Source organism: Nelumbo nucifera, chromosome 1 (genome assembly GCF_055504915.1).
Source record: "Nelumbo nucifera cultivar China Antique chromosome 1, China Antique-T2T, whole genome shotgun sequence".
Taxonomy (NCBI): domain Eukaryota; kingdom Viridiplantae; phylum Streptophyta; class Magnoliopsida; order Proteales; family Nelumbonaceae; genus Nelumbo; species Nelumbo nucifera.
In genome coordinates this window covers 134,297,690-134,355,206 of record NC_142649.1, presented here as the reverse complement: position 1 = coordinate 134,355,206, position 57,517 = coordinate 134,297,690, and the positions used below count along the sequence as shown (strand labels likewise).

The 57,517-nt window shown below is 36.0% G+C and overlaps 2 protein-coding genes and 1 pseudogene across 10 annotated transcripts in view; 1 reads left to right on the top strand and 2 right to left on the bottom strand.

Moving 5' to 3' along the window:
- Positions 1-13,694: 13,694 nt before the first annotated feature.
- On the bottom strand, positions 13,695-27,856 carry LOC104586446 (putative acyl-CoA dehydrogenase IBR3; annotated as a pseudogene). The gene is made up of 8 exons (XR_016080195.1): positions 27,571-27,856; positions 26,978-27,087; positions 20,826-20,960; positions 20,248-20,332; positions 19,932-20,144; positions 19,342-19,494; positions 18,747-18,825; positions 13,695-14,002 (listed from the first exon to the last, which is right to left on the bottom strand). The product of XR_016080195.1 is annotated as a putative acyl-CoA dehydrogenase IBR3 (transcript).
- Positions 20,896-26,971, bottom strand: LOC109113920 (uncharacterized). Of its 7 annotated transcripts, none has more exons than XM_088894352.1 (5): positions 25,885-26,971; positions 24,059-24,297; positions 23,739-23,964; positions 22,656-23,646; positions 20,896-22,557 (listed from the first exon to the last, which is right to left on the bottom strand). In XM_088894352.1, exons 4-5 carry the CDS (start codon positions 22,743-22,745, stop codon positions 22,018-22,020), a joined length of 630 nt encoding a protein of 209 aa, XP_088750478.1. In that variant the 5' UTR covers positions 22,746-23,646; positions 23,739-23,964; positions 24,059-24,297; positions 25,885-26,971; the 3' UTR covers positions 20,896-22,017. The 7 variants fall into 7 exon arrangements, with proteins under 7 accessions (XP_088750478.1, XP_088750479.1, XP_088750480.1 ...); XM_088894353.1 differs by having other exon boundaries at positions 24,059-24,244; XM_088894354.1 differs by having other exon boundaries at positions 24,059-24,244; positions 25,908-26,971.
- A 16,957-nt stretch (positions 27,857-44,813) lies between the features above and the next one.
- CPL1 (C-terminal domain phosphatase-like 1) overlaps positions 44,814-57,517 on the top strand; it is a 20,985-nt gene continuing 8,281 nt past the window's right edge. The window contains exons 1-12 of one of the 2 annotated variants that reach the window (XM_088894350.1): positions 45,190-45,329; positions 45,438-45,668; positions 46,772-47,248; positions 47,669-47,879; positions 48,092-48,249; positions 48,356-48,426; positions 48,775-48,880; positions 49,370-49,453; positions 50,053-50,625; positions 50,731-50,794; positions 51,724-51,857; positions 51,980-52,033. In XM_088894350.1, the coding sequence (XP_088750476.1) occupies positions 45,492-45,668; positions 46,772-47,248; positions 47,669-47,879; positions 48,092-48,249; positions 48,356-48,426; positions 48,775-48,880; positions 49,370-49,453; positions 50,053-50,625; positions 50,731-50,794; positions 51,724-51,857; positions 51,980-52,033 (2,109 nt within the window). In that variant the 5' untranslated portion in view covers positions 45,190-45,329; positions 45,438-45,491. Of the gene's footprint in view, positions 45,669-46,771; positions 47,249-47,668; positions 47,880-48,091; positions 48,250-48,355; positions 48,427-48,774; positions 48,881-49,369; positions 49,454-50,052; positions 50,626-50,730; positions 50,795-51,723; positions 51,858-51,979; positions 52,034-57,517 lie in introns of both variants that reach the window. The other variant, XM_010243691.3, reaches the window with a different exon arrangement.

Genomic DNA, 57,517 nt, shown 5'->3' with positions numbered 1-57,517 from the left:
TTCCTTTTGCAACCAAACAATGAAACATAAAAAATTTTCACCCATTTTCCTTTTCCTATTCCACCAAAATCTTCACACAAATCAAACGCAGCCTAAGAGAACAAAAACCCAAAGGAGAAGTAAAGAAATAGCTTTAACTAGAACAAATGCAAAATAGATTCCTCGTGACAGAACAAACAAGATAAAACCGAAATGAAACCAAAATTGACCGATTTATCTTTAGTAATAACAAAACCTGTAGCAAAGCCTCCAAAGGAACAGTGTGAACTTAGTTCGGCCTTTCAATTGCCATATATGTTTAATTTAGCAAAGTAGAGTCTAGTCTAACATTAGAATCCTTCCAAGTCTTATCATAATAGAGTTTCACAAAAAAAACTTACCTCCTGATTTTTAAAGATACAAGTATTTGCAATAAACTCAACTTTTTGAGGACCAAAGTGTTGGTGAGGTTTAGAAAGATCCTAACCACCATTCAATAAAATCAAATCATCAATTGTAGGCTGATTTTGAGAAGTACAAATAGGTGGTTCTAGGGGGCGCAGAACTTATTATCCTTTAAATTCCAAGGGCAATTCCAAGCATTAAAAGAGGAAGAAGGAGTCACTTGGAGATCAATGTATATTAGTTAGGGCCTTAGTGGGACAACTTATGTGGGGTATACTTGTACTTTGACCTTATAATATAATATAGGGTAAATTGCTGAAACCTCCCCTAAAGTTTGGTAATTGTAATCACTTCCCCTAAACTTTTTAACAATTGTAAGTAGACTCCTCCTATCAGAATCCTCTAAAAAGAGGCATGAAAATGCCCAAAACACCCATGCAGTTACTTTGGTTTGATCAAAATGTTTATTTTCCAACTTTTTTCTACAAATGAATCGCTATTCCAAGCTCTTTAGATCTCTTTTCTAAAGTTGATTTACTTTCTAAATCTGCCCTTCATATCAATGGCGCAAGGGTAAAGTTGCAACTTTAAATTCTCTTTTTTTATTTCTATAAAGCTTGTATTGTTATTCCTATAGAAATCAGCCTCACTAGTAACTGCATGGCTATTTTAGACATTTTCATGTCTCCTAGATAATTCTAATAGAGGGGATTTATCTGCAACCATTTCAAAAAGTTTAGGGAAGATAATTGCAATTACCAAATTCCAAGGGAGGTTTTAGCAACAATAGGGGAGGTTTCAGCAATTTTTCCTCATTCTGTAAATCTAGCACTGAACAATCAAAATCTAAGCATACTCTCCAATAATCATGCCACTTAATTACAGACTTCTACATTTACATTAAATAAACTGACAAAAATTAAGAAAATGGGGGAATTAGAGAGTAATAGGGACTGAACAAGAAAGACCTAAATGATATGCTAAGCTCCTTCCACATTTATGAGTCCATCAAATGCTTTCATCCTTCACCAAGCAATGAATTTTTAGAACTTCAAAGAACAACTTGAAAGGAACATAACCATAGAAAAAAAAAACAAAAATACACTAATAAACCCTTTCGACATTTCAGCTTTCGTGACATATACCAATTAACTGCCAAAATAACAAAAACATGCAAACACACATGCATAGCATAAGCACATACGTATATGTGCACATGCACACACATACACTATCCACTTTTGACAACTTGAGAAACGTTACAACAACTCTCAAAATTTATAGTTTTCAAACAAGCAACTTTTTATCGCTTTTTATTGGTCAATATCTACAATTTATTTAATATAATGAAAAACTATGAACTAAAAGATATAACATGAGTTGTTTGGTAAGGTTTCATTTACCTTGTGGAATTAATATAAATACATTAAGTTGTGATGTATATGAAAGAAAGCTGAGAATGCAAGAAATAAAATCTAACAGTAAATTTTGCTTCTTTTCTTTTTCAAATTACAAGAATGTCACTCTTCCCTACCAACTCTCCTTCTTGTTTTTTTTCTTTCAAATTACAAGAATGCCACTCTCTCTCCTACCAATTCTTTCTCTTTTTCTTACAAATTACAAAATGCCACACACACACACTCTCTCTTTCGCTTTTTTTTCCTTACAAATTACAAGAATATCACTCTCTCCTACCAACTCTCTCTTTTTCCTTACAAATTACAAGAATGACACTTTCTCCTATCAACTCTCTTTCCTTATAAATTATAAGAATGCCACTCTCTCTCCAACTAAGGGAGACCTCAACTCGACATCTCGGCAGCTAGGGGACCTACAATCAAAGGTAGTCAAGCTCGGGCTCAAGTCTCTAATTCGAATCGAGCTTGAGCTAGACAACACCTCGACCACTGAGGGAGACATCGGCTCAACACCTCGACAACTGAGGGAGACCTCAGTTCGGCATCTCATCAACTAAGGGAGACCTCAGTTCGACACCTCGCTTGCTAGGGAAACCTCAACTCAATACTTCAACAGCTGAGGGAGACCTCAGCTATTGAGGGAGACCTTGGCTCAACATCTCAGCTACTAGGGAGACCTGCAATCAAAGGTTTCACAAGCCTAATTGAGTGTGTACATAGGGTGTCACCTCGGCTTGACACCTCGATCACTAAGGGAGATCTTGGCTCAACACCTTAACAATTGAGGGAGACCTCAACTCGGCACCTTGTCAAATAAGGGAGACTTCATCTTGACACCTCGCCTGTTAAGGAAGTCTCAGCTCGACACTTCAACAACTGAGGGAGGCCTCGATTGTTTGGAACCTCGGCAATTGAGGAAGACCTCGGCTCAGCACCTTGGTTGCTTAAGAGACCTAAAATCAAAGGTAGTTGAGCTCGAACTTCTAAGTTTTTGGCTCGAGCCGCTCGAGCTCAAGTCTCTAATTTGAATTGAACTCGAGCCTGATAGTTTATGAGCGATGATCCCCTACAGCGTAGGGTCCCCTCCGCTAGTTCACTATTAAGAGGATATAACTCTGATGAGTGATACGACATAATAACATTATAACAATAAACAAATTATTATTTTTTTGCATGATTAAAATTCACAATTTATCAGCGCAATCAATAATAAAAAACTATACTCTAAAGTCATAACATTAGTTAATTAGCTGGTAAAGCACCATTAATATTTTATAAGTGTCCACTCTTAAAAATATAAAAACTCTTATAAATGATAGAGCATAAGATCATCAACTGAAACTGTTGTTGGGGCCTCGCAACAATCACCCACATGATAAAACCACAAAGTATTTGAAAAAATTACCAAGGAAAGATCCAATAATAACAAAATAACGAAATCCAAGCAAAGACAAATAAAAACAAGCCCCCACCAAGAACACAAAGGATTTATGTGGTTCAGCTTTACTGTCTATGTCCATGGGAGACACGGAAACTATTCTTCAACATGAAAGAAAATGAGAAATAGTACATGTACCTTGTGGCTTACAACCCAAACCAACCCTTAACCCTTTGTACACCCATTCTCCTTTTTCTCTCTCAACCCGAAAAGCAAATACAAGAGGGAAAAAAAACTACTCTTACACCAAGGGCACCATCTTTCTCTCTACCTCTCTTTTTTCCTCTCAACAAGAAAAAATAGTAACTTATTTCTCACTTGTCTAAACTCTACATACAAAAGAAACATTTTATATGTAAAACCCTCTTAACCTAAAGAAGGACCACACGAACCGTTAGATTAAAAAATAATCCAACGGTGAAACATAAGACACAATTCCAACAATCTCTACCATGGGTTATTTTTCAACCACAAACCTCCATTGGCCTTGTAAAAATACACATAACCTAAATTAACCGGTCCTGATTCCACCTAATTCAAACAAACAACCAATGTACCTGTCTAATTGCATCTAAGTTAACAGTCCAAATTAACTCTAGAGAGGGACCTTGATCTTTCCTTTCTCCCAGTAGGAACATTCCTCTCACCAGCATATTGTGAGTGTTGGGAAACGACTCACTTTGGGCTAGATTTGGAGTTGCCACCCATTAATCATGTGAAATGGAGGTGATGGGACCTCCGGGATCTACATTAAAAACCATTTTGGTTTAATAGCGACTCCAAAGCCTAGGTACTTGTTACACTAGTGCGGGTAAGACTCGGATGGGAAAGGGAAGGGGTTAGAAACCCCCCTCGTGGGTCCAATAGACAGGGCCCACATGGTAATCCAGAAAAAGCACAATAACAAACAAAATAACAATAAAGAAGGCAAACCATATGAACAAATCATCACAAAGGTAAATTCTACGTATTTTATCTTATTATTTTTTTGTTTCATTATATTTGTTATCTTTTTTTTGCGTGTGTTCAACTTTATCATTTTTTATTTTTTATGCACATATTTTTATTTTCCTTTCCTTTTTATTATTATATTTTTTATATTTTACTTTTTTAATTTATTTCTGTCTATTTATCTATATGTTTTTTATTGATTCATTTTCTTTTTATTGCTTTATTATCCACTGGATTTATTATTTCTTTGTTCTATTCTATGCTAAAAATTCTGCTACTATACTTTTATTTATTTTCCTCTTCTTTTTTTTTTATTTACTTTTGTTCATCATAATCCTTCTTTTCTCCTATTCCCTCCCTTTTACCTCCTATATGCAATCCTACCCCATTCGCCAAACTAACCATCTGGACTTGTCAAACTAACCATCTAGACTTAGCAAATTTCTTAAACTATCCTTACTGTTAAGCTAGGTGACTAACTATACCCTTACTATTTATATATTGTCTTCAGCTACCCCTACTGTTTTGGATAATTACCATGGTCGTTAAATTGTAACAGAAGGAATGGAAATATCCATTTTACCCCTAAGTCGTTTTCCCTCTCCTTCTCTCTTCTTCACTGCATCAAGCCCAGGGAACTATTCATCTTCTACAACCCTTCGACAGTAGCAGAACGGGCTTTCAGTCCTTGCGACAAGACCCCCTGAGGTGCAAAAAGTGTTTGTTTCGGTCACCCAAGTTTTCTACTGTTTCCGAATCACCGCGTCGGAAAACCAAGAAGCGAAGAGTGTTGGCTGCTTGTTTGCAAATTTACTATCCCTCTTCTCTCTCTACATATATAAATAATATATTTGCTCCCGATCACTCTGTCAGTACCTCACCTCTGAATTTTTTATTTTTCGAGCTCACTGTAAAGATTATATGGTTCTATATTCTGCAGACATATAGCTATTTGAATCTGTTTCTTTTCTTTTTTCTTTACGTTAATTTCTTTATGGATTTGAAATGGGTTTCTCTTTAAAAGGTCTTTTGGTTGGATAAAAAGTAGTGCAGCAGAAGAACAAAAATGTCTTGGAAGAGCACAGGAGAGCTGCCTTCGAGCAGCATTGTGTCCAAGAAATGGACCCTTCTTTGTATCAGAAGCTTTTATGTTGGAATGCTCTTCACTAACAGGTATTTCTTTCTTTTTAATTTGTTATCTCAAATTTGCAATTTTTTTTGTTTATGAGTTTTTATTTCTGGCTATGGATTGGTCGGCTGAATTTATGAAAATTTTCTCCCACAGAGTTGGGTTGCACAAGTTCTTCAAAGTTTTTGTTTCTGGAAATTCTTCCTTTGTTTCTTCTTCCTTCTCTTTGAGGAATTTTCTCATTCAGATGTAAATGTTGAGATAGATTTGAGTTTGGATTTATTGTTTGGATCTAATTTTACCGAATTCTATTTTGAGAAGGTAACTAACTGTCGTTATACTTCTCATCTTCTGTATTACAGTAACAGGTGAATTCAAGTTTAAATATACACAAATTTCTTTAACATTGTCAGCAGTTTTTTAATCAAGAATTTTCCAAATGTCTCTTACTGGTTACTTTCTTTTATATCTCTAGCCAACTGGGTAGATGCATGCACTCGGAGAAGAGGGAGTGGGGTTTTATCATGTTGCAGGATTTTGAAGCCCAACAACAAACTCCTCAACGATTTGTCCTACTTCTCCATTCATTCCAAGAGTGAATGATTGGTGAGAGATATCTAAACTCAGTGGCTTGTGTTGTAGGGGAAGCTTCGTGTCAACAGAAGCATGGACCAGCGAGGATTTTTTGATTGTTGGGTTTCATGGATGATGGTGAGCAGATTGTCTTCACCGTTCTTCACCAACCATGAAGACCAGATTGTCTTCATCGTCGTTCTTCAAATCTCCCATATCTTCTTCAAATTGTCACCACCGTTCTTCACTATACTTCACCGGCAAGGTTGTCTTCAAATGAGCATATTGGTTCACCGTCGTTATTCACCGTTGTTCTGGAATGAGGACATGATGCTCGTCATCCCTGATCTATTGAAAGAAGACCACGAGGTCCAGGTCACATAAGACCACGGGGCAGGGACACCCTAAATTTGCTCTTCAGTCACCAGCAACCTTCCCCCACCTGTGGCGATGGCAAAATTGCTCCAGTCCACCTCGTTTCGAAAGGGCGTCATCCGGCTATCATCAAAGCCCTAGCTAACACCGGAATTGGCATTGTCATTGGCGTAGCGAACGACAACATACCCCGTTGGCCTCTGACCCTAACTTCGCGAAGCAGTGGATCTATTGTTGTAACTGAGGCAGAGTTCAGTTAACGGAAGCTCAGGTTCATTGCAGTTTGTCACATTGTTGATTCATAACCTTCTTGCAAAGAATAAAGGAAAGGGTAATATTGGGTTTTCATAAAATTTTGTAGGTCACGTGGGGTCACATTAATGGATACAAATGGTAGGGGTAGAACTAGTAAATTGTCAGAAAACTTAGGAAACAGTAAGAGTATAGTTAGTCAATTATCTAAACAGTAGGGGTAGTTTAAGAAATTTACCTTATTATTATTATTATTGTTGGTGGTGGTGGTTGTATTGTTATTATTATTATCATCATCATCATCATCATCATCATCGTTAAACAATCCCTAAATTGTTGTATGCTATTGTAAAATGAAATGCATGTTGGCAAAATAATAAATTAATAAGGAAGTTGGGGAGAACTTGTGTCTTTTAAGCCACATTTGGATCTCTTGTCCACAATAACCTATGAGAACATCTCACGTATGTGTTAGACAGTGTATGCCCTTAGCTCCAATCAGAATGATATACATAAATATTTATTTGTAAATGAATAAAGTAAATTGTTGTTTCATATTGGTATTGGGATGTTTCTGTGCATTACCCCTTAAACTGGATACTTAAAAAACTATTGTTAGCTTAGAATGTTCTTAACCATTTGATAGACTTAAGGATTTTGTGTTAATAAGGTTAACACTAATCTACTGCCAAGCAGTTGGAGGAATTTGTCTCAGCTACTAGGGTTAAGCCCCAAACATAGCCAGTGGGTGTTTATCATAAGCATTGAATCCAAACTAATTTCTAGTTATGTCTTAGACCTTAGAAATGGATGGGCAAACTGAAAAGTTATACATAACCTCATACTTAATTATAGTACCATACTAGGTGTTGGATTGGATTGTCTTTGATATGTCAACCAGTGAGATCCATCAAGGGTCAAATTAGGAGTGCAACTTTTACAGGTTAGGGTTGGGATTTTGTCAAAATTTCAATTGACCCAACACAAAGCATGAACCCGAAATAATGTAAATTATTGACTTGGGTCAATCCGACTTGCACCCCTAGGTTAAATACTTGGGTATGTTGGGGCAATCCAAGAATTCACCTAAGTAGGTGACCATAGTGATAGGATCGGCCCTTTTGTTGAACAAAGTGAATATCAGAGTTTATATTCTCTCTTATGGAAATCTAAGCTGTCGGTAGTGGATTTCACTTATGTTTGAAATATGATTTTGTAAAATGTATTTATATGTTATATACTACTATTTTATGAAAAAAAAAAGTTTGTAAAAGGTTTTAATCTTGAGATCCATCTAAGCAGAGAGTGTGGCATTATACCTTGCAGCCAGGGGAGAGGTCATTCCCTGTCGGGCAGTGTTTTGATTATTATGAGCCGAGATGTTAAGTGTAAGAGACCATTATAGGGTTGATTACCTGATGGACTTTGTCTTACATGAGTTCATTATCTTTGGGTCTTCATATGGTGGCTGAATCCAATGATCATTTAGGTGTAAATGTTGGGTCCAAATTGAACCAATGTTGATTGGGTCAAGGGTTCACTACCTTAAGCAGTGAATTCGGCCTAACCTCTTTTAGGGGTAGGGTCGAACCCATGTGGACTTGTGTAAGATCATTGTGAGGTCCTACACCATACAATATCATGCCCAAAGTAGCCATGCAACACTTAGGGACGTGGGCATTTAAGAAAAATGGGCCTAAGGCCCATTACTAATAAGATTAGTTAAGTTGTCACATTAGTTGTCATGTGATTTGGGTCAAAATTGGGCATGGTTATGGTTTTGAGTATAGAGCACCTATCCTCTTAAGAATGCTTATCTGTTAAAATAGTCTAAATCCATATTAGATTTGGATAATCTCCTAATTAGATTAGGAGAGTGCTCCATATAAGGGGGGTTAAGAAGAAGATGGCAAATGAAACTTTTTCTCTTCACTCTCTTACTCTCTCCTCTTCTCTCTTCTCTCTTCTCTCCTAGAAACCCTATCACAAGTAAGGCTTTTCAATAAATGATTTTTATTAGTTTTTCCTTTGAGTTTTTGCAAGAAAAACGTTGGGAAAATCAGGCTCACACATCTCATTCGATACAAGCAAGTTGGATAGCAATTTTGCTAAAAACAGTATTGTTGAACCGACTTCTTCCGCACACTATGCCGTCTTCAGTTGGAGGTGGGTTTTGGGACTGATATTGGGCATGAAATTCCACCTTGGAATCTAAACTTGTGGTATCCATTTAGGTATAACCTCCCTTTTTTATTCGGTTTCAATTCTTGTCCGGTTCAATGCAAGATCAATTTAGAAAAATGCATTTTTTCACAACACCAGGAAATCGGTTCCTAGAAGGGTTTGAAAATTTTTTGAAATTTCACCTAGCCATTTAGCATGATTTGGCCATCCATAAGATGGATTCTAACCATTCCAACAGTATTTGTATGTTATCATTCATGGGGAGATGTTCCCATTGCATAACTATGGGGTCATGTGGGTAGAAGGGTAGATCTAGGAGATTTGGATTTCTTTAAGCCTCCTATTATCAATTTTAAGTTTTTTTTCTTAATTTTCTTACCCTAAATTTAACTTCCTTCTTATATTTAAAATGTATTTCATTATTTTCATATGTGTTCTAAATTAATAAATCCAGTTTCTCATCTCTTATTTCTGGTGATCAAGATGCTTTCACTTATATTGTAATAATTGTGATGTGAAATTTATGGGTGTGCATCTCTAATTATGGAGCTCTAAACAAGTACATAGATCTAATTAAAGATGTGTGAGGGTGCAACAATCAATATTAGAATATTCTTGGGAGACTTAGATTTTATAAGTGATCTTCACCAAGGGCTAGATACTTAGTTATTATCTATTTGCATTAATCATAAATGATTTAACTATACATATTTAGGAGTCACAATGGATTAAATGCAAAATTAGATTTATGGACAAAATCCCCAAAAACAAGAGGTTTTAAAATAAACATGACTAAAAATATGATATATGACATATAAATTTAATAATAATAATAATTGTATAATAGGATACACTTAAGGTTGGAGATGAAGAGAAAACTCAATGTGACCTCTTAATTCATTACCTTGTTTTGATAGTTCATAACCAGAGGGGGACTAAGGAGGATGTTGCCCTTAAATTAGAGAATGATGGAAAAAACGAAGGGTGCATCTGGAGTCTTATATGATAAGTGAATGTCACTTATTTTGAAAGGAGAATTCTATAAAATAATTGTTAGAACAACAATGTCCTATGGAGTAGAGTGTTGGGCAATCAAAAAATAACATGTCCAAAAGTGGATGTGGCAAAAATGCTAAGACGGATGAGTGAAAAAAAAAAAAACAAAAAAAAATGATAGGTAAAAAAATGGAATCATTAGAAGGAACCTATGAGTCTCTCCAATAAGTGATAAAATGAGAAAAAGTAGACATGGGTTGGTCATGATCATAGAAGACCATCTATAACACATATAAGAAATGTTTTTTTTAAGTAGTAAGAAGTGTTTTTAAGTGTTTAATTTAACAATGGATATGGCATTGAATAAAACAGAATGGCAAAATAAATTCATATAACCAACCCCATATAATTGGGACAAGGCATAGATGATGATGATACCTAATGATATTGTACACTTTTCTCTTCATGTAATAGGAAAAAAAAAAACAGCTAAGATCCATTTGTCTATAGTGCAGATTTTAGGCCTCATTCGTTTTTCGGTACCAATGATGGGTAAGTTGGTCTGCATGAGAATTGCTCAATTTATTCACATTCGATTTTCAATATTCTTGGATCCTATGGAAAAGAATGATTCTTGAATGCAATAGTTACATAGGTAAGTATTACCCCCTCCACCCACTTGGGTAATTAACTTTCTTGCAAACAAGAAAATCTGCTAAAACATGGTGGGACAACATTGTCCCTTCAATAATGACACTTCTATACTATATTGTATAGCGATTAGGTCCCACGTCAACAGCCCTCCCCTTCTCCCATTCCCTCTTTGTTGATCTCTCCTTAAACCTCTCTCCATTCTCCCTTACCCATTTTCGGCTCTTTCATTCACTCTCTCTCTCTCTCTCTCCCCTCTCCCCCTCTCCTTTCCTTACCTAGGCCACCCAATAGTTCACATGGCAAGAGACTTTTCTTTTCAAGGAAGGTCTCTATTTGCCAACTTACGTAAACTATTAGGTTATGTTTGGTTGTAGTGCAATTTATTTGCACTAGTACAAATGCATGGAGTGCAAATGAAAAAAAATGCAAATTCTTGTTTAACTTTGTTTTGGGTTTTATTTTATTCTACTTCACATCTTAATTTACTTCATTTGTATTGTAATCGTAAGCTAAGATTTAAAACAAAAAATAGGTTAGAATTTACACTGCCATAGTTTTGCATTGGTATAAATTTGTTTGCATTGCAACCAAACACAGCTTTAGGAAACCAAATCACAAGGTTTCAAACTATAGTAAAAATAGATTTTTTGCCCACAATTACATTCCCTTTCTCCTCCATCTTCTCTCCTCTCTCTACATAAACCCTAAGCCCTCTCACCATTTGTGAATGTACCCTCTCTATCAAATGCCCTATTTCAAGAACCCGATGCCCCTATTTCAAGACATAGTTACAACACTGTTTGAAGATGATCCAGTTTCAAGAAGAATGACATTTATTATTAAACATCATAAAAAGAAATTTAGATTTTTGCGATATTTGTGATGTTTAAACAAATATCACTAAAAGAGGATTCTTTTTGTGGCGTTCCATAAAATGTCACAAAAATAAACAAATAAATGTCACCAAATCTGTGTTTAGGGAACTCTTACAAACTTTTTGTGATGTCTGCAAAATGTCCATTGTTTTGCATTATTTGTGACATTTAAAATAAATGTCACTAAAGGATGTCGTTTTCGTAACGTTTTAGAAAACACCACAAAAATAAACAAATAAATGTCACAAAAAATATGCATAGATGACTCTTGAAAACTTTTTGTAACGTTTGCAAAACGTCACCATAAATGACGTTTGTATAACATCACAAATATATATATATATATATATATATATATATATATATGTATATTTATATTTGTACTCTATCCAAACTGAGCCTTTGGGACATCCAAACCCATCGTAGGATCTTGGATGTGGATGGTCCAATCAAATAGACAAGTACCAAAAATCAGCACCTTCTAATCAAAAGCAATAGGTATTACTTCTGCATGTTTACACTAAAAATCTTATACTCCACTCCCTTTAATTTGTTTTTATGAAATGAGAAGACAAATATTTTCATTTGAAAGGACTGATATATAATTGAAATATTTCAACCCAAAAAGTATTGCAAATAATAATAATAATAATAATAATAATAATAATAATAATAATAATAATAATGATAATAATAATAATAACGATACCTAAAAAACTCATAATCAATCATCTGGTAATGGTATTCATCCAATTTCCTTTTGGTTTGAAGTTTTTCAAGTACGATGCCTTTCCGAAACTAAAGAAACTGCTGAAAGGTTAAATTCATTACCTTGTAGCGCCAGTCCGCCCCATGCCCAAATGCATGACTAGTTCCTATGTATTTTTTCTCTAGCAACTAAGGCCATGTTTGGTTCGTTGCCAATGGCCTCATTCTTTTAATTTTTGTCGATTTTGAAAAAAAAGGGCAAGAATGAATGAAATGTAGGTGTTTGAATATTCATTTCTTGCCGCAAGAGTCATTCTTCCTAGAATGAAATTTGGGTTTCGGCAAAAATTTGTGGCACGAAAATTTTTCGTGTCCCATCCTTTCCTTTTTTCTTCGTTCGAGCTCGAGTCCTCTTGACTTGAAGTCACTAAACCCTTGTCCCTCTCTCTCTCTCTCTATACAAGGTAAACCCTCGTCCCTCTCTCTATCTCTCTCTCTGTACAAGGTAATCCCTCGTCCCTCTCTCTCTTTGTACAAGGTAAACCCTTGTCCTTCTCCCTCTCTGCTAAGGTATTTTGATCTATTGAAGTCCTAAAGCTAAAATCGATCCAAAGAGCTCAAAACCAAGGTAAACTCTCTCTCTCTCTCTCTCTTCATCTTCTTTTTCTTTCTCGTCTTCTTGTTCTTGTTCTTCTTCTTCTTCTTCTTCATCTCCTTCTCAAGCTGCACACAGAAGATGGATACCTCCTCCTCCTCCTCCTCCTCCTTCTCCTTCTTTTGTGTAGAGGCATGTATGGACTTGAATTTGAATCAATGATCCCCTTGGAACTGATTCGAAGCAGAATTTTGAAATCTGGGGTTGCTCCTTTTGGAATTGTAGAGAACCCTATCACCCATAGTGATTACAAGTAGACTCAATGAAACAAATTATTTAGAGTGGGCATAGCAAATCCATTCAAATGTACATCAGAGGACATGAAATATTGGGATACATTGGCAGTGTTGTTCAAATGTTTCACATGCTAAGTGGATAGAAGAGAATTACATGGTTATGTCATGGATGCTACACTCCATGCAACCACATATCAACAAGAAATGTTCGACGCTTGTAGATATTTGAATACTTGACAACCTGTGCTACTGAACAAAGTAGAACTGCAGAATAGGGAACCCAAAATCCTAATATTTGAAGTTCTAATTTAGTCAACGATAATAGGAAAATTGATGTAATCAGGTTAACTTGGTGAGCTTCTGAAACAAACTAACATGAAACTCATCCCACTGGCAGGCAAAGTCACCTAAAAAAGCACCTTAGCCTCTAAAAAGGGACAATATATAAAAAAGGCCATTACCCAATGTTTGTCAGAAATATCTAGGCTCTTGGGAAGGTGGAGTAGATGTGGACCTAACCTTTGTTTTTTTTTCTTTTTTTCTGCACAAAGTGGCTACTTTGAGGCTCAAACCTGCGTTCTCATACTTTTCACCCATGATTTACCATCACACCAAGAAATTGAGCCTAAAACCAGGACAAGACGTAGTTTACCAGAAAAAAAGAAAAATTAGAAAAAAAAATTGAAAGATTTTGAAACTTAACATATAGGTTGCATCTTTCATTCATTTTGACAAGTTGGACAACTAAAACACAATATGGAAGTGAGCCTTGGTCAATGCATGCAATTTGAGGAAACTGCATCCCATGAGTTACCAGTTTTATTTGTGTTCTCAAAAAGACCAATTATGCAATTCCAAAATTTAAATTTCTTGAAAAATGAAAAATGTTCTCTTTCATTTGCCTAAGATCATCCTCCATTCCACTCCCCTGAAGGGTCATATTCACATGCCTTTCAAAACTGAACAATGAAACACTTAAAATACATACATTCCATGATACAGAATGATACAATGTAACATGCGAAAAAAATATATGATACAATGTAATAGAATCAAAACAAAACTCAGTCTATGATACAAGGAATGGAATGATCATTGCCATGAATGTATCATAGGTAAGTGTTGCTGCTCCAGTATAGTGTGGATCTTTTTCCTTGAACTTTTCAGTCTAACCCTGAAGTTGAAAGAACAAGTGAGAAGTGTAAAGTTAGGTAATCAAAAGAAAATTAAGGTATTTGTTATTCAGCAACCTGATAGAGAATAAAGAACTACAAAAGGAAAGAAGATCAAGACACACGCCTATCTAAGCAAACAGGATTCTACTGGACAAAAGAGATAATATATGATCAAATCTGCCATACAAGGAATCCCTCAAATACAATTTCTTGGTCATATGACATTCTGTTCTTTACTACTTGATTATTAATGATGTTTATTAATGATGAAACATAATCCTAGAATATCAGTTAAAGCATAGACATGGAACAACATTGAGATGTTTATACCCTAGAAATAGGTAGAACCAAAGTAAACTTTGATTACTACTTGATTGACAATCTTGGCTCCTTGGGTTTAGGCGGAATTTATAGAGGAGCAGCAGAGCATCCTTGGCCCGGGGTGGTAGTAGAAGAAGCTTTTTTTCTTTTCTTTTCAAAACCATCCTTGGTTTGGGATGGTGTATCTGAACAGAACAGGTATGTATGATCCTTTGTACACCAAGGAACTGTACAAAGGAGAAGGGACCCATAAAATGCCAAATCAGATTAACCAGTCAGTGCACACACCTCCCATTACAAGGTATGTAATACAAGCAAACAAATCATAAATTATCAAAATATTTAAAACCTATGGTAGGGCATACCCTTAAACAATCTATGTATAGATAAACCATGAACACAATGCAAGGTGCTTTTCAACCTATTTAGCATGATTTCCAATAGAATTTACTCTACCCTCAAAAGTTCACACATTTCCTATTTTTAGTACAACACGGCCATTACCTTGTAGTGCTAGTCCGCCCCATGCCCAAATGTACGACTTGTTCCTCCTATTTTTGCTCCAGCAACTAACTGTTTCCCAATTGAACGACCTACTTTGAGTTACATGCTTTCCATTTGCATCTTGCGGGGCAAGAACGTATAATTAATGGGTGTTAATATGAAATATGTTGTAAAGATGGATTTCCATAAAATTCTGGTCTAAACACAAAAGGCCGGCCGATGTACGACCTTACTTTAAGGCCATGTTCTTTTTTCGGAATCTCATTTACCTAGGAACCACTTACCTGGGTAAGTGCATTTACCCATGTTCTTTTTCCGTTTAATTTACCTAAGTAAATGAGATTCTTTACTTTCCCATGTTCTTTTGCAACATCCACTCTCCCAGGTAAGTTGGTCAATTTTTCACCTCTTGCCAACTTTACCCTTTGGACATGGATTTGAAAACCATGTCACAAAGTCTTAAATGTCCTTAAAATTTTTGGAAATAAACCATGCTGCCTCTTCTTTTAAACCCAATTTGAGCCTAATTCAAGTTTTTCCTCTGGAACGATAGAAGAAAACACCATCTGCCATTATTTTGGGCTCAAATTTTGGGCATTTAAGACTGTCAAAACTTGAAAACAGAAAAAAGAGAAAACAATTAATTGACAAATGAATAGATAATTGGAAAAGCTGTCAAATGGTCTAAAATCAAAGCATTTTGTAAGGCTTTGATTTAGAAAAGCTAAGGCAACAAGTGATTGGACTGTTAGCCTCAGATATCCTGCGTGTATGCTATATTAGCAAACTGTATAATGGATGCTTCAGCCTCAATAAACACATTGAAAAAAGTGATATTTGTTTCACAATACAGTTAGCCTCAAATATCCAAAACCTATAACTTATTTACTGGTGTCACCATTGTTTTGTTTTAACAAAAATTGTTGAAGATGTTGACTTGCTGATTAGAAGGGCTGAAAGATGCTGGAAGCTGGATCAAACATGTTTATGATTGATGCTGATATGCTGATACAAGTATCAACTATCAAGCGAACTCATACAACCCAGCTTTTCTAATCAAGTATTCTTGAGGTCCTGATGTCGTCAAGCTAGGCTTAACCACCTTCTCTGTCTCCGGCCATAAATCTATGCATTCTACCATTGACCTCTATAGTACTTGTTAGACAGGTATGCCCTTAGCTCCAATCAGATTGATATACATTATGACATTTATTGTAAATGAATAAAGTACATATTTGATTCATGTTATTGTGGTGTGTTTCTATGTAATACCCTTAAACTGGACACTTATGAGACTCGTGTTAGTTTAGAATGTTCACAGCCGTTGGATAAGTCTGGGGAGATTTATCCTACTAAGGCTGACACTGATGTGTCGCCAAGTGCTGGGGTGGAATGTCTCAGCTGCCAAGGTGAGACCCGAGGTACATGCAGTGTAGGTTTACTTGAAACCTTGAACCAGACCAGATTTCCAGTATTGCCCTGGACCTTGGTGATTAGTGGGCAAAACTGGAAAGTTACACCTGACCCCTAGACTCGATTATGATATTGCACTAGGTGCCAATCAAGGAGATCCTTAGAGGGGGTCAAAACCTGGGTATGTTGAGACAGTCCGAGAATTCATCCGAGTGGGTGATCATAGTGACAGGATCAGTCCCTTTGTCGAACAAAGGTAATGATCGGGAATGCACTCTCTTTGATGGAAACCAAGATTGTCGGTAGCCGATTTCAATCGTTGAGATTTGTTTTGCAAAATATATTTTATATGCGGATATAAAAGTATATATATATGTTACGGTTTCAAATTGTTTGCAAAAGGTTTTAATTCCCGGGATCCATGTGAGTAGAGAGTGCAGCACTGTTCCTTGCAGCCGAGGGAGAGGTCCTCTCTTGTCAGGCAGTGTATGATCATTATGGGCTGAGAGGTTAAATGTAAGACCATTGAGGGTAATACCTGATGGGCTAATCTTGCATCTGCCCACAGTCCCTGGGTGTTACAAGGTGGTTTGGCCCAGGGACCACTTAGTGTAAGTGTTGGGCCCATAGAGTCCATGTGATGGGCTCAAGGGGTTCACTAGGCTTTCCAGTGAATTCGGCTAGGCCTTGTAACAAAGGCTGGGTCGAACCCTTGTGGTTGATGTGTAGATCAATGCTTGGGTCCCACGCCATACAAGGAAGCCCAACTGGGCAACAATTTGGAAGGCTAAGTGAGCACATACTCTTATTGGGCCTAAAGCCCATTTCGAACTAGGCTGATTTGATCAGTTAAATAAAGGGGCAAATCTGAGATTAGATTAGCAGATAGGATAGGGTCTTACCCTATCCACTCAGAGAGTCCAAATCTGAATACAGATTCAGATCTGGAAACCACATGATAAGATTAGGAGAGGGTTGATCTAATTAGCAGATAAGATAAGGGTCTATCATTATCTCTTAAAGGGAATTCAGATCCAAATATGATTTGGATCAGCAACTCCTAATGGGATTAGGAGTTGATCCCTTTAAGGTTATAAAAGGAGAAGGGGGCGGCAGCCTTTAGAAGATCATCACATTCAAAACAGAGAGAGAACATAGCACCCAGTGAGACTGAGTTGTTTTCTCCTTGCTGCCTCCTTCCTGCCGCCGCCATAACTGCCAGTTCGATCTCCTCTTTATAGCAGGAACGATCAAGATTGGATCTTGATATCAGCCTTTGGAGAAAGGCTGATCTGAAGTTGTGCTCATAGCCTCCAGCGAATTCTTGTGAAGAGTTCGATTCGTTGGACGAACATTGTTGATTCTGCTCCATCCTACACTGCGCCATCTTCAGTGAGAGAAGTTTTTGGTTCCTTCCTTGGGCGTGAACACCTCCATTGGGAGATACTGCTTCTCCGTATCAGGTATATCCCTCTCCTATTTCTGGTTTCAGATCTGGTTCGGTTTATGGTTCAAGATTGATCCTTGAAAATGCAGATTTTCTAAAACAGAGAATGTGATTCCCAGATGAGGGGAGAGGAAATTTTTTAAATTTCGCCTAACCTACCTGCAGGGTTCAGCCATCCATATGATGGATCTCTAATCCCTTCAGTACTACAACCAACAACTTTACCAATCCTTGCTTCTTTCATCATTCTTCTCCAGTTATCTGCTTCTTTCCATCTACCATGCAATGCAAACATGTTAGACAGCATCATGTACTCTCCATCTCTCAGACAACCAGCCTTGTCGATGATATGCTTCGATATTGTTTTTGCTATTTCAGCATCCCCATGAACCAGACAAGAAGAGCAACAAAGGTCATGGCTTTCATGAAACTATATGCAAGGTCAAGGAGACCAGCTCGACCCAGAAGATCAACCATACATACATAATTTATATTAATGAACCAGACTTGTATCCACATGTCTTCACCACCAGCAATGAATTTGTTGCCATGTTTAGGCTCCAATGATGCTGATTCGATAGTGCATGGCATGTTATAATTTTTCACCAATGCAAAACTGTAGGAAAGCAAGCAAAGTTTTTTTGTAAAACTATGCAAGTTGATAAACCAAACCAAGCAAGGACTTTGTTTAGGTGCATGCCTCACCATGCACTTTAGTTAAATTTCTTGCTGCTATAACTTTGGCACTTAATCACCCAAGTGAGAAGGTGCTCTCCTATCACCTAGCCTCAATGTAAGCAGATTTTCTTCCTTTTTTATTTTTATTATTATTATTTATTTGGGTTTTGGGGGAAATAACTAAAAGTTGAGCATATGCAAGATTTAAAATAGCTCAGAACCATTGGAGGTTTATATGATTTAACAAACCAATCAAGTATTTGGGACTTAAAAGCAACAGGAAATAGTCAGAATCAAGAAGGCAGCTCGGTGACTATACTATAGGGTTTAATTGTCTAGACCAATCCAGTTTCCAGGTTAATATATAAATAATCTCTTACCTTGGCCATGTCCAAGACAATCAAGCTGATCTACTGCTTCAAGAACTACCAGTCTAGTCTTTTCCAATTCCATTCGACACTACAAAACATGATACAATTCTAATTCACATGGATTTATCAAGGCCAAAATAATTATCTGACTTTTTTATTTAATCAAGCTTACTAGATTATTAGATGCATAAATGGCCCAAGACCTATACACTTCTAATAAATGAGTTCTTCAGTTTTGAAGCCCCACCAAATGACTCAAGTTCTGAGTCAAGTTAGATCGACACAAGTTTCATAAATGAGATGGCCAATCAGTATAACAACCCAATAGGTGATAACACAAGCTTAACTATATACAAGTATAGAACCTTTCTATGGTATAACTGTTACAGATGTAGCCGTATTGCATTTAGAACCTGTTAATATTTTTTTTGGCAGCAAGCAATATAAGTGGGTAAAGAGATTCTAAAAATTCATATATAGAAACTTCAGCAATTTGTATTTTGGTAATGGATTTCATCAGTTTTTCTTCACAAAGCTAGGGAGGTATCTTTCTCTGTTTCAGAGTCAGGATGGGCAATCCAATACAAAGAATTGAATAACACACCTTTGCAATATCAGAGAGAAATGAACCTTGCTCAGCAATCAATTTTCCAAACACCTTCCTTTTAAGAGCTCTTTGTTCCATCATCCCCATCTCACGCTCTGCAGCACCTATCAGTCTCATGCAATGGTGTAGCCTTCCAGGACCTAGCCTGCCCTGCAAATTTTCAAGATAATTTGAAGTATATGATAATCTAAAGTATCCACGAAGATGTGATAGAATTTATTTTAGATTTAACAAAGACACAGGGTAATCTAAAGTTAATTCACGAGGTAGAACCAAATGAAGCCCTACCACAATAAATTTGTAAACATGATTATGTGAGGCATATGCAGAGGGATGGTACCATATTTCTATGACACCCCAGCAAAACCCCTCTATAATCGAATTATCTACCCATTTCTCCTATTAGCATCTTGACCATTCATAGTAAATCAATCTGCAGTCCAAATTTTGTTTTGAATAGGTCATGAAGGAGATCCATTTGACAAAGGATGCTAACCCTAACTTGCCACTGAATAGAGTGGAGTGGTTTGAACAGGATCCAAACATCCCTCAAGAGGTAAGCTTTAAAAAGGTCAAATAATTTTCACCTGTGCAATCTCAAATCCACGTCCTTCTCCCAGAAGTATATTCTTGGCAGGCACAAGTACATTCTCAAACAATATTTCTGCATGCCCATGTGGTGCATCATCAAATCCAAATACCATGAGTGGTCTCTTTACATGTATACCAGGAGTATTCGTATCAACTAGGATCATCATGGATTGCTGCTTATGTTTGGGAGCCGTGTAGTCTGTCTTTCCCTGCATGTTATTTAGATCACCTTAAAGACATCAACCAAAACACAGTGGCAGTAGTGTTCTATTCTCTTGAAGTTCCAAAAGTGGCTACACAAGTACAACTAACCATGACTATCAGAACTCTGCACCTAGGATCCATTGCTCCACTTGTCCACCACTTCTTTCCATTGATGCAATAAAAGTCCCCTTGTCTGCATAGAGAATGTTTAGGTGATCCATCAATAATAATGAGCAGAAATCCCACTCTAGACCAATTAATACCAACAGTTATAGAACATTGCTGCGAAATAATTAACATGTTAGTTGTCTTAAAATATACTTCATAATTCAGAACCCAAAATTCATGACCAGAGCATACAGTTCTAAACTTTTAGCAACCAAGGAAGTTAACACTGAGCTCCAAAAGGTGAACATATTGCATATCCACCTACCTATTATACAGGTATTTCCTTAGTAGTAAATCAATATTGAGTACCTACTCTGACAATCCACCTTACTACCGTATCACAAAAAACACTTGAAAATGATCAAGAATCTGACCTTCCCCTACTCATCATCCTCAATATTCTTTCTACCCTATAAGACTGCTAGTCCACAAATCCATGTCTTTGAAATCCAGAAACTCATGCTATATTATACAGTTCTTGTTGACCTTTCCAATTAAAACTTCTTTCATGAACCTACCTTTTTATTGAACACTCAATATTGGTTGCATCAGAAGACACAACTTGTTCTGCCATTGCAAATCCAGAACGAATTTTCCCATCAAGGAATAAGCCACTCTTCTAGTTGCTCTTTACTTCCATACCGCAACAATACCTAGAACAGAAGAGAGCACAACACAAAGATACACAAAATCCAAAATAGATTCATTAGGTATGGCATATTCTCTTCTAAACAAACCAAAAAAAGAAAAAACAGTTGAACACCTGTTGATAGATTTTACCATCGATTAATACATGATTAACCATCAAATGAAAATATATTTCATAGGCCAGAACAAAATAGATGAAAGCAATCTCCGAAACATGATTAACCTCCATATTTCCAGTGTCAGGTGCACCACACTTGTCAGCCTGAGATTTTACCATTTCACCAAGCAATTTCCCCCCAAAGTAAACGAATGTACTAAACAGATAATTACCAATGAGGTATCAAAGAAATTAAAACTAAGAGGATATATTGGCCTTAAATCACAAGTGGGCGATACTTAAAAAGACCCCTTTGTGCAAATGCATGAGGTTAGGAGGTGTTCTGCTCTGCCTCTACCCTGTCATCGTTCTAAAAATAATATCAGAATACGAATGTACCAATATGCAGATTATTACAAACATAAACATCTGTCATTTCAAAGTCCAAACTAATCAGTGAATTTTATTTACTTGCATGTTGGGAACTTTATCTATTCATTTTGATTGGAAACTAAAAGAATAATCAATTACTAATCAAGGCTCAAAGTATTGATATGGTTAAAAGTATCAGAAAATCAGTTCTCCGTGCTAGTAAAATTAAGACATAGATGGATGCCCTTAGGAAACAAATTTTGCATGAATTATATGTGAAAAGAAATGAGTTAGGTTTCTAAACCATACTGATAGTAGTATTTCCTTGCCTCACATTACACCAAATTCCTATAGAAATATTATGAAATATGAACAGTACTTTTATCAATGAAACAAGAACAGTATTCAATTCCATAAGCTGAGACCAACAATGGATAGTGGCCTTTTTATTCAATTCCATACTCTCTTTATTCTTCAATCTTCATTCAACACAACATAAGGTGTTCATTGGTCTTGAAGGAGTTCGGATTAGATGTATGCATGTCTGAAATCCGGTGGCAAGCTGAAAAAAATACTCCACCTCACTCATGTCACTAGTCATCTTCCTTTCCTACCTTCATCCTTGCATTCATGCTTAAACTAGTGACCTTCATTAACTCGTCAAACACCCTCATCCTCATCTCCCTACCCTCTTTGTCAATAAGAGCATCTGCCACTTGAGATATTCTGTCCCCTACCATGAAAAAGTGTTGTCCCACCCTAGACAACTCATCTATAAGAGCCCTAGCCACGGGATCATCATCTGTGTTGCTTCTTGATCTCTTACTTGCTCTATGAGGGTGAGGGGCTGATGAAGCACCTAATTGAGGTCGATGATTAGGGGATTGTGTAGTAGAATGAGAAGCTATCCCATCATCCTGAATGAACTCTATTCCATTATATTGGGTTTCTTCACCATTGACCGATTCACCCACTATAGGAGGGTTGTTATACTCCTCCCTTTTCACATTTTCTACAGCATCAGCAGGAGCCTCTACACTCTCCCCAGTTGCTCTATCTCTCCCAAATATAATGGAAAGGTCATCAAAAAATGGGAAAGCCTTGTTTCTTAACCCCTTAGCATGTGGATGGCTCTGCATTTATTACAACAAAAGTACATTAACAAATTAGAAGTTATGTGAAATAAATATAAACATTTGCTTCATTATAAATTATAATTGATAACAATTACCTTAACCCAACCATTGAAGACCTCGTCTTCATAAGTGATACACTTTTTTACATCACCCCATCCAAACCATAAGCAACTAGGGTCGAGCATTTCACAAATGGCTACATACTATCTCTTCATATGTTTCACTCTAAACTCAATGTGTGGGTTTGCTTTCAATCCACATCTAGGGAGGTTCGTTTCCATGAACCTCTCTAACTAACTCAAGTACCCTAACTTGAAGGTCCCATTGTCTAATCTCCACGTCCCTATATGAACTAGCATCATTAATCCTTCAATTAACTTGCCTTCTTCTTTTGAGCAAATTCTATTTTGTCTAGTTGGTTGCTTTTTTTCCTTGTCTTTGCTAGCCATGTCTAAAAACAAGTAATACATAAACATAAGGCAAATACAAGCAAATAAATCAACAAATGCTACTGAAACAAACCACTATTTACTAAACATCACAAGAGTAATACACAATAGTTTCATAGTAAACATAATGAACAAGTAATACTTTATTACAACACAAAAGTAACAAATAGAAATTTCTATTGGTGTCTAAAGTGCTGCCACATTTGATTTGCCAAGTTGTCTCTAAATGCATTCCACTCCCTACTACCATCTAGGCTTGTTATTCGTTCATAATCTACCTCAGTTGCACTTTGGCCTTGTTCACCAACAAAAAATTCTTCAAGTCCTGCTTCCATGGGGTCATTTGGCATGCTTCTCCATATGTAGTTGTATAGGAGGCAACATGCAATAATGATCCTAACTTGGGTTCTTATTGGATACCAAGTTGGGGTCCTAAGTATTGTCCATCTTATTTTAAGGAGGCCAAATGTCCTCTCAATTACATTCCTGGCTGCAGAATGTCTCATGTTGAAAATCTCAGCTAGGGTGTTGGATTGGTGCCCTTGCCTCCACTCATTTAGATGATATCTTTGTCCTCTATAAGGTGTTAAGTATCCATCACTATTAGGGTACCCAGCATCACACAAATAATAGCAACCTAGACAAGTAACAAAACATATATTAAATTAGTAAATGGTTGCATTAGTTCTCTCTAAACTATTTCCTTAGTGGTTAGGGTTTATTATATACCTTGTGGTACTTACAAGTCATTTCTCCTTGAGATGGCATCATGAAGGACTCTAGTGTCATGGGCAGATCCCTCCCAACCAGGTAAAACATAAATGAATTGCATTTCTAGGGAGCAAACGCCCAAGACATTTGTTGCAATTTCATTCTTCCTCATTCGATACTTAGGCTTATCCTTTTCAGGCACTCGAACTCTAATATAGGTTCCATCTAGAGCCCCTAGGCAATTCTACACACATACACCAAAAAAAGATGAATTTAAGGACAATAATCCTGAATATATGTTGTAATGGAAAAACAAATATATAAAAAAGTAGACAAACCTTGAACCATTTCCATTTCTCATCAGTTGAGTTTGCAGTCACAGGTCGAGGTTTTTTAAGTAGAACTTCATACAGGCGTACCATTGCATTCAACACCAAATGGGCTGCAACTTGGACGGGTCTAACCCAAACCTCGTCCAGCTCAATCCGATCTTTTGGATGGATTAGGCCTGAATATTTTGGGCTCTAGATTGGAAACTCAAGCTTGAAGTCAGCATTACCTTCTACTATATTTGACCCTAGTGTATACATGTACATTATATATTTACAACTATAACAATGTGCATTTAAACTAGCATATACAGTTATGTAATATATTTACACTATGTAACCGATGTTCAGCTTATGCCCACAAATGTCCACCCGGAGCTGAGCAGGGCCCGAGTTCTGGCAGGGATTATGTCAGGTTGGGGCAAAATCAAGACAGCTATCCGTCCTAGGAATTCAATCCAGACCCATACTAATAAAACTAGGAATGCTTCAACTAAAAACAAACTTAGAACAAGCTGCAAAAAAAAGTGCAAACAAGAGGGACTTTAAATTTTACAGAAAACAAATTGCTGTCTGGGAACCGAAACTGATTGCCACAGCTGGAACCAGCAAGGGAAATGGCATTCACACTGTTCCCAGGGTCTCCCCAGTGGAGTCGCCCGTCTGTGGGCACCGGAAAGTGATAATGAATGTATTTTTTATATTACATTTTATTTTACAATAAATTTTATATCACAATATTCATCCATCCACAATAGAATCTCAACTAGATTTCATTCTTCCTTATTTGTAGTGTAATGTGATACAGTGTATCTTGTCTCTTTACTACCTATAGGATGAGTTTGGATAGGTGCATCTGAGGTAATATTGTCAGATAGGCCCTTGATGCTTCTCTAGTTTTATAGCTTTCTTCACATTACAGTCTTACTGAGATTTCTTACATCCAAGAGGGTTTTCTCTGTAGGTAAATTACATATGCAATTTTATTTTTTTATTTTCTTCTTTTTGTTGTACTGATTAGCATTTCTTTCCTGGAAAATCACATAATTTTGCTCTCTATGTATTCCTCTAGAGCCTTTAGTTATTTTCAGTCCTGCATTGTTCTTCCTCTGTCAAGTAGTCAACCTAATCCTGGTTTGGTTTTCTTGGATGCAGAAAACGAAAACCAAACTACAGTTTACTACCAAAGTACCGGTTTGTTGGCATTAAATGTCTCTGAATTTGGAAAATTTGTGTGTTGATGCAGCCATGTACTTGCAGCCTATGCATTATCGGTACAAAACTTGCGAGAAAGTGGTTATGATTTATGCCTATGAATCAAATAGCATGCGACCTTCCATCAGTTAACTCAGTTCAATCCAGATAGTAGGTTGGCCTATCTAAGCCAATTTTATCAGTCAATTCTTTCATTAAAAAAAGATATTTATTTTTTCAGCCTAATCAAAATCCATTAGAAGATATTGAATACTGAATGAAGAAGCCATCAGAATTGGATGCAAAATTCATGAAATAGAAAACAAGACAATGTTATCTGGAAATTCAAAATTAATCAACTACTTACAGTGATTCACTGAGTAGATCTTCTACAACAAGAATTATTTATGTTTTGATTCTAGAAACTCTAGGTATCACAGTTGATTAAAAAACCAAAATACTACATCCAAGAAATCTAGAAACAAAAAAATCAAAATAAAAAGGAAATCAATGAAATAATGATAAAAGAGAAATAATAAGATGAGAAGCAATATTTTTTTAATAAGATTAAAAAAATAAGCAACAATCAATGCATTACAGAGGAACGGTGGATCAACGGCAAGTGAAATAGCAATTCTTACTATTTAAATGGAGGAAAAATGACCAGTGACGGCAACTAGACGGAGCGGCGACAACAACTGGGATGATCAATGGTGCTGGCAACAGATGGAGGACGGCGACGACAACTCTTCAGCATTTGTGATGACTTGATGTAGCAGAAGCGAAGGCAGAGAAGCAGAACTGGGAGATACGCAGAGGTGATTTTCGGAGGAGAAACGCAGAGATATGCAGAGAACTCAGAGACACACATCAGCGGTAGAAGAAAAGCAGAACTCAGCATTCTCTGTCTGAAATAAATAATGGCACAGAAGAAGAAAGGAGTGGAGGAGAAAGGCAGTTGGTGATTTTCGGAGAAGTAGAACGAAGTGAAGGAGGGAAACACAGAGGTGATTTTTCGGAGAGGTAGAGTCTCGAACTTTTATATCTTTTGGGGGCAATATTGAGATTTTCTATTTTTATCTGCCTACCCTCCACTTGGGAAATCAACTTACCCGAGTCTCGCAAGGGTAAGTGATACTCGGGTAAATCAAACTTACTATAGGTCCCACAAAATTTTGAAATCCGAACACAGGTAAACTTTTTCACGGAAAACGAACATGGCCTAAGAAGAAAAGAGCCTATTATTAAGCCAATTAGGTTAATAAAACAATTAAATCAAGTAATTATATTAGTTAAGATAATTAAGTTATTTAAATGGATCAACTAATTAAGTTAATTAACTAATTACATTTGTTAAGTAAATTAGGTTAATGAAATAAGTAAAACAAGTGATTAAGCTAAATAACTTAAGTTAATTAAATAAATGAATGGGCAGTTGAGCACCCCTTCAGTCCAAGAGGCGTGGGTACCTCAATTATGTAACTTAAATAAATTATATTGGATAATTACGTGGGCTAGACCACCAAGGAGGAAGATTGTCTTCGAAAGCATTAAATTCTATACTCTTTCTCCTTCAAAGCTAGCAAATGAGCTACACTCTTGGATCTTAGTTAGGGCAAAAAATTGAATCACGCCGAATTAATGTTTACAGCATGGGTGCCCGCCGTGCCCCACAGTGACAAAAATGGGTGAACCAATTTCAATTAATGGGTCCGGTTATTAGTTGAAACTGACCTGATTAACTTTCTTCTTGACCCGAATTACAGTTGCAGCAACATCGATGTTGGGCCAATAAGACTCCATCCATTGGCATCCTACGAACTCTCCGGATGCCGGCAAGTCTCCTAGAATCCCATTTTCAACATAAAACCAGCAGAATGAGCACAAAATATCAAAATAAATTTGGAAATTTCTTTATCATACTTGACTAGAAAAGGGATGGAAGTTTTCCTCCTCTACTTTCTACTTTCTAGATGCAAAGAAACTTTTAAGTGAGATGGAACCATTAAAAAAAACTAAGCCAGATGGAACAAAACAAGTCTTCATATGTTCCGTGAATTGCGAATGGGCTATTTAGATTCTAACTGTGTTTGGTTGGGCGGAATCGGAATTCCATTCTCATTCTGCTGAAATTGCATTACCCTATTTGAGGAAATGGCCATTCTTTGTTTCTCTTTTGAGAAAAAAATCTCATTCGTGGTGATTCAAATTCTCATTTCCATTCATGTCTGAATCAAACAAACTACGAATCCAATTTTGATTTTAAAAGATTTCGAATTTCGACTGCAAACCAATCTAACAAAAACTGAAACTAACTAAAGTCATACCCGGGTTGAGATGAAAGATAAGAGCTGAATGATGAACTCTGTGAACTGGGATCTCTTCAACCCCCAGTGAACAACGAATAGTGATGGGAGTAGCACTATGAGAAAAGTTTGACACAATGAAGACTCCTTTGATCAGCAAAATCTGGGACTGTTTTACACTCCTCTCGCTTTTCGTTTTGGCCAGAGGGAAAGGCAACAAAAAGAGTCCTATTTTGAGGTAGTATTTCATTATATCACGACTATAATTGTGATTGCCTCTATCTAAGTCCATTTACAAGCTGTTAATTAAAGGTGGGAAGGATAAGGAAACTCTACAAGTTTACTTTCCTCTACATAGGTTGTTTAACAAGTTTTTCTGCTTTCTCCATCAATTACATTCCTAAATGAGTTGGGCTCTTTCTTAAAAACGTGTAGAAGCTGGCAATGAGCTAAAAGGGATGCTGATGTGGCTACACGAGAGGGATGGGAAAAGAGGCTGAGAAGCTGTTGACGTTGCCGCTATATGTATAGTGGCGGCCCATTTGATGCACGGGATGGGGCACCCCTCCTTGTCCCTTGCCCCTGTAAAAGTCAAGACACTCCACTCCATCCCCGCCCCAACCCTAGTGGCAGGGCGGGTCTGGGGCAAGCCACCCATTCCCCATTGAATTATAAGATCCTAGGATTATAAGAATATGAAAAAAACTTAGAGATATTTTAAAAATCAATATTAAATCTATGGATATTTTACTAATTTATCATCATGTTTAGGGAGTTATATGCAAATCTCATCCTTAATTTGGAACAAAAATACTTTTCCTATCTGCCTCTGTTTAAGATTTGTGAAAACTTGCCCCATTTGAGGCAAGGCAAGGTAGGACCCAAATTTATAGGGAAAATTGCCATCCCTACAATGTTAATAATTTTCTATAACTAACTAACTAATAATAAATTAAAAAACAATAAATTACAATATTTTATTATAATTTCCAAAAAAAAATATTTAAATTGCTATTGATTAGTAGTAATGTATAGTAAATTCGTTATTTACAATAACGATAAATTAATGTGAATTATTTAATTTTTAAGCCTAAATCATTTACTATTAATCAAAGTAAATGCAATTATAGTAAATTAATGTAATTATGGTAAATTACATTATTTTTAATTAAAAATACATTTATTGTTAATTAATGTAAAACCAGGTATGATTAAAGTCAACCATGTGGTCTAGATCGGTGTGGATAGACTTAATAATTTTCCTAAATTAGTTAATAATTATTTATTGAAATAATGAATTGTTATTTAAATAATTATGAAACAACTTCTAACAGATTAACTTCTTAATTTAATTTTCCTAAATTTTTAATAACTATTTACTTGAATAATAATAATAATGGATTATTATTTAAATAGTTTTGGAGAACATATTTTTCATAGATTAATTTCTTAATTTTTAATTACTTATTTAAAAAACAATTATGGATTATTAGTTAAATAGTTTCCCTAAATTATTTGATAATTGTTAACTATACTTTTTTTATTTTATAGAAATTAGTAAATTATGGTAATTAGTAATATTGCCAATCAATAAATTATTATTGTAAAAATTTAAAGAAAAATTATTAAATTACAATGATTAATGTATTTTATGGTAAACAATGAAATTTTGAACATTTATTAATAACCAAAAATTATTAAATAATGGATTTTTTATTACTTTTTGTAGATTATTAAATTATTTAATATTTGTTAAATAATGGATTATTCCTAAAATAATTATTTCATAATTTTTGGTAGAATATTTTCCAGAAATTTTAATAATTTTCATAACTAATGGATTATTTAACAATAATGAAAGATTCCATGAATATATAGGAAACATCGAATTCCTCTTATTCCCCTTTCTTTGCTTGAAATCACGTCTATAGATATAAATATTGTTTGATTTGAAAAATCAAATCCTAATAAATTATGACCCTATTTTTATAGAAAGTGGAGAGAATAGAGGGGAATTAGAGATAGCATAAAGATGAGGATAAAACATATATTGAGCTAATTAAGGAGAGAAGTTAGGTTGTTATAGAAAGTGAGAGGGGGGGGCGGGGGGAGACAGAGAACCCAATGGGAATGGAGAGGATTGAAGAGAGAGGGTGCTGAGATGGCAAATTGGGAGTGGTAAAAAGGGAGAGAGGAGAGAGAGTCAAGGAGAATGCAAGGTTTGGATAATGGAGCACAGAGAAGCAAGGTGACGGTTCACGTCACCTTATATATGTGGAATTTATTGAAAATCTCAGCCCATGGAAATTCAGAATTTGAAGAATCATTGACTTTTTTCTTGTTTGGTTGGCGGATTATGCCAATTTCTAGGAAATCAATGAAAAATCAATTATTGAAATCCTCCCTTTTCAGGGATCACCTTTTTTGGTGATTTCTTTACTTTTAACTGATTCTGATTTTTTGAGGATGGAATGGCATTGAATAATAACTCTAATATAAAAATAATAAGCTCTTGAAAATCAGTACCAAATAACTCAAAGGCAATATCTGAAAAATCAGCTTATATGGCATAAATGATACCAAACAACAAATTTTGATGATTTTTCAAAAATCAATGATTCTAGAAATCACAAGTTTCTGTATAATTGGCAAGGTGAAACCATCATCGATGCCAAACATCACTTAATTAAAGTAGAAAATAACGTTGTAACTATCTCATCGCTACAACTAGTGGTGGCAATTGGGCAGGTTGGGTTTGGTTTGGGTTGAGTTTCAACCCAACCCATTTAACCCGCCAACCCGTTAATGACCCAGCTATATAAAATTAAATGGGTTGGGTTCAACCCAAACCCACTTTAACCCAATCCAACCCGCCCAAACCCATTAATCTTATATTTATGTACTTAAAACAAAAAACTAACTCATTTTTAACAAATAAGTTAGTCATAGCTTAGTGGTAATAGTAGTTGCTATTTATACAAGTGGTGAAGGTTTAAGTCACATTACATGCATGTTATTTTTATACAAGCAGCAAAGTCATTTAATTATATTTGGGTTTCGGATTTGATGAACCACATAGGCTCAAACCGGTCAGACCAACTTGAACTATCTAATTCATGGTTTTTAAAAATGAATCGGTGACCGAAGCGGTCAGGGGTCTGGTTACCGATTCGAACAGTCTGACCGTTTGACCCGAACAGCTAGCCCATTTTGACAAAAATTAAAAAAATAAAAAAATAAATTGGAAAACGGTCAAAACCATTCAAACGATTCAAACAGTTAACCAGCCGGTTCAGCAGTTTGCTGACCAAAATCAACGGTTTTGTGGGAAAAAGTGGTTTTGGAGGAAAACGTCGACCGGGCTGGTTCAATCCGGTCGGACCAGACCATACTGGTTCAATTAATGGTGGATTGACTTGGGTCGGATCATATCAGATTTGTGCACGGGTTTGGGGTCGAACCGATTGGCCCAAAGCGGGTCAAAAGAAGTAAAAATAGGCCTGTACGTATTCGGGTCGGGTTGTACGAGCATGGAACAAACTAGAAGGTCCAAACCGGGCAAAGCAAGCATGATGGTTTAGGGTCCAGATCCCACCTAGCCTGACCCGTTTTGGATTCAGGTCGACCCCAGATCGGCTTGTACCGGGTCGAGTCGGTCTGTGTGAATGATGGTTGGACCGGACGACCCAAACTGGGCAAAGCAAGCGATACTGAGCCATCCCGTCCAAGGTCTATTTTGGATTCGGGTCGACCGGATCGGTGTATGATGGATCGGGTCGGACTACATTGGATTGGTCCAGAATTAGGTCAAATTGATTTGGATTTATGTTGAGTGAAATGTGTTGATTCAAGACAAAATTAAATTTAATCAATAATTAATAAAAATTTAATATATTAATAATAAACTATTTAATTCAAAAGAAGAAAATAGGCGGATTGGACGGATTAATTAGATAATGGGTGAGTTGGGTGAAAAATTAGCACCCCTAGCTACAACTATCTCCTTTCTTGGCCCTTGGTTTTGTATTGTTTGTGTGAATTACTTAATTTCTATATCAAAATCAAACATCCCCGACCAACACATGATCTGTAAACTAAGGCAGATATAATCCTTCAAACTTGCATCTTTTTCTTTTTGTCATTCTACATTAAAATAATTGTAGATTGGATAACTAAAACCTCGTATTGAGATCAAAATCAAACTCTCACCACAAGAAAAACGATGCATGCCAGTGGTTTATAGCTGGCGGTCGCCATAGAGAGAACTAAGGTCTTGCAAAACTAAATTAGAGAAAAACAAAAACTGGGTGGCGATCTTTGGCACCTGGCATGACGGTTCCTTATTTGAACCGGATTTGAAGTGGTCTAAAACCCATTATTCTACCTAATGAAATGACAAAACCCAAACCTTTGCAAAAAGTTCGAAGTTCCAGCCGTCCCGCGTTCATTCTGCTACTTGCTCTGTTTGACAAGACAATATATAGAAGAGAACACAATAGATTGATGGGGAGAAGAGATTGAGATCGATGTTTGACAGACCATGCAAAGAGATCGATCGTAGTTCGACCGAGAGAAAACAACAGATTCACCGAGAGAAGAAGGGAAAGGTAGCTCCATTTTATCTAAGAATTTAGCATTCACAAGAGCTTAATTTTAATTTCATGGATGACGTATTAACGGCTACTAAAATAAACAATTAAGTAAATAAATAGAAAACGTATTCTTTATGTTCATCAACACAATCAAACATATTATATCGATCATACTATATATACCATAAACAAAATTTTAAATTCTTTCAAATGCAAAAGCCTATTAATTAATTAATTTCCATTGATCACCTCTCGGCTGGACCTACCAAGGTTGAGGTGTAACCCAAATTGTAGGAGTAACCCAAATGGGAGGATCCTTGTAAAACGATTTTATAGATCCATCTGCTAGGTTGAATACTCCCATGTCGTGACAACCGGATGGACTATTAAAGTATCCTTCATAATAGTCATCATTGAAGTAGATGGAATCACCTCTGCAGCATTCAGGAAAGTAACGACTAGACAATGAGATTGAGCAATTGTCACCCAAAAATAGCATTTGATCGCCTATGCTCTTTATCTTCATCCTATCCAATCTGTATGCTTCGAACTGAACTGTTTTGTAGGCCGGTAGTGGACGGTCATCTTCCTCCTGCCACTCAAGGATCCTTGAGACCAGTAGTAGATCCCCCAATGATTCTACCAAATAGAACCGGTCGGTCAATATTGGTTCTGCTACACTAGGTGCAATTTCTGTAACTGATATAGGATCGGAGTTAATATCAACGGTCACAACGGGTCCCTGATTACTGAGAGCATAAAACAATCCATTAGAATATATAATTTCTTCGTATGGATCCCATCGAGTAGTTAACGTATTCCACCTCCTATCTCCAGGCCTCCAGAAAGAAAGACAGCTTCTGCCTATTACAGACTATAGCCATGACCACATATTTTGACGTTGTATCTGGGTTAGAAGACAAGATTGCCTTCACTATGAAATGGTAATTTCGTGGCCTCTCCGGGTCACTGCTATCCTGAGGATCAGAGAATGTCGACAGTGATGGTAGCTGAATTTTGGCTCTGGAGAAGGGATTTAGTAGAAAAATCTCTTCCGTACATTCATCCACTATGACCAGCCAGCCTTCTGATGATCCGCAACACCATTTTTTGTGTATTTCTGGGAGATAAACACCATTAGTGTTGCCGGAATATAGACTAAAGAAATCGCGGATTTGCGTATCCTTTTTACTGGGAAGCATCAGAAGTGGAAGTTGACGGGGAAGACGAAAGCGATTCTCAACTGCAACAGATCGCCAGGACGTGCAAACAGAACCAAAGTTGATATGATCGGAAAGACGAACTAATCTATATATAATCTCCTCCAACAGATCCTTTGGAAATTCGACCAATCGATGATGTTGTCGAAACTATTGTCGTCCTTGTCGCAGCATAGAAATAAGTTGGTTGATTTTGAACCAGAATAAGCCATAATTCACTCGAACCATTGAATTATAGTTTGAAATAATTATCAAATGGGAACACATGCAAGAACTCCGAGATAGCCATATTCTAGCGCTAGGCCTAGAATTCTAGTCGTAGTGGAGCAGTGAAACAAAAGATTTAAATAGAAATTAAGATTAGGATTTCTTGTGCATTATTAATTCCTGTCTGCAGCCTAGCTAATTTAAGTTGTACTAGGAGTCGGGCTCTTGACTTGGTTATGATTTTTCTGACCGTTTCCCATGAAGTCTAGACTACTCCATCACCTCCAAGTTTAATTTCCCGTCCATGTAAGTCTGGATTGTACCGTCGTCCTCTGTTTTTTTGTTTTGATCACGTTTGCATTTGTTTTAATACAATCGAATCCATTTTATTTAGTAGAGTACCAAAGAGGAGTGGTGGAGACAATTGTGGTCTGTAGGCGGAGGGGAGAGAGACGACAGAAGAGTAAAGAGAAGTAGAAGAGCGGAAAATATGTTGAAGGTGGACAAAACCGGAATAAGAATCCGAAGCTGGTGGTGATGGTTCTGGAGACACCGCCGGAAAGCCCTGTTGTGGCAACCGTGATGAGAACGAATAATCCGAAGTTAATTTCACTCTATCTCTGTCTCTATTCTTAGTGACTCACTTTCGCCTCCCTTTTCTCTCCCTCTCTTTTCCCACTCAGTGCACGAAATAGTATAGAGAAAAACTCAAAAAATACACAACACCACCTTATGCCATCAACCCGTTTCAACCAATGGCTGCCCCCTGTTTCGCTACCGTGGTCACTCATAGCAAAAAACGGGTGAAGATGGTGCTTACTTTGGGTCGGATTCTGACTACTCTAACCCAGATCTATTTCCGCATCCATCATTTTTCAATATTATCTATTTTATTAACTATCATTAATTAATTAACAAATAATTAGTTTAAGTAAAACTTTTAATGAAAAAATAATAATTTGTTTTGATAACTTTGCAAAGATATTTTTTCTGATATTGGTAATGAGTTTTGGTAGTTTTGATCATTAAATGTGCTAAATTATTTATGGTAAATTTCATAATTTTTTAATTTTGAATTTAGTTAAAATGTGAGAAGTTATCACTATTTTCAAAATTAATTTAAAAATATTTTTGGGGTTTGGAAAATTATAAATTTAACAAAAATTAATGATTCTCGAAATTTATTAATAAAAGAAATTGGAAATTTATTAATTCAATAGAAAATATTAAGTTACCTTTTGTGTAATTTATTTATTTAAAGATATTAATTTAGTGATAATTGAATCAATAACTAAATATGTAAAGTTGTTCACTAAATAATTTGATTTGATAATTTTGCAAAATTAATTTTGGTGATATTGGTAATATTGATAATCAATTATACTAAATTATATTTGCTAAACTTTATAATTAATTTTGAAACTATTGTAATTATTTTATTCATTTAATTCTTGAAAATTAACAAATAAATAAATATTGTAATTTATTTATTTATGAATAAATTATTGTCATTTATTTTTAATTAACAAAAATTACTATCATTTTTTGTTATTTTTTATCACATAACAAAACCCATGCGTCGGGGCCCACTAGTTTATGGATAAAGCGGTTATTGTTTGACTTACTCGGGAAACAAATAACATAAGTGTTAGGAGTGTACATTGGTTGGTGCAGTTCGGTTTTACTTACTAGTGCCAACCAAACGGACGATGTCGAGTTGGTACTTGAACATACCAGAACCAACCGACAGACTTCTGAAATCAATTTGAACATTTATTTTGTATTTGGTCGATTTAAGCTTGTTTGGCAAGTCTTTTTTAAAGCTTTTAGACTTCTGAAATGATCTTTTTTTATTTGGTTAATGAAAGCCCATTAGATTGAAAGATAAATCCCAAAAAGACTAAAAGACCAAAATGGTCTAGATTTATGAAGCCACGAGCCAAGCTTATGGTCTATACGGGCTTCTCGGCTTCCCGATGCTTTTCACAAAAATTTGAAAGAAACTCTCTGCCGTAATGTATGTTCTGGTTTCTTCTTATTCTTCTTCTTCTCACAAATACTAATCGAGGCTTGTTATTCATTGTGTTTAGGCGAAAGCTATGGATGATCGAGGCTTGTTATTCACTATGTTCAAGCTTATGGTCTATGTTGGATTCAAAGTCGATGTAGCGTCGAGTTACAATGGCAAGAGCTATGGATGATCATAGAAGGAAAGAAGATAAAGCTATAAAAACAGAGGGAGAGAGAGAGAATGAGAGAGAGGGAGAGGGAGAGAGAATGAAATAATGGAATGGAGTGGATAGATCGCCGCTGTTGTGATTTGCAGCGGCGATTGGGAAAAAACAGAGGTTGTGGAAATTGGTAAAAAAAGAAGAACAAAAGAAAATAAAAAGAAGGGAAAGGAGAGGAAGAGAGAGAGAGAGATATGGAATCGAACGATGAGAGAGCTCGGATGGAGTTGTCGTTGCTACGTTGTCTGAATTGTGTTCGCCGCCGCTGTGAAGAAGACGAAAAGGGCATTTTGGGTCGTCGCCGTTGCTACGTTTGTAGATGGGTCGCCGCTGAGAGTGGGGATCAAGAAAATAGAGGGAGAGATTAAAAAAATAAAAGAAAAAAACCGGAGAGAAGAGATCGAGGGCACACTGTTCAGTCGTTGTGTGTCGATAGGGAAGGGAAGATGAACAGTATATTAGTTGAAATAAAAAAAGTTAAGTTATATTTATATTAAGGCATTGGTAATTGAGTTTCTAATCCAACATTAGGGTTCAAACTTGTTCAAAGGTCGGGCCAGCATTGGGGTTTAAACTTGTTCAAAGGCTAGGTCGAGTCAGGCTTTACCTATTTATCAATAGAAAATGTCAAGGCCCAAGCCCGAGCTTGGCCCAACCATTGAGCCTAGATCATGAGCCCGAGTTCAGCCCTTATATAAAGTCCGAAGCTCAATTTGCACATAAAATATCATATTTTCGGTGCAATTTTATAAACTAGTATATATTAATTTAGTAATAATTTAATAAACTAATTTGTATTTCCTGAATAGTATATTAGTATTTGATAATAATTTAATGAAAATATATATATATATTACATATATTTATTATATATAACATAAGCATTCTTTATTATATGTAATAGTGTCGGGTTGGGACCGAGCCTGGACCAAGCTTATTTGAGAAAGCCCGAGCCCAAACCGAAAAATAGTTGGACTTGGTATTTAACACCCAAGCCTAAGCCCGTAGGCCTGAAATTATGTCCAAGCCCAAAAAATAATGGGTTAGGCTAGACCGGCCCATCGGGCTACCCAGCCCATGAGCAAGTCTAGTGGGGTTTTTGAGTCAAAGTATGAAGGGTTGAGATGAGTTTGAGCGAACACAGTGGTTTTATGTGCATGGGCCAATGGGATTAACCGAAGTAGAATCTTTTTATATTAATGGGCAATCAGGGGTATTTTCATTGAAATTTGGAAGGATGGGGTTTTCAAACATTCTAAATCGATCGATGGGGTCAAATTGGCCCAACTTGGCTTGGATCAGGTAGATCTAGAAAGGAGAGTGGTTTGGTCAATCCAAAACTTTGAAACAGAATTTTGGTGCAATAGAGGGAAACATGAGGGAATCTTTGGTTAAAATTTGATAGGGTGGGGTTTTTGAACATTCTAGACCAATTTGTGGGGTCAGATTGACCCAATGGGGCTTGGATCAAATAGATTTGGAGGAGCAGTGATTTGATTCATCTTAAGCTTTAAAATGAAATCTTGGTGAGATGGAGAGGAAAATGAGGGATTCTTTAGTTAAAATTGTGTTGTGTTGTGGGACCCACAGTTAATATTTGCATGTTTGAATGTGTTATTGGGTCCCGCACATAAATTTAACATGTATGTAAGAGGGGCTAGCAAGTATACTTGACAAACGGTCTTTTGGTCTTTATAGCTTTTAAGTAGATCTTTGAAAAAAAATGGAACCAAACGGTCTTTGATCTTCGAAGATCTATGTATGAAAGCTCATCAATCTTTTGAGATCTTGAACTTTTAGAAGATCTTCCTAAAAAGACTTGCCAAACGCCTCCTTAATCAATTAACCAACTATATATATTCTTTTACATTGATTAACTGTTACATTTTTATTTGTACGAATGAGCTAGGTGATAGTTTAGCATCTACACTTTGAATTCTCTAGAATGACATGTAAACTACTAAACATAATAGCATATACATGTATATACATAATCGGTTTGGTTCCGTTTCAACTTAGCTTACAAAACCATAATCCACAAACAAACTAAAAAAATTGGTTTTTACATTCAATGAAATTGAAACCGATCAACTCATTTGAGAAACCAACAAAATCAGGTTAAGTTTGGTCGATTTAATCTGTTTTTATGATTTCATAAACAACCATAATAAGTGCACTTATTCAAGTAAGTGTTTCCCATGAAACATTTGTCTAAATCAATACTTGTACTTAGGTAAATGGCTTCCTGAAAAATGAAGGAGGCCTTATAGTTAATTATACTAGTATTTTTTCATAAATGCATGGGTGTCATGAGAGTACAAATGGGAGTCCATGATGGGAGTGCAATTAAGGGGGCATTCTTTTTTTGGATGTGGAGAGGGGGGGAAGTTGGTCAATGGGATTTTGGTTTCCATTGACCAAGAATCCCATGTTCTTTTTTTCAAATTTATGTGGGGACCAGGGAAATTTTATTTTCCTAAGTATCTCCTAGGTGGGTAGATAACTTTCCCACTTGGAGAGGGGAGGGTTGCCAACACTTGAATCGAACAAAAATGCCCCTTTTAATAATGGATTTTTATGGCTAAAATGGTCATTGCCTTACTTACCCGAGTAAGTGTTTCCCAGGAAAAACTTACCCAAGTAATTATATTTACCTGAGTAAGTAACTTACCGAAAAGCGAACAGCCTAACTTGTAAAACTGCATGGGAGTGTAAATTATAGCTTATGTTTCATTGAAATTTGACTTTTTTTTATTTGTTTGTGAGGAGTAAAATGGGAAGTAAAATGATGTGATTCCAACTCTTATTGAAGATACCAAAGGTAGAAGGAAGGTTCTTCCTTTATTAGGAGTGAAATATGAAGCAAAACAATGTGGTCTCCACTCTCTATGAGAGAATTCAGGTAGGGAGAACTAGAGAAGGTATTGCAAATTTTACATCAATCTATGGAATGCAAGATTTTGCATTGCCTATATGAATGTAAATGAAACAAAAAGTGTGAGTTTTGCATCGGAGTTTGAAACATGGTTGTGAACCAATGGATACAAATCTGAACCGGGTGCAGAATTTATATCTAGTTCAGAATGCATTGAAAACAAGTAGAGATTATTACTTCCCGCTATTTCTCTCTCTATCTCACATTTTTTACCATTAGTGAAAATTCTGGAATGTCTAGAATCATTTCATGTAACTTAAACTGTTTAGGACATGGGCTGATCAAAATCACCATGCCAAATTTGAAATTTTAATTAGTAATGAAAGTAGGCAATATTTTAAGTTTAGCTAATGATACTATTATTTCTTTTTTTTTTGTCCCTCCAATTTAACATGGATTTTGTGCATAATGTGATTTACATGTAAATGAAATAAAGAAAAACTCAGTAAGGTTGTGTTTGATTTGAAATAAAAGGTAGGGAAAAGAAGGAAAGGTAAGGGAACCTATTCAGCTTTGTCAATTGTTTATTTTATGTGTGCTCTTTGAAAAGTGCTTTTGTGTTGAAATAATGAAAAATGAGACATGCTTTTTTTAATGGTCATGCCATTTCAATATTTTTGACCCCCACCATTGACAAAATGTTGTGATTTCTTACTTGTGAGAGACTATAAAAATGCTTGATCAACCACTATTAGGGAAAAAATCATTTATGACGATTGATGAATTAGGGAGGTGGAACTCTTCTCCATGGAACAGGTTCTTGACATTCAAATGCTTCAAATGAAAAAGGAAATAATATAAGATAGAAAAAAAAAGATGGAATAAATTCATTACTCAAATTAAAGATCTTTGTAATGAATTGTCAATAATCCAAGTCAGCTCAAGCATGGGATTATAAGCACTCAAATCCCCTTATCACCCCTAAAATTGAAAACAACCAAATTGATAGAAAAAAAAAAAAACTATGTAGGCTGGAACACGATAAACTATAAATTTTGTAGGGAACCTATTGAGAGTGTGTGTCGATTGATTTGTTATTGTAAATTACTCTTGTATTTATACATCAATAACCATATGAATTCTCTATTATTTTTTGTTTTGTCATGTTAAACACTTCTAATCTTTTTTTTTTAATTTTAATAAGAAGAAGAACATACTTTTTCCATTTACCTTTCATCCTTTTCTTTGTTGCTTTTATATATTACTTTTAATTATTTTGTTCAATTTGTCTTAAAATCCCAGTGAAAGTATGATAAGTATTTTAACACCAGTTTGCTATCATTTCTCCATCCCACCCTCCACACACACACATTCTTTGAGTAGGAAAAGGAACAATTGTGACCCTCCAACTTTGAATTCTACATTGAATAAACAATTTTAATATTGATTTTTGGGTATGATAAGATATGAGTTTATTCTAAAATGAAATGTTTCTAATTGCATTCTTTTTTGGTTTGGATTCATTTGAACGGTGGTGGAGCTAGGAATTTTCTTTTGGGGGTAAGTTAAACAAGAAAAAACCCCAAAACCAAACTGAACCAATGAAATCAAACTGAAAAATCTGGTTAATCAAACATGTCAATTTGGTTTTGATTCAGAATTTTTGAAAAATTGAAGGTATAGATTCAATTTCGATTAACTAATATGAAATTGACAATTAATCGAAACAATTGATATAGATATATAATATCAAAGTATCAGTATTGGATATTGTAGTTAGTAACTTAGATATGAATCCAAATACAAATGCGCTTTGGAAATTCACGAATATAAACAAAAAAAAATGTGGAAATGCTTAGATATGTTAGGGGAATACACATAAATTTCATAAGTACATTAGTAACACTGAATTTCAGGTTAAAATATCCATAACTAATGTATAAATACATAGAAAATGTACATTTTAATGATATATATAAAATATATATTACAATTAATATAACATATGCATGTATGTCATACAATTTTATTGACAATGCACAAATCAAGAGTCTTAGACACAAATTATATAGATTTTTACAAATTAATACATGTGCAAAGCCATTGTTTTTATATATTTTATTTAAGCCAAAGGCACAAAATATATGCAACTATTATATCTTAGTTACTATATCAATTTTTTTTACTTTTTAAATTAACAAAAAATGCAAGTAAATACTAAATTCTCAAATGTTTGTTGAACAATAATTTTATTTTTGTAAACAATAAATATGCTATCGAATTTGTTAAAATTTCTAAGATACATATAATATGCAAATTCATATTTTTAATTACTAAAATAATTATTTCATGCTTAAAATTTTTATTTTTATTTTTATATTTTTTAAAAATAAAGTCATTTTTATATAAGTTAGGTTAGTATGTGGTTTTCTAGATTCAATTTAATATTATATTCTTGAATATTTATAAACAATATTTTTATTTTTGTATATAGTAATATGTTGTTATTTATTGTAAATTAAAATAATAATTATTAATCTATAAAAGTATATGAAAATTTTAAGATGCTTATCATGTGCAAACTTACAAATTTTAAGTACTAAAATAATTATTCTATTATTAATATCTTTTGTATAAATTTTTTTGAGATTGAAAATCATTTTTTGATATAAATGTGGGTTTTATAAATTATTTATTCCATTAATTTATAATGTCAACTTTGAATATTATTCTTTTTAATTTTTAGTCGATATTGTTGAACATACACAACTGTATTTGTTTGAACTTCATGTGGACACAAAAGTTAATAAAATTTAGTATGTTTCATTTATTGTCACAAGAAATAATGTAGCTTAGTGGTTGAATGCTACATTTGAGGTTTGACCTAGGCAATCAAATTGCTCGACCCAAAAATTGGTTGCTTATCCAATTTCGTTTTCACCCTATCCCATCTTTTTCCAAAAAAATTTGTTGTTCAACAAAATATTTAATTTTTAAATAATAATCAATAAATAAAATGAAGATTTTGAAAACTAGTTATGTGATCGAATATAGAGCCAACTAGGGGGGGGGGGGGGAGGTTGAGGCTTGAGCAAGAAATGAGAAATGACCAAATAAAATTTGAGACATGAGATAGATATTTGATTTTATGGTAAAAAGAGGGAGGGATAAACAAGATATGAACCAGCTTATAGGGTCAAACAAGCTGCTGCAACGTCAACAATGACCTTAAATTGATATATAACACTACCACCTACTCTTCTTCTTCTTCTTCTTCTTTTCTTTCTTTCTTTCCTCCCTTATCTCTCTCTCTCTCTCTCTTTCAACTGTCATTTCACTCCTTTTCTCTAATCTAAGGTCTAACAATGTAAAGTATATTATATGGTTAATTGATCCATTTGACATATGTTTGAATTGCTGATCTAGTCTGGTGGCTAAAGTGGTTATGTTTCCTCCAAGGTTTAAAATTTTGTATACAATATGCCCAATTTGAAAAATAGAGATGAGATATGCATAAAAACTGATACGCTATGAAAAAGATATGGCAAAAAACTGGAAAAAAAAATGAAGGGGGAAAGCAAGTTTCTTTTCCTTGAAATAAGCTCCCAAATGACTCTAAAACTCCAAATTAAACCTCATTCCAAGAGTGCTAGATTTGCAAAAAACAAGTGTGATTCGTTAATTTTTTTTGAAGATTTTTCAAAATTTGAAAAAATATGGCAAAAATAGGTAAGTCTTTTCATTTTTTATAATATCTTGTGATTTCTTTTTTTTTTTCTTGTATGTTTAAATTTATGTTGATATACATTTCTTACATTCAAAATCATAATTTTTTGTGTTATCGATAGATCTATGGAAATTTCATGAAGATATTTGGAGAAATATAAATTAACAACAAATTTGAAAATGTAATTTTTCTTTGCCTATAAAGACTTAATATATTTTTGATATATGGATTTATCTATCATATCCATAAAGCAATTGAAATTTCTTCTTTAATATTTTTTTATTTTTATGTTTTTAGAATAAAATAACAAATAATAATTAATTATATTTTTTTATTTGATCATAACAATTGAATATATTATAATTCTATGGATGATCTATCATATCCACAGACCAATTGAAATTTATTATTTAATTATTATTTTTTTATTTTTACATTTTTAGAATTAAAAAAATAAATAATAATTAATTATATTTTATCATTTGATCACAATGATTGAATATATTATAATTCTATGGATGATCTATCATACCCACAAAGCAATTGAAATTTCTTCTTTAATAAATATTTTTTTGAATATATTGTATAATGATTATTTATTTTTTATAATATTTGAAAATAAATAATAATTATTTAAATAATAAATAATTCTTAATTATATTTTCACTTAGAAGTTGTGCCAATACATGTTTTATGGTTGGATATGAGAGTTGGGTTTTTTTCCATCCCATAAAACATTAAAACTTAAGAATTATAATTTATAAATTACAGTTAAGCATATGATTTTTAATGAAATTATAATTAACTATAATTATTTATTCATAAAACCATTAAAATGTATTAATTTAATGTATATACACCTCATTGAGGTCTTATATTTAGTCTTATTGATGTATTTTTATGATTCATTAAAGTATTTATAGTGTTTCCAAGTGTATGCATTTGTATCTTAGTTCTTCTCCGATACGCATGCGTATCCCGATACGTCTCTTAAAATTGACATTCTGATACATTTGGAATTTTCTAATACTTTGAACCTTGGTTTTCGTGAGTTTTTAAAACCTTGATAAAGAGGACTTGGGTTTAGGACTTATGAGAGTTTTTATTTTTTTAGGAAAATTCTTGTTTAGTACCTTGTACTTTGGGCCTAGTGCCACTTTGGTATTCAAACTTTAAAACATGACAATTCAATACCCGAACTTTCAAAACATGCCAATTTAGTGTCCTACCATTAACCAACTGTTAAGTGGGCATTTTCAAATGCCCTTCGAGTGTCATCTAATTTTATTTATCACCAATCCAAATATTAACAAAAAATGAACAGTCCCAAATCATTTTATCTTCTATTCAAAAAAAATTGGGATCACCAAAATGTTCACTGAGATGTGACCCCAAACCTAGATCATTTTATCTTCTATTTGGGAGTGTTCATTTTTTGTCAACATTTGGATGATTAATAAAGAAAATTAGATGACACTCAAAAGACATTTGTGTCTTTTCAAATGCCCACTTAATAGTTGGTTAATGATATGCATTAAATTTGCATATTTTGAAAGTTCTAAATTGTCACATTTTAAAGTTTGGGGACCAAAGTGGCACTAGGCCCAAAATACAAGGTACTAATTAAGAATTCCCCCTTTTTTTAATAGAGAGGCAACACAAAAACATGGTATATATATGTATTGGTCCGCATCGTTGCATGTTCCAATACACGTGATTAAAGGGATACACCCTTGTTCATAGCATATCATTTATATGCACCAATGCTGATACAATACACCCGATACAACACAAACACATGGAAATACTGTCTTGTATCGATATTTCCAATCCTTGTATATATATGCATTATATATCTTATTTATAAATAACTATTTATAATATAATATTATAAATATAATAAACCAAGACCAAAGAACCGACTTGGTAAAAAACGGAACCAACTAACCAATTGGTTTTGGTTCAAAAAGGCTCATGGTTTGAAAAAATGAAGGACCGGTTGATTTGAAAAAAAAGGCTCATGATTTGGTAAACCCAGTTTAACCAACAATTGAAGTAGGTGCCAACTCAAAATTAATGCCACAAATATTCGCTCCACCATACAATTCGGGTAGTAAGGTATTAGTTAAGCCGGAACTCGACCCTTTGACATCCCTAATTCTAATTTGCAAAGTTAATGCGAAGCGAGGTGGGCGTATGGGTGGATTCGACTAGAATTATACTCGAGCCTGAGCTCGATTCAAACTAGATACTTGAGTTATCACGTTCCGATCTAAAATGTATTATGAAAAGGCTCAATTATCTTTTTGCTAGGGTATCAATTTTCAATTCGTGTCAAACTTTCAACCCCCCACCCCCCTCCCCTGTGTGGGGCAACGTAAAATATATGTAATGTGGTCGGGATTAGTACGAAGAGTATTCATTTGCATATATGTTGTGAGCAGCCCCCACAATTTTGTTTTATTTTATTTTTTTGACGTTTCCTTCTCGTGGAATGCTGGACTTCTTAGGGTTTCTATTTTTTTCTCTTTGCTTCGTCGTCGTCATTATCATCAAACCCTAAAATCACAGACTGGATCGAACATCAACCAACCAACCAAATCGATCGACTTAGCAATCCTCTACCTCTCTTTTTCGTCGTTGATCGTCTTCTTGGACCTAAAATATCAGAAACATGAGGCAAACTAGAAAGAACATTCAATTTTTTTCCCCTGCTGTAATCGCTAAAACTGCGTGAGATCGAGTCATAGATCAGCAAAAATGCAAGACAATCGAAACTCCAGATGAAATCAACACAAAGCTAAAGGATCCATGACGATTTTTCTTTCAGATGGACGAGAAAACCCCATTTTTGGACCCTTGAAAGAACCCACGTTTCTTCTCTAATGTTGGACCCAGAACTTCTGATTTACTGGACAGAAGGACAAGGCAAGGGGAATTTTCAGTCTGATTTGTTTGATTCAAGGTTTTTTTGAGTTTGGAGCAGAAATTTCTTTCTGGGTCCCCTTTAAAATGTTCAAATCGGTGGTTTATCAGGGGAATTCTCCACTTGGGGAAGTAGAGATTTTCCCCCAGAACCAGGAAATCGACATGACGAACAAGGAATTCAGGATCTCTCACTTCTCACAACCGAGTGAGAGGTGCCCACCACTGGCAGTCCTTCACACTATCGCCCCCTGTGGCGTTTGCCTCAAAATGGAGTCGAAGTCGCAGTCAGGGGACTCTCCGTTGTTTTCTTTGCACTCCTCTTGTCTCAGAGAGAACAAGGTACTACCAAACTCAAAATGAAAAAACAGCTCAAACAGAAGAAGAAATGTTGAACCAGATAAATCTGAACAGAATGAACAAGGGACCTTATTTCGTAATACAAGTGAACTCTATCATTTTAGCTCATGTTTCATTATTATTTTTTTTTACTTGTGATTTTTAGCATTTTTTTTTTGTATTTTCCCCAATAAATTGTTATAATATGTGTGCAATGCACTGCTCAATGCTACCTACGATGGAAGGAGATGAACTTGCTCCACAAACTTGAGAAACAAATGATCTCAAAACTATTATCTTCCCAACTGATCAGAAGAAAAAAAAAATAAAAGAAGGAAGAAGAAGAAGTTATTGTCTTCCCAGGGTTTGATAGAGTGGTTATCATGTTTTGGCTCTCATGGATTTTCTAATTGATGGTTCTCACAGGGTTTTTGTGCTTTTCACTGAACTGGTTGTTTTGGCAAAGCTTTTTTTGTTAAAACGCTGACAAATGCTTGGGTTTTGTTAAAGTTAATATGTCTAGATGGTTTGATTTATGCTAATAAATGAATCTAATTTGAGTAGGAGCATGTTTCAGGTGAAACTTTGATACTGACAAGGAAACTTAAAATGACACTTGAAAATTCATAAAATCTGATCCAACAAATAATTGCTATTGTTGCTTATTGCTGAGAAACATGATTCAGGTAGAATTTGTTGAGGGAGATGATTTATGAACAGTTTTCTGCATAAAGAAAATAGGCATATGTATTCAAAATCCAAATTTAATGTGTATGTGTGCATGAAAATTGTTGTTATCTTTCTTGGAAGTCGAATAATCTCATACAGTTGTTACATTGCTTCACTGTGATCGTTCTGTGGATTGAGAACCTGCTTAAGATGCTACCTCTGTCATTTTGTACTATCTGCCCTCTGATCTAACACATCTACATATATAAATGCATCCATTGTTTGATTCATCTGCATGTTGACATAAAAACTAAAATGGATACTTCAACAAAATGCACTTTTGGAGATATCCATGTATGTGGCTGTTTTCAACTCCCCAAAGTATCTTGTTGCTTACTATGCTGTTGCTTTGTTTGTTGATGTTTTTATGCTTACAGACTGCTGTTGTGCCCCTGGGAGAGGAGGAGCTCCATTTGGTGGCCATGCCAACTAGGAAGATTGGCGAACAATGTTTATGTTTTTGGGGTTTTAATGTTGCACCAGGACTTTACAATTCTTGTCTTGTCATGCTAAATCTTAGATGTCTTGGCATAGTATTTGATCTTGATGAGACACTTGTAGTTGCAAATACAATGCGTTCATTTGAGGACCGAATTGATGCCTTACAGCGTAAAATAAGCACAGAGGTGGACCCACAACGCATTGCTGGCATGATAGCAGAGGTGAAACGGTATCAAGATGACAAGATTATTTTGAAACAATATGCAGAAAATGATCAGGTTATTGATAATGGAAAGGTGATTAAAGTTCAATCTGAGATTGTTCCAGCTCTGTCTGACAACCACCAACCAATTGTTCGTCCACTTATAAGATTACAGGAGAGGAACATCATTCTGACTCGTATAAATCCTGGGGTATGTACTGATCAATCCCAAGACCTTTGTTGAAGTCAAGCCCATAACTCAATTGGATGATGCTCTCTGCCTCAATTTGAAATCATGGTTCTCACTATCATTATATCTGCAATTGCACATGCAAAGATATGATTAAATGCACAAGCACTGACAATTTGACATTGATATAAACAAAGATGTATGTACTGCATGATTCAGTTTTTGGTAATCATATTATCGCAGAGGAATTACAATTGATGCCTCCCTCCAGTTAGAGCTCCTTTACTTGCTTTTTATTTTTGCTCTTCATTAGGCTTACGTATTCACATTAGGGATGATAGGTTACTACCATATTTAAACGCAGAGCATATGCAGGGCTGTCTGCAGTGTCCAGTTGAAGTGTTTCACCAATAGCAATACAAAATATTTGTTTCTTTGCAGATTCGTGATACAAGTGTTCTTGTAAGGCTGAGACCTGCATGGGAGGATCTCCGTAGCTACTTAACAGCAAGAGGGCGCAAACGATTTGAGGTTTATGTATGCACAATGGCTGAAAGAGATTATGCTCTAGAAATGTGGAGGCTCCTTGATCCAGATTCAAATTTAATCAACACAAAAGAACTACTGGATCGCATAGTGTGTGTCAAAGCTGGTGAGTTATGAATGGATTATATGCTTCTCCATTTCACAACCTCATTTTATATATTTGTTGTGTGTCTAATTAGACAAATGATTAATGATATTCAATATTGTTTCTGATCCAATCTCTTTGTTCAGTGTCATACTTAAATTTTTGTCTTATATTTTTGAACTGCAAGGGCATTGCTGTCTGTATCACATTTATTTATTTTGACATCTTAATAGGCTCAAGGAAGTCTCTGCTCAATGTCTTCCAAGTTGGAATTTGCCATCCTAAGATGGCATTGGTTATTGATGATCGGTTGAAAGTGTGGGATGAGAAAGATCAACCTCGGGTGCATGTTGTTCCTGCATTTGCTCCATATTATGCTCCCCAGGCTGAAGTATGCCACAATCCTTTTTATACTACAATATTTTTCAAGGAAAAACATGTATTTAATCCACTTATTGGTAGACAACTTCATCTTGTCATTACTGGCTTCCTTGCAGGCAAATAATGCTGTCCCAGTTCTCTGTGTTGCAAGAAATGTTGCATGCAATGTTAGAGGTGGATTTTTCAAGTAAGGCCACACACATCCCATACAAAGTCTTGCTATTAAGGATTTGCGAATTTGGTTACTTAATTCAACTTCACAAAGCCTTTATCCCAACTGTATGGGGATGGCTACAGAAATCCTGTTTCTCCTTTTCCACTCTATTTTCAATTTGTTGCTTCCAAGTACTGATAAAGGAAAGAATACATCTTTAAGTTTATAGATGGTTTACCAAAATGAAAGTTTACTGATGAAAATATTTTTAGATTATTTCTATCTTAGGTAATAATAATACTTTACTACATAAGGTATGGATTTGTATGTGGGCTTGTGCTGTTCTTTTTGGCATTAAAGAATCTTGGTTAATTTTGACAGGGAGTTTGATGAAGTTCTTTTACAACGGATTCCTGAAATTTTTTATGAAGATGATATGGCAGGCTTTCCTTCTCCTCCTGATGTGAGCAACTATTTAATTTCAGAGGTAAACCATGATAAACTTTGGGCTTTCCCACTCAGTCTTTTTGTGAAACCAAAAGGATCCTGCTAGGTACTTAGGGTAGGCCATCTGCATGCCTGCAAAACCTGCTGCTTTCATGCAGGTAAATGACCTATCACTAAATGGTCCCACTGGGAGATGTCCTCCAGAAGTAATGATTTAATTTGGGGGTAGGCCTTCCACATTCTAGCAAAACCTGCTGCTTTCATGCAGGTAAATGACCTATCACTAAATAGTCCCACTGGGAGATGTCCTCCAGAAATAATGATTTAATTTGGCACTTGAACAATCCATTAGAAAGGCCTTCTTTGACACTTATGGCATTGCCTGTGTTTTCAATCTCTAATCTCGTCCTTGTATTTGGCTATTTGCACCATGTAATAATATATGATCCTGGCGCTATGCTACACTTTAATTTTTGGTTTCTTCCTGATCTATCTTGTGTTAAACATCCTTTAATGAATGTATTTTCAGGATGATACTTCTGCTTCAAACGGAAACAAAGATCCACTTTGTTTTGAAGGGATTACTGACGTTGAGGTTGAAAGGAGATTAAAGGTTGCATATCACTTCTGCTACTTTTGTTTTTTCATAGCTCCCCCCTCTCCAACAGATGCCCTCTTTTTCTTTGAAGGGGTTTAGAAGCAAGGATATACCTGTCCTGGATAGATCAAATTCAGGATTAGAGCTCCCCATTGTTTGGCTTGTAGTGGGATTCTAAGAGTTGTGGGATGGTGATGCATCCATATTCTTGGAAAGACACACCTTTTACGTAAATTTATTTTGCATCTATTGTGGATGAGTTTATTCTTTTTAAGTAAAGTTTTCTTCATGTAAAATATAATACCTTATTCCCAATTTTAATATCCTGTATGTAGATTGAATAAATTAAAGATTTGCATCTAAGATGTACCACTAAAATCTATGGCAGTTGTGTGATAAAACTATGAGATAAAAAGAATCTTTGTACATTCAACCTGCTGCTAGCAGCACTAGGATAGTTGAAAGAATTAGTGGGTTGGGGGGGGTAGTCTGTGGATAAATGTTATTACTGCTAAGATAATTGTATGTATGTTTTCCTGTTATCAATAATATTGCTTATCAAGTTGCTGATAGAAAATATATGATAGAACTTGGAGATATGTTTGTTTGTTCAGGATGCAATTCCAGCTTCTTCTTTGGTCAATAGTCTGGACCCAAGGCTACCACTTATCCAGCATGCAGTGGCATCTTCATCAAGCTCTGTTTCACTGCCAACTTCTCAAGGGCCAATGATGCCTTTCCCTAATAAGCAGTTTCCTCATGTTGCAACATTGGCTAAGCCATTAGTTCAAGTAGGCCCACCAGAACTTAGCCTGCAAAGTTCTCCCGCAAGAGAAGAGGGTGAGGTCCCAGAATCGGAATTAGATCCTGATACAAGGAGGCGGCTTCTTATTTTGCAACATGGGCAAGACACAAGAGAACACACCTCAAGTGAGCCTCCATTTCCAGTTAGACCTCCTCTACAAGTTTCAGTCCCAGCTGTGCAATCTCATGGAAGTTGGTTTCCGTCGGAGGAAGAGATGAGCCCAAGACAACTAAATCGCACAATACCCAAGGAATTTCCTTTAGAACCAGAGGCAGTGCATTTTGATAAGCACCGACCTCGTCGTCCACCCTTTTTCCAGGGATTGGAGAGTTCCATTCCTTCTGATAGATCACTTAACGAAAACCAAAGATTGGCGAAAGAGGTAACAGGCAATGGTTTCACCTTGTAGTCTTGAGATTGATTCCTAAAAGTAGAGTGAAAGTTGTGGTTGATGAAGCGTAATGATTTAAGAAATTATTGATTATAGGTACATCAAACAGATGATCGGATGAGAATAAACCATTCGGTATCAGGTCACCGTCCATTATCAGGTAATCTTTGACCTAAACATAATTGTGTTAGTTATATTTGGGAAATCACATCCCAAGTTTGTAACTCTATTATAGGATTTTTGAGGTGATCTGGAATCTTAAAATGAATTAGATTGCACAGAATTGAATTTCTTGGGGGTAAAATCACCAATTCATGAATGGCATTAAATGTAACATAATTTGCTAATGACCTAGTTTGTTTTTGGACAACACTTGAAACTTGTAGAGACCCCAAAAGAAATACTGCTTTTTGTAACAAAGTTGCTGGGTTTTGAAGCAGAACGAATGAAGTTTTGAACAGGTTTAGAACTATGAACATGTACCAAACAAAACTAGGGTTAGGGCAGGTCAAATTGGTTAAGAGAGATGCTACACATTTTACCTGTTCAAGTCGAGGGTTATTCTATTAACAAGTCAAATATCTTCAAGCAGTTGCTTATTTTTGCTGATGTTATATTGTTCTTTACTATATGCTTTTGAAATTCATATTGATTTTGTGTGTAATACAAAACTTTGCTAACTTGTCTGGTCGTCACTTCGATTGTTTTCCTGTTCAAGTTACTTGTCAAAAGAAAAAAAAAGAAGTCAATCCATTCAAGTTTCAGGTATTTATACTTTTAACTGATGTGACTGATGGTCGAGAATGTGAAATATGGAGTATAGTTTAAATATGTAATTTTTTTGCTGGCAATAGAATAAGAAATCGGGTCTACAAAAAATGATACTATTGTTTCTAATTTTCTATGGTCTTAGAGGCATCAAGATTCTAGCTTCACCTTTTGTTTGGTTATTTATTTTAATGGACTTGGAAAGATGGAGACTGTTGTATTTTATTATATTTTCATTTATTTCAGTTGTTTATATTTTGGATGCATTAGTTCATTGCATGTGACTTTTTTACACTATCTTCTGAAATTTTCATTTTGAAGGTGAAGAGCTGCCTCTCGGTCGCTCATCTTCCAGCAATAGGGATCTTCAGTTTGAATCTGGACGTGGGAATTTGCAGTATCCAGAAACTCCAGCTGGGGTTGTACAAGAAATTGCAATGAAGTGTGGAACCAAGGTATTGAGAAAGTGTTAAGACTCTTATTTATTAAAAAAAAAGTCAACTACCCTGGTGGCCTGTGCATGGGGCTGAATAAATTTATATGTTTCTCATTCTGAATTTCTTTTTGTTACTTGTAGGTGGAATTCAGGCATGGTCTGGTTGCTAGTACGGAGTTGCAGTTCTCATTTGAGGTTGTTTCTTTAGCTTTTGATTTACCCAAAAATTATTGATTCTAGAACATTTCTAGGTTAAATCCATTGGCCTTATTTTTTTGACTGGGTACTAATTCTTTTTGTTTCAGTCATTTAAATTATTGTAGGTAATCCATAAAAAGGATAAGATTGAGGAGGATGTCCCCCATAGGATTAGAGTGGCATGGGCAAAATGGAGGGGTGCATCTAGAGTCTTGTGCAACATGGGAATACTACTGAAGTAAAAAGGAAAATTTTATAGAACAATAAGGTCAGAAATGCTGTACAGAGTCGTCTTAGAAACAACATTGTCCAAAAATGAGTATAGCAGAAAAAATGCCAATGTCAAGATGGTTGGGTGGGAAAACTAGAAATGATAGGGTAAAAAATGAGCATATTTTCCAAAGCCTAGGAGGCGTCTTAGAAAGTGAGAAAATATGGGTAGACTATAATGGTTTTGTTACGTGCAAAGAAAGAACATCTAAAGCACCTATGAGAAGTGATCTGATGCAAGTTGAAGGGTCTAGAAGGAACTAGGGGCAGGCCAAAAGGGACATTGGTTGAAGTAAGTAAGAAATGATTTGGAGGCCCATAATTTTGACAATGGATATGACACTGTATAGAGTGAAATAGCAGAACAGGATTACATACCCAGCCTCATATAGTTGGCACAATATTGATCATTGGCACAAGGATTAGCTGAGTTGACGACTATTTAAATTGTTCTAGGTAAATATTAGGACCAACCAATCATGTTTGTAGGTCAACCTGTACCTGTGAGATAAGATGAATGAGGTCGATGTTTTCAGATGTAAACCAGTCCTCAAAAATAGGTGTAAACTTGAAAAATTAGAGAGAAAAAGGAGGAAGAAAAGTAAGAGCAGCAGTACAAGAGAAGAAGATGGAGAAAAGAGGAGGAAGAAGAAGAAATGTTCGAATAATCCTTCCCTTTCTTTTCTAATCCTTTTTACTAAAAATTAATGTTAAAATAATTACAAGTATGCCCTTAAGTGGGCAGTCAGCTAGGTAGTAACATAAAGAGATCAAACAAAAAGAAATAACAGGCCCATTAAGAGAGGCCCAATAGCTAACAGGAAAATAGAATAAATATTACAAGAGAAGATACTAGGACCCATTCAGCCTAGTCTTTTTACACTCCCCCTCAAGTTGAGCATAGATGTCAATCATGCCCAGCTTGCTTATATAGTGTGTCATTTTCCCTCTCGGAACTCCCTTGGTCAAGATATCAGCCAATTGTTCGTCTTATGTGATGAATGGCAAACAAACTTCTCTTGAGGAAACTCTTTCCCTTATAAAATGTCTATCAACCTCAATGTGCTTAGTTTTGCCATGTTGAACAGGATTATGTGCAATATTTATATCTGCTTGGTTGTCGCAGTAGAGCATCATTGGCTTCTCATAGTCAACTCCCAATTCTTCTAAAATGGATCGTAGCCACAGTAATTCTAACACGCCATGTGCCATTGCCCTGTATTCTGCTTCAGCTGAGGATCTAGCAACTACAGATTGTTTCTTACTTCTCCACGACACATTGTTCCCAGCGACCAAAGCACAATAACCTGAGGTGGATCTCCTATCATCAATACATCCTGCCCAATCAGCATCAGTGAAAGCTTCCAGTTTCATGTGTCCATGTTTGGCAAATAGAATACCTTTCCCTGGAGTACCTTTCAAGTAACACAGAACCCTTTCTGTAGCAGCTAAATGAGTATCTCTAGGAGAATGCATAAATTGACTAATAACACTTACTGCATAGGAAATGCCCGGCTGAGTCATGCAAAGATATAATAACTTCCCAAGCAGTCTCTGAAACACCCTCTTATCAAATAAAAGTTCACCATCTGTAGCAGAAAGCTTATGATTGGGATCAATAGGAGTGGAGATTGGTTTAGCTCCAAGTTTACCAGTCTCCGCAAGGAGGTCAATGACATATTTATGTTGAGAAATGAAGATACCATCCTTACATCTAGCAACTTCAATGCCCAAAAAATATCGAAGATCTCCCAAATCCTTGATCTCAAATTCAGAGTTAAGAAATCTTTAGAGTTTACTGATCCCTTGAGTGTCATTACCCGTGATCACAATATCATCAACATAAACTATCAAAAAGGTCACCAGAGAGCCATTTCTCTTCAAGAACAGGGTATGATCAGATTGAGTTTGTGTGTAATCAAAGGAGACAAGAGCAGCCTTGAACCTCTCAAACCAAGCCCCAGGAGACTGTTTGAGACCATAAATAGATTTCTGTGGTTTACACACCTTGCCTTGCATTTCCTTCCTATACACCTCTGGAGGCAAAGACATATAGACCTCTTCATGTAGGTCTCCATTCAAGAAGGCATTTTTAACATCAAACTGGTGTAGGGGTCAATCAAAGGTAGTGGCTAGAGATATAAAACCCGGACTGAGGTCATCTTAGCTACAAGAGCAAATGTCTCAAGATAGTCAATGCCATACATCTAAGTGTAGCCTTTAGCAACCAGCCTAGCCTTAAACCTCTCAATAGATCCATCGGAGTGATATTTAATGGTAAACACCCATTTACAACCCATTGGTTCCTTCCCTTCAGGCAAGTCAACAATATCCCAGGTATGGTTCTTGTGCAAAGCATCCAGTTCAGCCATCATAGCATCCCTCCATTCAGGTTCAGATAAGGCTTCTGGTACGGACCTGGGTATCACATGGGAAGAAACAGAAGCAAGAAAAGAGTAGTAGGAAGGGGAGAGAAGGCTGTAAGACAGGTGTTTGGAGATACAATGGGTTGAACACTTCCGCTTGCCCTTGCGGAGAGCAATAGGAAGGTCAAGGTCTGGGAAAGATGTAGATCGGTCAGAGGAAGGTTGATCTGTTACCTCAGTAATGATGGGAGGAGCAAGAGGCTCTTCTGTAGGAGTGGAAACAACTTGCCCATGTCTGAATCTGTGCCTTTGGTACCACCTTTGGAGAACAGGATGAGGAGGAATTATAGGAGAATGAGGTGGAGGAGGAGGAGGAACATGAATATTGGAGGTAGGTCCAGTGGGAGAAGTGGACACCTCATGAGAGGACTCAAGAGGAATGGGAAGAGGAACAACTGGAGACATAGTGTTGAGGCACAAATAAAGGGAATACAAGTGTATAAGAAAAGGCCATGTCAGCCTTTAAGTAATGTAACTGTCACACCAACCACAACTATTTCCATTACTTCTCACGGGCCCAACATGTTCCATCATGAGTCAATTAAGGGAAGAAGTTGAAAGACACCCACAACTGAACAAGCTGCGTTCACAGGTCCAAGAGGACCCTACTAGCCACCCAGGGTACACAGTGGAGAATAACTTGCTGTTGTATAAACGCCGAATGGTGATACCACAGGATTCAACCCATATTCAACAGCTTTTGGAAGTGTTCCACTCATCACCAGCAGGAGGACACTCAGGGATTTTGCGCACTTACAAGAGACTAGCCACCCAATTCCACTGGAAAGGCATGCGGAATTCAGTCCAAAAATTCATAGCCGAATGCGTCATTTGCCAGAAAAATAAGGCTGATACCCAGTCTCCAGCAGGACTGCTACAACCACTCCCAATTCCTACACAAGTGTGTGCGGATATATCCATGGACTTCATAACGGGCTTCCCCTTTCCCATGGCAAGTCCGTCATTCTCGTAGTGGTTGATAGATTCACCAAATACTGTCATTTTCTCCCTCTTTCCCACCCCTTTACAACTTCAATGGTGGCTGAGATTTTTACTAAGGAGGTGGCACGACTGCATGGTACCCCTAACTCTATTGTCTCAGACTGCGACCCAATTTTTATGAGTCGTTTATGGGAAGAACTTTTTCGACTACAAGGAGTGAAACTCTTCAAATCTACCAGCTACCATCCTCAAATGGATGGGCAAACTAAGGTGGTCAACCGGAGTTTGGAAACCTAAGGTGCTATGCAGGGGATAGGCCACGTTAGTGGCTCAAGTGGCTTCATTGGGCGGAATGGTGGTACAATACCACGTATCACAATGCAGCAAGAATGACTCCCTTCCGGGCTCTATATGGACGAGACCCACCTCTCCTACTCCCATATGAGAAAGGGTCTACATCAGTAGCGGCAGGGAAGACCAACTCCTTCAGCGAGATAGGGTACAAGATCTCAAATCCCACCTCCATCGAGCCCAACAATGGATGACAGACTCTTACAACAGAAAGCATAGGCCGGTCCAACACTAGATTGGGAAGCAAGTCTTCCTTAAACTATAACCATACAAGCAAGTTTTAGTAGCAGGCCGCAGGTGGAACAAACTGAGCCCAAGGTACTTCGGCCCATTTCGGATTGTGGAACGCATTGGGTCTGTGGCAGACAGGCTTGACCTTCCAGCAACATCAAAATTGCACCCTGTATTCCATGTATCTCTATCAAAGAAATGGCCAAAAACAGGAGCAATAACAACAACCACCCTTCCATCATTCTCGGAAGATGGCCAAGTTCAAATTGAGCCCACCCAAATAACAGATCTTAGGTGGATACGCAAAGGGAATCACATCGAACCAGAGGCATTAGTGGTATTGTCAGGTCTTCCACTTGAGGATGCAACTTGGGAACCTTACTTGGACTTACAAAATAGATTTCCACATCTTGACCTTGAGGGCAAGGTCGCTTTCAAGGGAGGAGGGATTGTTGAGATATAAATAAAGGGAATACAAGTGTACAAGAAAAGGCCACGTCAGCCTTTAAGTAATGTAACTGACAGCCAACCACTAGAACAAACTAAATAACAAATTGGACAAGTGGAGATGCTGATATAACAGAATTGTAACAGAAGTGTATAAATAAGGAAAGGAAGCCAAAAGAGGAATTATTGATTTTGGGAATACAATCTCTCTCTCTCTCTCTCTCTCTCTCGTTCAGGAGGCAGGCTTCCTCGAAATAGTCCCTGAGTTAGGCAGTTCCTAACACATAGCAAAGGGTTCTTTAGATTTCTCCCTTTAGGAGAAATACTAAAGAAAGGAATCAACTCAGCAAATGTGACATCTCGAGATACAAAGCGGGTGCCACTAATTGGATCAAAACAACAATATCCCTTCTGTGTGGAGGCATATCCCAAAAAAACACATTTATGAGCCTTAGGTTCAAATTTGTGCCTTTGATGGCTGTGAACATGCACATAGCAAGTGCACCCAAAAACACAGAGAGGAAGAGAAAAAAGATCCTCATCCGGGAAGAGAAGGCTAAAGGGGGTTTTGAAGTTAAGAACCCGGGAGGGCATACGGTTGATAAAAAAGGTAGCAGTAAGAACAACATCTCCCCAAAATTTTATAGGAACATGGGATGCAAACAGGAGGGGTCTAGCAACTTCAACCACATGTCGGTTCTTCCTTTTTGCCACTCCGTTCTGTTGTGGAGTGTAGGAACAAGAACTTTGATGAATAACCCCAAAAGTTTCAAAATAGGCAGAGGGGGTTTTCTCAAAATACTCCTTAGCATTA

What these genes read in the sequence shown, in the direction of transcription:
- LOC109113920 (XM_088894351.1), bottom strand. Translation starts at nt 22,745, where the DNA reads ATGCTCGACCCTAGTTGCTTATGGTTTGGATGGGGTGATGTAAAAAAG. An exon ending in TCTTCAATGGTTGGGTTAAG is followed by an intron (nt 22,558 to 22,655) that starts GTAATTGTTATC and finishes TAATAAATGCAG; the next exon opens with AGCCATCCACATGCTAAGGG.